The sequence below is a fragment of the Monodelphis domestica genome, chromosome 7 (assembly GCF_027887165.1).
Source record: "Monodelphis domestica isolate mMonDom1 chromosome 7, mMonDom1.pri, whole genome shotgun sequence".
NCBI lineage: Eukaryota > Metazoa > Chordata > Mammalia > Didelphimorphia > Didelphidae > Monodelphis > Monodelphis domestica.
In genome coordinates, this window is record NC_077233.1 from 55,019,105 (window position 1) to 55,091,193 (window position 72,089).

The 72,089-nt window shown below is 40.6% G+C and overlaps 1 protein-coding gene and 1 long non-coding RNA gene across 3 annotated transcripts in view; one reads left to right on the forward strand and one right to left on the reverse strand.

The window, feature by feature from the left end:
- Window positions 1-17,425: 17,425 nt before the first annotated feature.
- LOC107649665 (uncharacterized) lies at window positions 17,426-25,071 on the reverse strand. The gene is made up of 4 exons (XR_001623683.2): window positions 24,651-25,071; window positions 20,113-20,210; window positions 18,391-18,605; window positions 17,426-17,791 (listed from the first exon to the last, which is right to left on the reverse strand). It is a non-coding gene; the product is annotated as an uncharacterized LOC107649665 (long non-coding RNA).
- A 14,324-nt stretch (window positions 25,072-39,395) lies between these two features.
- Window positions 39,396-72,089, forward strand: part of SYN2 (synapsin II) — a 258,206-nt gene continuing 225,512 nt past the window's right edge. Inside the window, exon 1 of one of the 2 annotated variants that reach the window (XM_056804670.1) lies at window positions 39,396-40,191. In XM_056804670.1, the coding sequence (XP_056660648.1) occupies window positions 39,779-40,191 (413 nt within the window). In that variant the 5' untranslated portion in view covers window positions 39,396-39,778. The remainder of the gene's footprint in view (window positions 40,192-72,089) is intronic. The other variant, XM_056804671.1, reaches the window with a different exon arrangement.

A 72,089-nucleotide genomic window follows, 5' to 3' on the forward strand; every position in this document is an offset into this window, starting at 1 on the left:
GCTGATCACACACACAAAACACATGGAAAGGCTTATATGAAGTGATGCATAATGAAGGGAGCAGAACCTGGAGAATGTTGTATACAATAAAAACAGTTAAGTATGATGATCAACTATGAATGACTAACTATTATTAACAAGCCCAAGATCCAAGACAGTTCCAAAGGAATCATGATGAAAAATGCTGTTCAGCATCACAGAAGGAACAGAACCATTCTCCACTTTTATTTCCTCCATGAATTTTTCTCTAGTGTAGGCAATATGTGTCTTGTTTCACAACATTAAAAACATGGAAATATATATTATACAGCCTATATCATATTATCTGCCTTCTTGGGGGAGGGAGGAGAGTAGAAGAGAGAGAACATGAATTGTAAGATGTCAGAAAACAAATATTAAAAATTGTATCAACATGTAATCTGGAAAAAAAATAAAAAAATTCTATCCACCCCCAGAGAAAGAACTGACGGAGTCTAAATGCAGATTGTAGCTTATTTAAATTTTTTTCTTTATTATTCCTTTTTTTGGTCCATGTTTTCTTTTGCAACATGGCTAATGTGGAAATGTTTTGCATGACTGCTCATGTATAATCTATAACAAATTGCTTGCCTTCTCAAGGAGCAGAGAATGAGAGGGAGGGAGAGAGAATTTGGAACTCAAAATAAACTCAGACTAATCCATAAAAAGGAATTAATGATGAAAATTTTAAGAAAACTCTTACCTCAGTTTCCTCTTCCAGTGTCTCTCAACAGATACTATAATAAATTATACTGCTTGATTATCTAAATATTTCCAGGAAACTAAATATTGTATCAACCAAAAAGAGATTAGATCAAGGATTAAGTGGAAATAGCCATTAATGTAGATTAAGGCAAATTTTCCTAACTGGGGGCTCATCTATCTTTTCATCTAATATGAAATCCCTACAGCAGCAGATGAGGGAACCATGTGTACTCGAGAGTCATTAGATTTCCTTCAGGGTTAAAAGGAGCTTGTTTATATAAGAAGATGATATGAAAGAAGGGACTGATGGGACAAACGAGATAGAGACAAAGTGCTCTAAGAATATTTATGGAGTAAAAGAACACTTTCAGCTTGTAATTGGGTAGAATCAGGGAAAACTAAAAAGAAGAGGTAACCAGAGAGCTTAACAGTAGGCCCCTTCTTCATGAAAATAATTATAATGCCCTACATTTTTATATTGTTTTATATAGTGATTTATATCTATTATATGACTACAAGATGGACAGGTATTCCCTTTTCAGCCAATCAATCAGCAGTGACTTATTAAGGACTTACTATGTGCCAGGTACTATTCTGGGAATACAGATATAAGTAACAGTTTCTGTCTTCAAGGAGTTTACATTCAACTGGATGAGTAAGGAAGTTGTGACTCGGCGTTCAGTCCCATTCCTTCAGGATAATATTTTGTGACTGGAATTAATTTGATGAAGTCACTTGAACTAAAGCATGGCTAGTCTATGCTAAATTAATGGATAACCCCTCAGGATAACACTCATTTGCATTTTAATAATTAATTTCAATGCTTTAAGTCATAATAGTAACTAGTGATTACTATTAAACTTTTTAAGCTAAGGGAGATATTTTTGGGTTGTGGAGGAGTCCCTTGAATAATAATGTATTGTACAGCCTTTTAGGCTATCAAACTAGCTGTTATCTCAGAACTGACAGCAACATTGAGCTCAGGATAGGCTGGAGGAAGGTTCAAAATTTTGGGAAAAGCCTGCAAATGATTTCCAACCACACTGTTGGAAATCAATATCACCAGAAAAACCAACCTTGATCTATTTTGACAATATAAACTCTCCCCTACCCTCTGCCCTTGAACAAAAGAACTATCAATGGACTACAGGAGAAATGACTCAATGCTTCAATCCATCTGTATTTTTGTAGATGTGAGTATGCCCTATATTGACAGAGACTGTTTCTCTTCCAGTGGCTTAAATGATGTCCTAAAAGATGGCGCGTCTTTGTTATATTATCTTCTGGGTCTAGTCCTCTAACCTTAGGAGTATCTCCCAAGGCTCTAACCTACACCTCTTTTCTCTCCAGATCTTCTGTCTTAGTGATCTCATCAGCTTTTGGGGGTTCAGTTTTCTTCTCTGTGAAGATTACTACCAAATAACTGTCATCTGCAAGAAGACAAAATATCTAACCCTAGTTTCTCTTCTGACTTTGAATCGATATCACCAATTAGCTATCGGACATTTCCATCTGGATGTTTTATAGTTAATATATCTCAAACAGAACTTATTACTATCACCATTAAATTAAGCTCTTAGTCAAACTTCCCTATTTCTGTTAAGAGCACCACCATCCTTCTAGTCCTCCAGGTGTGTAACAATCACCTTTCTTCAGGTCCTCATTACCTCTCATCGAAAATATTGTAACAGTGTCTTACTAGGGCTTTCTGCTTCCAGTGTCTCATGTCTCCAATCCATCCTCCATATGGTGGCCAACATAATCTTTCTAAAACCCAAGTTCTGATTCTGTCATTCCACGACTCAAAAAGTTTAAGTGGGTTCTCATTCCTTTATATAATTAAAAAAAAAATACCAACTCTGTTTGGCACTTAAAACTCTTCACAATCTGGTTCCAGCCTACCATTCTAGGCCAATTATACACTACTCCCCCTCATGCTTACACTAGCCTACTTATTATTCTTTTATAAGGGAGCTGGGAGTGGGGCAAGAACAGGCGATGAGGGACCAGTCCATAATAGGATGTATAATATGCCTTGTCGGATATCAATGCACATGGAAGCGTGGTTAATTTGGTTTTGGAAATGTGTGATGGAAAAGCCCTTTCTCTCCCTGCTTCAGAGCATCAGAAATATTATGTTTCTGTTTGGCTTACTGCAGGGTGATAAAAAACCTTCTAATTGGTTGCTGTGCCAGAAAAGGGCAGGCATACAAAAGGCTTCAAAAGATAGAAACTCTCCCTTCCCTGGTGGCAATGGAGGCAACATGTTATAAGCCTCCAGATGGAGAAAGAGGAAGCAATGGAAACTTCAGCTGCTTTATCTCCCCACCCAGCCAGCATGTGGCCGTGAAAGCATGGTGCCACCTTGGTTTTTGTTTCTGTCAAGATAGCTAGATGGTGCAATGTAGAGCTCAATCAACTTGGAGTTAGAAGGACTTGAGATCACAGTCAGCTTCAGATACTTGGTAGCTATGTGTCTCTGGCCAAACCACTTCACCTCTATTTGCCTCAATTGCCTTAACTGTAAAATGGGATTAATAAAAACTACCTACATCTCAGAGTTGTTGTGAGGATCATATGAAGGAATTTTTTAACCTCTTATCTTTTGTCTTAGAATCAATTCCAAGGCAGAAGAACTGTAAGGGCAAAGCAATTGGGGTTAAGTGACTTGTCCAGGGTCACACAGCTGAGATAATATTTGTAAAGCACTTATCAGTGCCTGGTATATAGTAGATACTATATAAATGCATATTTCTTTCCTCCTTCCCTTCCCTATCATATGAATACTTCCCTGACCTTTTGGGAATGATTATTAGAGGTGGACCTGATCTGGTTATAACCTTATGCACTTCAAAAAGTCAGAAGTACCACCAGTCAATAGGAGAGTCTGCCCATGTCTTCAATACCTGAGCTTGGTGAGGAGCCAGCTCTGAGGAATAATCTTCTTGACTCAGTCCAACAGTGGATTGCCCTGACAACTGAGATACCATGTGCAGCAACCAGGAGAGTGATTCATCCATCACCTCTGCTCCACCTGAAGTAAACTCAACATTGTGGGCTGGGAGGGGGTGTTTTCCTATTTTAGTATTTTTATATCTTCCCATTAGGTATGCCTTTATTTATTTATTTTTTAACATATAGTTTACTTTCACAATTGCACACAACAACACTTTTCAACATACATTTCCCAAAATTATAAGTTTTAAATTGTCTTCCTCCCTCCCTTTCTTCCTTCTTCCTTGAGATGGTAAACAATTTGATCTGGGTTATACATGTATTATCATGCAAAACTCATTTCCATGTCAGTCATTGTTCCAAGAGAATATTCATATAAAACCAAAAGAGTATGCTTTTGTAAAAAATCCAACTGATGGTTAAAGGAGAAATCAACTGGTCAAACTGATACTGAGTCATCAATTGAGTAGGTGATATTAGGGAGATATTATTAACTGATCAAATGATATTGGGGATCACATGCTAGATTGATCATGAGTGATAATATTAGAAACTCAGCTTTCCCCTGTTTCTCAGGATTTCCCCTGAGGTCCCTTGAGAAGTAGTTAGTTGAGCTCTGGATACTAGGGTGGCCATTGGAGTAGGATTGGGAGAATGAGTCTAGAGGGAATGTATTACAGCTTCTACATGGGATGCTAATTCCCACCTCCATTCCTCTACAAAGTCAGTCTCCCATACCAGGAATGTATTCCCTCTTCACCTTTAGCTCACAGAATCTTTCATTTCCTTCAAAACTCAGCTCATATTTATTCCCCAAAGAGTAAATATACCAGTACCCAATGGGTATGCTTTCTCGATCCCCTAGTAGTCAACATTCCTTCAAGTATATATTCATCTTTTTCCATATGGTATTCCCTAGGAGAACTGAAGTTCTCTTGAAATGGAGACTAGGTTTCATTTTGTCTTTCTAACTCCAATGCCTTGACCACAGCTAGTGTTTAACCAGTGTTTCTAGGCTTGGATAGCCTTTGAGAGTTTTTACAATGGAAAACTTCATCACCATGTGGCCAACTTGGTGACAAGGCTCTCAGAACTGGGGCAGGCTTCTCTTCAGATACAGGATATCCAGTCCTTTGCCAGCCCAAGCTTGCCTTGCACTAGAATAGCCTTTGAGAACCAAGGATCACCTTCATACCACAATAACATTAGATTATGACATTTGTGGACCTTTTTACCCCTATCTATCAGCATCAGATTAGAGGAAACTATAGTAAGAGTGCAGGCAGGAGGAGCAGTGAATCTCTCCTGTCTGAAGTAATTTTCTATTATTATTAGATTGTCAGATCTTGTAGGACAGAGATTACTGCTTTTTCTCCCTTTGTATCTCCAGTGCTTAGCACAGTGCCTGATCCATAAATGAATGCTTAATAAATGCTTTTGGGTTGATTGATAGATATGGTGGATACTTGGGCATTACAGAAGCATAGAGCTGTGCATAGTCTAGAGAGAAACCTGTAAGGAATCTAGAGAACAGGAAGAGGAATCAGGAAGTACAAGAGAGAAACAGATTAATCTGCTAGTATTTTTTGTTTTGTTTTGTTTTTTAAGATTGTGGTAGTGGTAGTGAATATATTGTTGTTATTGTTGAGTTGTTTCAGTTTTGTCTGACTCTTCCTGACCCCGTTTGGAGTTTGGAGTTTGGAGATTGGAGTGGTTTGCCTTATCCTTCTCAGTCTCATTTGAAAGATGAGGAAACTGAGGCAAACAGGGTTAAGTGACTTGCTCAGGGACACACAATGAGTAAGTGTCTGAGGCCAGATTTGAACTTGCAAAGAAGAGCCTTCCAGACTCTAGGTCTAGTGCTCTATCCCCTGCACCACCTTGTTACAAGAATAATGAAGAGCTTATAAATATAGCTGGAAAGTACTTAAGATTCCATTTTTACAGATGAGGAAATTGAGGCCCAGGAAGGACAAATAAGTAGTAAATTGCAGAGATAGGATTCAAATTCAATGTCTTTTAACTCTAAGTTCAAGGTTCTCTCTACTTCTCCCATGTTGATTATGATTAATGGCCTAAGGAGAGGATATAGCCAGGTTCTGCTCTGATTCAAACAACCTGCTAGACTGGTCAATGGACAAAGGCCAACACACGTTTCAGGAATCAGCAAAAGTTACTGTCATGAAATTAGCACTATGGGAAGCAATGTGGGTGAAGAATGAAAAGTGTGGCAATAAATTATTAGGGACTCGGGACTGACAAAGATGAATGCCTTTCAGCTGATAAAGTTTGCTAAGATTGAGCAGCCAGAGTCCAAGTTTCTCTTTCTAGAGAATACTATGAAAAATGCGATATTTTCCTTCTGATCATTTAAAAGATAGTCATGGCTATGATAGTGACATCTCATTATTGTTTAAACATCTTGGCTGGAGAACTGATTGTGGAAAAAAAAAAACATGGACAGAAAATGTTCCTGCCTTCATCATTGGACCCAATTAGTTTCTGTGACTCATAAGTTTTCAGCCAAAAAAAAAATCTGAATATAAAAGCTTTGCTTGATTTTCAAAGAACTTTTAAAATGTCTTTCATCCTGCCTCATGTAGGTTGTTAAAATATGGGCCATAAATTTTTCTGGGTGGCAGAATCTAGTTAAAGCAAATATTAAATCATCTCTAATCTTCATTGAAATGATACTCTACTTATATCAGAGTCATCTTAGGACTTCTAATCCACCAGTTTGCAGAGTGAAGAGTTGAGCCACATTTTACCAGGGATCAACATCTTAAGCTAATAGCATCAGCCAATAGGGTAGGAAAGTTCTTTTGGGTAATGGGCAATGAGGGAGGCAGGGAGCTTTTCTGTTGCTTGGAATTTCATATCAGGAAGTTACAAAGATGGAAGTCACTTAATAATCATTCAATCCAGCTACTTTGTTTTGACAAATTGTTTGGTTGTTTTCAGAAGTGTCCACTCTTTGCATTCCCATTTGGTGTTTTCTTGGAAAAGACACAGAAGTAGTTTGCCATGTCCTTTTCTGCTTCATTTTACATACAAGGAAACTGAGGTGAATGAGGTGAAGTAACTTGATCAGGGTCACATAGTGTCTAAGGCCAGATTTGATATAGAAGTGTCTAAGACCAGATTTGATCTCAGGAAGATGAATCTTCCCAAATCCAAGCCTTTCACTCTGTCCATTGTACCATCTTGCTGCCCCTACTATTATAGCTATTAAGTAATAGAATTGGGAATAGGCCCTAGGTTACTACAATTTAGTTTTCTTTTCTACTTTTCTTCACCCCCTAGTTCTTTGTTTATTCCATTAATGGCATCCCTTGTGAAATAAGCAGAGAAGGTCTTATTACAACTATTTTATAGTTTAGAAGACTGTCTCAAAAAAAGATTAAATGATTTATCTGATGTTGTATAGGTAGTGAATGATGGAGGAAATGAGCAAAGCCCAGATCTTCATACCCTACACATTTCTGTGTAGATTAAAGGATACATAACACCACCTACTACCTTTTGTGCTCTTCCTCAGGGCAATTTGAGTGAAACATAATGGGGAAGAGAGTTTAGAAGCTCCCAATTCAGGTAAATTGTACTCTATGTAATCTGATTCTATAGCCTTTCATTATGAATCACTCCATATTGTTATAATCTTCCTTGGGGCAGGGGAGCAGGAATAAACAGTCTCCCAAACCACCAATCCGTATACACAAGTTCCCAGGCTGTTTCCTGATGCTCTCAAATATCACTCTTACCACCTTCCCCCATCCCCATGGAACTGCAGATATTTGTTTCCCTTTACCAATATGGTGGGATGGGGAGCCATGCAGAAAAAGTCACACCTGTTTTTCCCTTTTCTTTTCTCATCCCACAGCATCTCAAGTCCCTATCTTGGACAGATACCTTCTTAAGACTGGTTGGAATCAGCCAAACTGACTTCTCCCCTGGATTTATGCAGAGAATATTGGCATATTGAATTGGCAGATGAGGCCAAAATGAAAATAACTTTTATCACTCCAGATGGTTTAAAAAAATCAGTTTGTAGGCCTTTCCTTTTAGATTAAGAAATGTCCTGGCTTCCTTCCAAAGATTGTTGAACAACCTATTAAATGGGTTAGGCTCAATTGCAACTGAAGGGATGAATAACCCAGATAGATTTAGGCATGTTGTAGATATCTCATCTTCCTGTACTTGGTATTGGGCATCCTGTAAATAGCAGGACTAAACATAAAGATTGAGGTATGTCTAGGTAGGGTTTACTTGAAGTTGTACGTTAAAGAGAATGGCTTTTTATAATCTCCTTATAAACATTTTACCATTCAAAAATCTATTCATTTCCTCTTGTGAGAGCCACCAAGTAAATGGTGATGTCCTAGTTCCATCTTTGTAGTCTAATAACTCAGTTTCCAATAAATGTAGACATTCAAATTAGACTGCTTTCTCACTTCTTTTTATACACATATTTTTAAAAAAATTAACTTAAAAATTTTCAATTACATTCAGAAACAATTTTTGACAATTGTTTTCTAACATTCTGTGGTTCAGATTCTCTCTGTCCCTCCCTCTGTCCCTTTCCCCTCTCTCTAAGATGGTAAATAGTCTGATTCAAGTTATACTGGTGCTTTCATGCAATATAAGTTTCCATATTCTCCATGCCATGATAGAAAACACATATCACACATATGTTCACATATTTTAATACTAAAATATTACTCCTTAAAACATCTTAGTATATTTGGGGCAGCTGAATATCTCAGTGGATTGAGAGCCAGGTCCTGGGTTCAAATCTGGCCTCAGACATTTCCTAGTTGTGTGACCCTGGGCAAGTCACTTAACCCCCATTTCCCAGCCCTTACCACTCTTCTACCTTGGAACCCATACATAGTATTATTTCTAAGACAGAAGGTAAGGGTTTTAAAAGAAAACATCTTCGTAGAAGCATTAATCATTATAAAGTCATATAATAACAGATAACAATATAATCTATAGAAACAAAATAACATTTCTATAGTCCTTTAAGTTTTACAAAATGTTTTATATACATACATTATCTCAATGGATGCTTATAACCTTCCCTGTAAAGTAGGTGCTATCATTACCCACCATTTTACAGATGAGAAAACTGAAGCATGGAGCAATTAAGTTCCTTAAGTTCCTCAAAACTATTGTGCCTGAGACAAGATTCAATCTCAGGTCTTCTTAAACTCCAAATCCAGAACTCTGCCCAATATGATGTCTAACTGCCCCAAGGTATGCAAATATTGTATTAAAATAAAACAAAATGTAAATAAATACCTAGGCACAATTTGGTAATTCCCCCCTTCAGTGAAATGGTTCCTAGCCAGATTTTCCTTCTGAAGGAAGACAGAAGGATCTAGAAGCACTGATGGATGCATGAGTGTAGCCCCTACAAAGACACAAAAGGAAATTGGACGATCCCAAGTATTCTCTCATCTAACTTATTCATGATTGGTGTATTGAAAAGAAATCTTGTGGAGTGTGTTTGTGTGGGTCTGTAGGTATATTTGAAAAATTCTCCTGCTCATTTCTTTTTCTTTTTCTTTTTTTTTAAACCCTTGCCTTCTTTCTTAGAATCACTACTGTATTGGTTCCAAGGCAGAAGAGTGGTAAGGGCTAGGCAATGGGGGTTAAGTGACTTGCCCAGGGTCACACAGATGGGAAGTGTATGAGGCCAGATTTGAACCTAGGACCTCCCATCTCTAGGCTTGGTTCTCAATCACTGAGCCACCCAGCTGCCCCTCTGCTCATTTCTTAAGCTCAACTTAGATTTATATCTAGTTCTTTGTGAAAATTAAAGACAATATAAATGTCATCATCATTGTTGTTGTTCTTCCAGAACAGTGGATAAAAAGCTGGGTCTGGAGTCAGGAAGATCCAAGTTCAAGTGTGACCTCATATATTCTGTGATCTGTGTCATTCTGTGACCCTCAGGAAGTCATTGAACCTCTCCCTCAGTTTCCTCTACTATAAAATGGGACCAAGGATAGCATCTATTACGCAACTTTTCCAAGAGGATCAAAAGGGATAATATTCATAAAGTGCTTAGTTAGCATTGTGTATGGCATAGAGTAGGTGCTTAGTAAATGCTTGTATACCTCACTTTCAGGTTTGCAAAGCATTTTGCGCACATGTAGGTTACTTTAGGAAAGGATCTATGACTATTACATAAACCCAAAAGGGAATCTAAGAATCGAATTAGAGACTATCAAGTTGTTTAGAAGGAAATGGACAGGAAGCAGATGCCAAGTAAGTAGGAAAGGATCAGAAGAAATAAACAAAAGGAGAGATTAGACAGACCATCGATAATACACTGACCTACAAGGATTCCGATCAATGGAGAGGGATGAGCAGGAGGCAGATTCTATATAGGCAGACCAAGGAGAGGAACATATCTACAGTAGAGGCATGATGGAGAGGTAGGACTATTGATTGAAGACTAGAGGCTAATTGTTGCTAGAGACCTTGGTACAATGTTCTATGTGAGCAGATGGAGTTGGCATGTATGGGCTGGGGGGCAGAGAGAAGCAGGGTAGCTGTTGTGGCTCGTTATGGTGGAGAAGTAAGAATCACCTAACAGCTTCTAGCAAACAACTCTGTCTTACCACCCCTGGACCTTTCTTGAAGTTATATGTTCTTGGGGCTTGTCTCGGTCTTTCTGGACTTCAAGTTAGTTTAACATCCAAAGTCCTTTTAGGTGCTTTCTTCAAATGCCAGAGGGTTTTTCTCCATTACAAGCTGCTAAAGTTAATTAGAGGAACAGTCATAGAAGGTCTTCCTGACCAGCCGGAAGGTCCTTGTCATAATAAGTTAACATTTCTAAAATTCTTTAGGTGTAGGAAATATTTTCTTTATAGGTAGGTACCAAAAAAGGTTTTCTCTTATTTTGACAGATTAGGAAATTGAGGTGCAAAAGAAGGTAAGAAATATGACTGTGATTACATGACAAGGCAGTAAAATAGTGAGCCTTGAAGTCAGAAAAATGTAGGTTCTAGTCCTGCCTCTGATACGCATTGATCCTGGACAAATCACTTAACATCCAGTGTTCCAGGCAACTCCTTTAAATTATAGGCTTCAGAGAAGGTGCTGATCTGAATTGAGGAAAGGAGTTGCCTCTCTGGGAAGTCTCTAAACCAATGTAATCACAGATCCATTCAGTTCCTGTACTACTAAGTATCAGACAAACTTTAAGCCCAGATTTCCTGTGTCTACTAGATTGGAACCCTGTTTGGTGATGAGGATCCCTTTTTTTCTACTCCTCTCTGATAATGTATTCCTTTCTTGGTTTAGAAGGTCTTCTTTTCCTTTTTCAGGAAGAGTTTGTTCACTCTCAAGCCATCTAGGCCAACGTTTATCTTCAGTTCTGACTTTCTCCCTTGATCATGGGGGAATGATCCTTCTGTTATTAGAAAAATCTATATTAAAAAATAAAGCGTTCCCACTCATTCTGCTTTGCCAAGAGGCAAGAAAAGATGTAAGGAGCCATTTTGGAAAACAATTTGTATTAATGTGATAAAGTCATTAAACTGTTCATATCATTTGATCCACTCCAAAGAGATCAAAGACGGAACAAAATGCTTCATTTCTACTAATAGATTCATAGCAGTGCTTTTTAGGTTAGAAAAACACTGGAAACCAAATAGGAACTTATTAGCTGGGGAATGGCTGAAAATTCTGTGGAATCCAAAAGCAAAGGAAACTAGGTAATCCAGGGCAGAGTTCTGGACCAGGAGCCAGGACGTCCTTAGTTCAAATTCTGTCATTGTAAATGAGCAATGTGTTTAGCAAATGACTCCAAAAAAACAGGACGCAGCTTTGAATTGAATCCAAATTCTTACAATTTCGTCCATTACTTTCTTACTAGCTATGTGACCCTGTGCAAGTCATTTAATTTCCCTTTGCCTCAGTTTCCTCTTCTGTGAAATGGAAAAATAACTATAGAACCTAGCCCTCCTCCCTCATTGTTGTATCAGATGAGTTAGTGATTGTAAAGAGCTTAGCATAGAGTGCCTGGCAAATAGAACTATGTAACTATGTTACTATTATTAGTGTGCTATAAGAAATAGTGACTATGATAAGGAACTTAAACATGGGAAAATATCTGTAAACTGATGCTGAGTGAAGTGAACAACCAGGAGAACATAAATCATGACTATACTAAAGTAAATGAGCCCAACACTAAGAGGAAGTTGGACTCATTAATTGTAATAATTGATCTCTGTTCCAGAGAGGAGACGATGGTAAACACTCGCTTAATTCTGGTAAAGAGGTGGAGGGCCAAGGATGCAGAGTCCTAGGTACACTACCAAATAGAGTGTGGTGCCTGATGGTTTCGAATGACTGTTTTTCTTTGTTACAAAGGAAGCTTTCAATAGTGTGTGTGTGTGTGTGTGTGTGTGGTGGAGAGATGTCTGGAAATGTGGCATAGAGGAGTGTGTGTCTAGCTAATGGCTCTAAAAACAGGACACAGTTTTTAATTGAATCCAAATGATTAAAATTTCTGATTATTTTGTAAGTCTAGACCATCAACCAAACAAATATTTCAAGCTCCGATTTGTAATGTTTGCCAATATCCAAGGTATAAATGCTCATAACTGAAAATTTAACAATCAGTTTTTCCAGCACACACTTGGATGGGCAGCAGGGCAGGGCAGAGTAGGATCATAGCTATGATTTGGAAAGGAATTCAGAGGTTATCTAGTAAAACCCCATTATTTTGCAGATGGGGACTCTGAGGCTGAAAAGGAAAATGACTTACCTAAGGTCACACTTGTGGTAGGTAACTGAGCCAAGAATGAAGTCTAGGTCCTCTGATTCTAAGTCTATCACTCCTTCCAATATACTGTGCTTTCATCAGAGGAAGCTGCCTGGAGAATCATATCTTAGAAATGTGTGGGTTTTAAAATTAATAATCAGTAAATAAATATTCTATTTTATAAAGTTTTATTAATAATAACTAAAATAAAAGAACTGCCTGACTTCAGCCTGGTCACAGGTCCAAGAGAGAGAGACTAGGGAGGAATTATAGTCACTTAAATATAATCACACAAAATGCAGGGATGCAGGAAAAGGGAATTTTGGGAAATACTAAGGGACTTCTGGGGGATGAAGTCCAAAGGCTCAGAATCTCCATTTCTACATATGAAAAGGAATTCAGTGGCGTTGGAGTTTGCCCTCCCAATTTTTGACATTGGACTTTGAGGACTGAAAGAAAGAGTGAGGCCACTGATGTTGTACAATTCTGCCTCATTGAAATCCAACTCAAGCACAAGTTAAGATATTACCCACCAATGTCTTTGGTCTTCTTTGGAAATGAAGGCTGAAGAGGGCAGCGAGTTGGCTCAGTGGGTAGAGAGCCAGATCTGGAGACAGGGGGTCCTGGGTTCAAATGTGACCGCAAACATTTCCTAGCTGTGTGACCCTGGACAAGTCACTTAACCCCCATTGCTTAGCCCTTACCACTCTTCTGCCTTGGATCCAATGATGAGTATTGGTCCTAAGACAGAAGGTAAGAGTTAAAAAAAAAGGAAAAAAGAAACAGAAGGATGAACAACAATCCTTCTATGACACTACTAAGGAGGTCTGGCTCCAGAGTCAGAAAGACCTGAATTTGAGTCCTACCTCTCTCTAATGAACATTAAGAATGTGACCATAAGCAAGTCATTATTCCATTCAGTTTTCCAAGATTTTTTCCCTTAAAGAGGATCTGCATATGCTGAGGGTGTAGCCATACTGACAGTTTTCCCCCCAAATTGATGAAATCACAGGTTTGGGCCAAACTGTAAAACATTTTGTTATTTTTAAATTCTTTTAATTCATTAAAATTTTGAATATCAACTCCAAACTTTTATTTTAATAAATTTATTATCATATACTTAGATTTGAAATGTTTATTTTAATAAGCTTATTAAAATAAATTTACGTCATTAAGATTCCTTTAAAAATTTATTGAAATTTACTTTAAGTAAACTTATTCGATATTTTAGTAAAATATTTAAATATGGAATATTTACAACAAATATAAAATTAATATCAAATTTTAAATTAAAATGAACTTTCAAAATATTTTTATTTAGAAATAAAATAAAAATAAACAGAAGAGGCTAGCAGGGTTTTAAGTGAAAAATAGAAAGTGGTTCCTCATTAGGGACACAGATTGGAAAGTAGAAGGATTAATTATCCCTCCATGGAAAGAAACTACTAGATAAAACTAAGGAAATGCCAGAGAATCAGAAGAATTCTGATATAAACTTAGAGATTAATGTCTTCAGTGTGGGACTATCACCAGGTCTTTAGCACAAAAGACCCAAATGAAAATCTATAGAGAGTCTCTAGGCTCTAGAGACATCTAACTGGGCTGATGGGTGCTGGCAAGAACAAAAGGATTTAGGTAATAGCAGAGGCCTGAGATACAGAAGTGGGACTGGGAGATACTGAGATAGTTGCTTGCTTAAGTCAAAACCTCTTTTTTTTCCCCCATGAGGAGAAATGCTTTCATCCTTCTGAATTTAAGTGTCTAAATAAATTAGCGTATAATTCAATATTATTTTCATGTGGTTTGGTTGGGAAAGGGAGGAGCATTCTCTTTCCAGCCAAGTCTGGACATCATCATTGACTTTTCCCTCTTCCTGACCTCTCCCCACCCTCCCATAGTCCACCACTAGCCTGGTTTTGCCTGTTCCATTGCCATCACATATCCTACATCTACTTCTTTCTCCCCATCACATGGCTACTACCTCGTTAGGTCTCTCATTACCTTTTGCTTAGACTATAATGACAGTCTTCTATCTTTTCTCCTTGGTTCTAGCCTCTCCCCTTCTCCAAGCCATTTTTCACATGGCAACCAACATAATCTTCCCAAAGCCAGCTTGCTTTTCTGCTCAAAAAGCTGTAGTTTTTGCCTAAAGCAGAGATGTCAACCCATTGCCTGCCTAGAGTGGGGTGAGAGGGGGTACTTTCATTCCCCAACACTGCTGGGTATGCTTGGAATCAGATGAAAATATATTTGGGAAATATTTAACAAAATAAATAAAAGTATAATAAAATGTAGATAATGTTATTATATGGTTTTCTGAATCAGTATGTTCAAAAACTACTCTACAGTATAAAATAAAACTCTTTAGCTTGGCATTCAAGGTCCTCTACAATCTGGTTCCCATCTTCCCTTCGACCTTATTTCATGCTCTTCCCTTTCCCAGACTCTGTATTTTAGACAAACTAAAACTAACTGTTCCTGAACTTGACATTCCATTTTCAGCCTCTAATTTTTCACTAAAGTCACACCTTATAACTGGAATGCTCAACCTCCTTGTCTCTTAAACTCTCAGAATCTCTGTCTTCCCTTGAGGTTCAGCTCATAAGTGACCTTCTCTCTCTCTCTCTCCTCTCTCTCTCTCTCTCTCTCTCTCTCTCTCTCTCTCTCTCGCTCTCCTCTCTCTCTCTCTCTCTCGCTCTCTCTCTCTCTCTCTCTCTCTCTCTCTCTCTCTCGCTCTCTCGCTCTCCGCTCTCTCTCTCTCTCGCTCTCTCGCTCTCTCGCTCTCTCTCTCTCCTCTCTCTCTCTCTCTCTCTCTCTCTCTCTCTCTCTCTCTCTCTCTCTCTCTCTCTCTCTCTCTCCCTTCCCTTCCATCTTAGAAGCAATACTAAGTGTTGGTTCCAAGGCAGAAGGGCTAAGCAATTGGGAAGTGCCTGAGGCCAGAGAACCCAGGACCTCCAGTCTCTAGGTCTGGCTATCTATCCAATGAGCCACTTAGCTCTCCCTTGACATTCTCTATTAATGCTTCCTCCATTTCCTTAGTTTTAAATGCTTTCTTCCCATTTAATAGAGGCAGGATGGTCCCTGCACTATCTTTAGACTCAGGACACTGAATTCAAATGTCTTTTCAGTCACTTACTCTCTATATAGCTTTGGGAATGCCCCCTAATCTTCCCAGACCTCTGTTTTCTCACCTGTAAAATGATTTCTTGATATCTGTTATTTTAACTTCACTTTTATTTACAAATATTTGCCTCTCCTGTCTCTCCCAAAAGCCCTTCTCTGTAACAAGAATTTTTTTTATTTTATAGTATTTTATTTGATCATTTCCATGCATTATTCATTAAGACAAAGATCATTTTTTTCCTCCCCCCCCCACCCCCCCCCCCCGTAGCCGACGCACGATTCCACTGGGTATCACATGTGTTCTTGATTCGAACCCATTGCTTTGTTGATAATATTTGCATTAGAGTGTTCGTTTAGAGTCTCTCCTCTGTCATGTCCCCTCAACCACTGTATTCAGGCTGTTGCTTTTCCTCGGTGTTTCCACTCCCATAGTTTATCCTTTGCTTATGGATAGTGTTTTTTCTCCTGGATCCCTGCAAGTTGTTCAGGGACATTACACCACCACTAGTGGAGAAGTCCATTACGTTCGATTATACCACAGTGTATTAGTCTCTGTGTACAATGTTCTCCTGATTCTGCTCCTCTAACTCTGCATCACTTCCTGGAGGTTGTTCCAGTCTCCATGGAACTTCTCCACTTTATTATTCCTTTTAGCACAATAGTATTCCATCACCAACGTATACCACAATTTGCTCAGCCATTCCCCAATTGAAGGGCATCCCCTCATTTTCCAGTTTTTGGCCACCACAAAGTGCAGCTATGAATATTTTTGTACAAGTCTTTTTGTTCATTATCTCTGTAACAAAGAATTTTTTAAAAAGAGAAGAAAGAAAAAATCACTTCAGCAAAACCAACAAATATGTCTGTTGAGCCTGGCAAGTATATGTAATATTCCAAACCCATAGCCCCCCTCCCCTACAAAAAAGTTGGAAGATTCATTTCCTTAAGAGTCAAGAATTGTCATTATAATTATATAATTCAGTTAATTGTTTTTCAGTCCTGTCTGATACTTTACGGCTTCCATTTTGGGTTTTCTTGGCAGATACTAGAATGGTTGCCATTTCCTTCTCCAGCTTATTTATCAGATGAGGAAATTGAGGTAAATACGGTTAAGTGACTTGTCCAAGGTCACACAGCTAGCATCTGAGGTAAAATTTGAATTCAAGTCTTCCTGACTCCAGACACATTTTTAAAAAAACAACAACTTGCCTTTCATCTAAGAATCAATACTGTGTATTGGTTCCAAGGCAGAAGAGTGGTAAGGGCTAGGCAGTGGGGGTTAAGTGACTTGTCCAGGTCATACAGCTAGGAAGTATCTGAGGTAATATTTGCACCTAGGGCCTCTCTCAATCCCCTCAGTCACCCAGCTGCCCCCCCAGGACTAAGTATTCTGTCATCCACTGAGACACCTAGCTGGTTTCTTTCTTTTTTCCCCTCCTTTTTATTTCTTGTACATGAGTCATCTTATATGTTGCTCTCCTGCTTCTTCTTGCTTTATTCAGTGAAACTGTAGATGACTTCTAAGATTCCTTTTAGATTTATTGTACCCGGGTGACACTGAGCTGTATATATGTGATATTCCTCTTTCTCAGTGCCATACAAGCTTATTGAGGGAAAGGGCCATTTTATTTTGTTGTAGCTCTAGGACCTAGCATGATGCTTTTTATATGATAGGTGACTAATGAAGATTTGCTCAATTGAATTAAGCATCTTTAAAAAATTGGATTTTTATTTCTATCTCTTATTTTTACACTACCCACACTGCACCCTGTATTCCTGCCTCTCTCTTTCGGAGAACCATCCTATATAACAATGAATTTTTAAAAAGGAGAAGAAAGAAAAAAATCCAGCAGACAGTCACCTTTAATGTGTTATGTATGTAATTTTCCCTGCTCATGGCTCTCCACCTCTTCTAAGGAACAGAGGGAGGCGTCTGTTTATTTTCCTTCCTTGGGACCAAGCTTGGCCATTATAATTGATAACCTGCAGGTTTAATTGTTTGGCTGTTCTTCCTTCATTTTCCATTGTTGTGGTCATTGTGTGTATTGTTTTCTTGAATTGTTGAATCAGGTCTCCAAAGCTTTTCAGCCTTCCAGAATTCCCTGTGAAAGTGTATGTGTGCCTAAGAGGGAACCCATAATACCTCAGGAAGTGATTGAGGCAGACACTTAAGAGCCAAGTTCTGGAGGACTGGGGCCAAGAGGACAGACCCTGAGAAGGGAAGTGGGGGGACAAGCCAGTTAGTCTTTGCCAATTGATAATTTTCCTGAGGCTAGCCCTGTATTCTCTGTCTCTCTCTCTCTCTCCCCCCTTCTCTGTCTCTGTCTCTGTGTGTCTCTCTGTCTCTGTCTGTCTGTCTGTCTGTCTGTCTCTCCATGTCTCTGTCTCTGTCTCTCTCCTTTAGTCATGCTGGAGACTAGAACCAGTTAAGCAAACGCACTTTCAGGTTTCCCCAATGGATGTCTACAGTCTGAATTGCCCAAGGAAGCCACTTTACCCCCAAGAAACACCCTGAAATCTCTTCTCCTGCCCCATGATTGGCTATTGATAACCCTGACAGGTGGGCACAAATAGGGGGGCGGCTTTCTTTTCTTTCCTTGTTCCTCCCCACTAGGTCCCCAGCTCTGCAGAGCATCCCCAGGTAGGTTCCTAGTTCTGTTTCCCAGCCTGACTACTGTTGCTGCTCCATTGTAAGGGTTTGCTGGCTATTTATGCTAGAGCTGTTGCTTCAAGTGGGAGGAGCTCCTGCCAGATGGAGCTTTTAGTTGCCAGGTCTGGGGTTCCGCTCAGTCCCTGCGGGCTGCACACACCAGAATTTTCCTCTCTGTGCTGATTGTTGTCCTGCTCATCTGGTTGAAGTCCCCAGGTTGGGTCTGTGGCTCCCCGGGAAGATGGTCATTGGCAGATCTGTCTCTGTGGCAGTCTCAGCTAGATGGCGTGGAGGTGGAACCCTTTTGCAGACAGGGAAGCCTTTGGGCTCTGTTCTGGCTGTCTGGATCCACTGGATAGAGGCCGCGAGCTTTCTCTGGAACAAAAATGCCCCCATGATCAGTTGCTGATTTCTCACCAATTGCAAGAGATGGAACACGTTTCCTCCTGGAGGACAGTGGAGATGGTTCCCATCTCTGAGCAAGGACACTCATATGATTGCTTGTCACAGCTTTCCCTCTGACTCACTGTGTGGCCTTGAACAAGACACTTCATTTATCTTGAACTCAGTTTCCTCATTTGTCAAACTAAGTGTTTGGATCTGAGTTCGAAAGCCCCTGGGACTTTAGGGAGTTTACACTTAGAAATCTTAATGTGCTCCATATGTAATTTTCTACTTTTATGACAAGACTTGGGATTCATTGGTATTCTCCTGCCATGGAAATTCCCTTTTTCAATGCAGGTCAGCATCTGCTCTGCAATTTATGATATTAGATAGGTGACAAATGCCAAGCCAGGCCTACATTTTTCTTTGGAGAAGTAGTATGTTATAATCCATAGCAAGATGGCAACAAAGTCAGAAAGACCCGAGTTCCAGTCCTATCTTTGGCATATACTTTCTGTATGACCCTGGGTAAGTCACAATCCCTCAGTGCTATAATATGACATATATGTGAATGATTAGATTGCTATATTCCTCCTAGCATCAAATAAAGACAAACTATTTTTGAACTGCCCCCTCCTAGAATAAGAGACCTTTAGAATTAGAAGGACAGCTAGGTGGCACAGTGGAAAGAATGCTAGGTCTGGAGTCAGGAAGACTCTTCTTGAGTTCAGATCTGGCTTCGGATACTTACTAGATATGTGACTCTGGAGAAGTCACTTAACCCTGTTTGCCTCAGTTTCCTCATCTGTATAACAAGCTGGAGAAGGAAATGGCAAACTACTCCAGTGTCTGCCATGAAAATCCCAAATGGGGTCATGAAACGTTAGAAACAACTGAAGTGACTAAACCAACAAACAGAAGAGCTCCTCACCTTGACATGCTGGCAAAAAATCCTACCTTGAATGATAGGAAAAAATGGGGCTGTTCAGCCCCTTAAAAGACCTTTAGCCCATGGACTGGAGACATAAGGCCAGACTCAGTTTAGAGCTGTCTGAGGTGGCCTGAGGACATTCAGTGTGGAATCACTGAAGAGAACTGGGCTAGACAGTCAGGCCAGAGGAGATCTGAGACATGAAGATGCTGGCAGAGGGTCAAGGGCCTCACTGTCGTGTAGCAGCTTAGAAAGGAGCAGATGCTGTTTGTGAAATGAGTTAAGGCATTATCCCCGACATTGGAAGATGGGAGGGGGGCTGGGGGGCGGAGGGAGGGCTGGGGCGAGGATCTAGCAGGGAAAGACGACTGGGTGACTCAGAGCTGTTCAGAGAGAGGCGACAGCACAGCCAGCTCAGTGGGTGCATCCATCCTGCGTGCTTGGGAAACAGCATGATGGCTGGGCTAGGGTGGGAGGGATGGTAAGGAGAGGGGGAGCTGGGAAACAGCAAGATGGCTGGGGTGGGGTAGGAGGGATGGCAAGGAGAGGAGGAGCTGCTTGTCTCACCCTCGAGAGAGGATGCTAGCTCAGCCGACAGTCAGGTGTTTGACCTTGGGCTGTGATTCTCTGGGCTCCTCCAGGCTTCAGGTCTCTGGAGTGAGCTGCTGTAGAGGAGGAAACCAAAGCAATCTGCTTAAGAGCCGGACCAGGCACCCAGGAGATGCTAGGGAAACCTCCCCAGAGGGAACCGATGGAGGAAATTGCCAGAGGAGGTGTTGCCCCCTGGGGGAGAGCGGGGAAGGAGGGGAAAGACAGAAAAGCTTCCAGGAGATGAGGAGCCTTCTTTTCTTTCCTAGTGGGGCTCGGTGTTCGAGAGAGAAGTAGACCACGTGCCTAAAGGACACACCACCGGTCTGAGTCTCCACTGCTCTGAAATGCCCACCCCCCGGGAGGTAGCTCCCCAGGTCAATGAGATCTGACTTGGTGGATCTGGGGAGAGACGACAGTCAGTGGCTCCCTGATATCTTGAGTCAAGTTTAAATTCCTTTAAAGGATTGGGGATAGGGCAGCATCCTCCCCGTCCAGCCTTCTCTTTCCCTTCTATGTTCAGCTCTTCTGGACTATTCACTTGCCTAGCCCTGATCATGACCTGCCTTCTCTCATTTCCATACTTTTGTTCAGGGCATTCCTTATGCCTGGGATTCTCTTCCCCCTTTTTGCCTGCTAATTTCTAACTATCCTTTAAAGACCAGTTGGAATATTAGCTGTTTCAGGAGACCTTCCCTTATTCTTTCTCTCACTTTGGACTTATTGTGTGCCCTTCTCTAATGCCCTTCTGTAAGGGTATATTTTGGTGCAGCTAGGTGGTGGATAGAATATGCTTGGAATCAGGAAGACTCAGAGTCTTCTTGACGTTGGATCTGGCCTCAGACACTTTCTAGCTGTGTGACCCTGGGCAAGCCACTTTACTGTATTTGCCTCAGTTTCTTCATCTATAAAATGAGCTGGAGAAGGAAATGGCAAACCGAGCTAGGATTTCTGCCAAGAAAATCCCAAATGGGGGCATGAAGAATCAGATATTTTGTTGTAGCTATGTAAGGTTTACAAAGCACCATGGGAAGTGCTAGCCACGTGATCAACAAGCATTTTACAGAAGAGGAAACTGAGTTCTGGAGAGGGTAGATGACAACCCCACAACTAGGAAGCATTAGGAGCACAGATAATAAGTATCTGAGCCAGGATTTGAATCCAGTTCTTCCCATCTCCAAGTCCAGCACTACCTATTGCCCCAGAGGATGAATTAAGTGGTAAGATATAGTATGAACCATCACCCCAGTTTATCACTACATTAAAAACATCCTTTCTTTCCTTTATAAGTCACATCCCAAGTTCCTAACTACTCACCGTAAAAAGGGTGGGAGGGTTAAATGGATGGAGTGGTGTGTTTGCCACCAGGAAGCCCTCTGAGATGGGGGGTGGTGGGAGTGCAGGAGGGATCCTAGGCAACTTCTTTGGCCCTTTCTCTCTGGCATCCTACTTTCAATTTCCATTCTATTCAGCTATTATCTATTAAGCACCTACTATGGTCAAAGACAAAAACCAAACAGTCCTTTGCCCTTAAAGGTCTTAGATGTTAATAAGAGGATACAGCACATAAACACCCAAGTGTACCACAAACAAGGCCATTTGGGGAAGTGCTAACAACTGGGGTGGGGGAAATCAAGGGAGGCTTTGGGGAAGAGATGACACAAGCTGAACTCTAATTCTTATGACTCCTTCCTCAATGGCAGAGTTTCAGGGAAAGGTGCTAATAGTATAAACAACCCCTTTTTTGGTGCCAGTGATGAGGAGGATATGGCAGTGGGAATGGCTTAGAAACTGACTAAGTGGGGCAGCTAGGTAGCAAAGTGGATAGAGCACCAGGATCTGGGTTCAAATTTGACCTCTGATACTTCCTAGTTGTGTGACCCTGGACAAGTCAATTAACTCTGATTTCCTAGTCTTTGCTGCTCTTCTGTCTTAGAATGAAAGGTTTAAAGTAAAGGCTTTTAAACAAACAAATTGATCAAGTAAGAGTTTAGGATTGACTTATTGACCACTACGAATTTGACTGAGACGCCTTCCTTAGACGTGAGAATTAATCTTTCTCATTTTACAAATAGTCAAGGTCTGGTCATATGTGGAATCAGAGGTCTAAAGCCAAGACTTGGACACTGGTCTTGAAGTAAAAGCCTCCCATTGCAATTTGTAAACCTGGTAGTGCTTGTAAATATAAACGATTATGGTCAAATTGGCATGTGCTACAGCTCCCACTAACGTCCTATGCTGGCACCTCCTTGGGGGTATTGAGGGGACTCTGCACTCTTGGAGGCAATATCAGTGAAGTGTAAACTCTGGAAAGGCTTACACATTGGGAAAGTTCAAATACAGGCTTGTAAATGATCCATATGGCTGTTGCCTGAAGACCAGCTTTAATTAAGCCTTGATAAACTCATCACCAGAAGATGATGAATTGTTTTTGGCTGTAGTATCTCCTGAAACCATTGACTGTGGAATTGGTGGAAGAAGCCTGCCATGGTGATGGAAACACATGCCCATGAAGTATTGAGCAAATAAGGCATTGTTGAAATATTGGCTGTAATTATGAAGCAAACTTGGAGTCGACTGACCACTTCAGGAGGGCAAGTGGTAAAGTAGGATATCACTTATTCCCATGCCTATCACCATATCCTCTGGGGAGGAACATGACGACTGGAGTTACTTAGATTAGACACCTGTAAGGTCTCTAGATGGGACCTCAGAGGCCCTCTAGTCCTGCCATGTAATTTTCTAAATGAAGAAGTTGGGGCCAGAGAAGTTAAATGACTTTGGCCAAGGTCACACAGGGAGTAGGCATTAGTAGCAGAATTAGAACCCATGCCCATTGATGCCTGTTAACTTGACATTGCCTTGTAACTTAACTATTTCACATCTTTAGAGGAAAGGGTTCTAGATTTGGAATCAGAGAGCAGTGGTTTAGATTCTTCTTAGAAGTAATTTTGAGAAGTTTCCTCAAATCTAAGATCTTATAGTTCGAAGTCACCATGTCCCTCTGAGTCTCAGCTTCCTCACCTGGAAAATGAAAAGGTTAGGTACCATGATTTCTTTTTTTTTTTTTTTTTTAAATATATTTTATTTGATCATTTCCAAGCATTATTCGTTAAAGACAAAGATCATTTTCTTTTCCTCCCCCCCACCCCCCATAGCCGACGCGTAAGTCCACTGGGCATTAGATGTTTTCTTGATTTGAACCCATTGCTTTGTTGATAGTATTTGCATTAGAGTGTTCATTTAGAGTCTATCCTCTGTCATGTCCCCTCAACCTCTGTATTCAGGCAGTTGCTTTTTCTCGGTGTTTCCACTCCCATAGTTTATCCTTTGCTTATGAATGGTGTTTTTTTTCTCCTGGATCCCTGAAAGTTGTTCAGGGACATTACACCGCCCCTAATGGAGAAGTCCATTACGTTCGATTATACCACAGTGTATTAGTCTCTGTGTACAATGTTCTCCTGGTTCTGCTCCTCTCGCTCTGCATCACTTCCTGGAGGTTGTTCCAGTCTCCATGGAACTTCTCCACTTTATTATTCCTTTGAGCACAATAGTATTCCATCACCAACATATACCACAGTTTGTTCAGCCATTCCCCAATTGATGGGCATCCCCTCGTTTTCCAGTTTTGGGCCACCACAAAGAGTGCAGCTATGAATATTTTTGTACAAGTCTTTGTGTCCATTATCTCTTTGGGGGTACCATGATTTCTAAGGTCTTTTACAGCTCAAAATCCAAGATGAAAGTGAATAGCTAGTAATTACGTTATGCTTCAACATATTGCATAGCACTTTACATGAATTATTTCATTTTATTCTCATAACAACCCTGGGAGATAGGCTCTATTATTATCTCATTTTATAGATGAGGATGGTGAGACCCAGAGAAGTAAAATAATAATAATGATAATAATAATTTACATGTATTTATTTACTTACTAAGTGCTTTACAAATATTATCTCATTTAATCTTCACAAAACCCTGGAAGGTAGGTGCTATTATTATTGACATTTTACAGATGAAGAAACTGAGGCAAGCAGGGATTAAATGAATTGCATGGGGTCATATAGCTAGTATCTGAGGTCAGATATGAGCTCAGGTCTTCCTGACTCCAGGCTCAGAATTCTATCCACTGCACTGCCTAAGATCCTATGATCCTTTCATTTCTCCTCGCTGGCTTCAATTTTCTTATCTGCAAAATGAGGGGGTTGGAATAATTTCTCTCTAATGTTCTTTTCAGGTCTAAATCCTATGATCTATGATGGTAGAGTAAGCTCCTGGATGGTGTGAGACATCTTTGCTTCTCTTACAACATTAGACACAGGTCTGAGCATGTTTGAACAAATGAATGAAATAAATTATTTATCCACTCCAAGAACAAAGCAGAAGTGCATTGTCATGTTGTAAACATCGCTGCAAGAGACAAATAAACAGCCCTCCTGGAAGGATAGTTGAAAAACCATGGTCCTGGGAGACATTTTCCTTTATATCATGGAGAGAGGGTGCATTGTCAGCACCTGTCCAGGGTGGGGGCTTGAAGCTCAATTGAGGCTCAATTGCCATCCCAGAACAGAGTCCCTGCAGCTGTGCCTTTCATTGAAGACACTAGGAAACCAGCTTGGTTACTTCCTTCTGTGTTTCCCAGGTGGGGGAAGCCCACTACACCCTGCTCCTGCGTGTAATGGAGATGCTTCTTTCCTCCCATTCCCATCACCATGGCAATGGCTCATACAGCTGCAGCCTGTAAGAGGCAGGGGCTGCTCTACTGGGAGGAATGGTCTTGGCCAGGACCTCTTTCACAGCAGGATTATTTCTGCCTAGAGACTGAGCCCCATATTCGAAATTTGGCTTTTGGGGTCCCTGCTACAGGAGGGATCCATGAGCAGAGGGGAAGGGCAGGGGAGAGACAGAGAGAGAGAGAGAGAGAGAGAGAGAGAGAGAGAGGGAGAGGGAGAGGGAGAGGGAGAGGGAGAGGGAGAGGGAGAGGGAGAGGGAGAGGGAGAGGGAGAGGGAGAGGGAGAGGGAGAGGGAGAGGGAGAGGGAGAGGGAGAGGGAGAGGGAGAGGGAGAGGGAGAGAGATGGAGAGAGGGGGCAGATATAAAGACAGAGAGAGACAGATATTGAGAGAGATATTAAGAGGGAGCAGAGAGAGAGAATGGGAGAGAGGGAGAGAGATAGAGAGAGGGAAGAAAGAGATTGAGAGAGAGATTGAGAGAGACAGATATTGAGAGGGGGCAGAGAGAGAAGTGGGGGGGGAAGATATTGAGAGAGAGAATGGGAGAGAGGGAGAGAGCTAGAGAGGGGAGAAAGATTGAGAGATTGAGAGAGACAGATATTGAGAGGGGGGATATAGACAGATATATATAGAGAGAGGGAGTCAGATAATGAGAGAGAGAGAGGCAGATATTGAGAGAGACTGAGAGAGAGAGAGAGAGAGAGAGAGAGAGAGAGAGAGAGAGAGAGAGAGAGAGAGAGAGAGGAGAGGAGAGGTAAGTACTCTCATAATTGAAAAGGACAATGTATCATCCCAAGAACCTCAGACGAAGTTGGTATTGTGACCTCATTTTACAGAGAGGCAAGAGACAGAGAGAGGTTTGGGACCTTAGACAAGTTATTCAACCTTCCTGGGCTGTAGTTTGTCTCTTATAAAAGGAGGGAGCTGGATTAGGTGACATCTAAAATTCTACAAATCAGGGACAGATTTGGGATTATCATTTCTGCCATCTGGCATGAGCTTTGTGTTTATTACATGTTCTTCTGTTCCACTCTCCCAGCTAAACTATTTGTCATTTTTAGCCCACCTAAAGCTCCTAATGCCCATGACCTTTCCATCTTATCTCAGTGTGGCCAGCTCCTTGTTCTGACATGTAGAGCTTAGAACAGAAGATCACTTGGGGTCTAGCTGTTATAAACAGACAAAGAAGGAGGTAGCTTGGTGCAGGAAAAGAATGCTGGATTCAGTAGTAGTTCTGATCTTAAATCTCATCCTTGTTACTATCTGGGTAACCATTTGACAGTAACTTTGCCTCTCTAGACCTCAGGCCTCAGTTTTCTCATCTGTATAATAGGAGGAAATTGAACCAGATGGCCTGTATGTTCCATTTTAGCTTGAGAGCTATGAACCCATGATTTAAAAAAATATTAAGAAAGTCAACTTGAAGTGAAATATCTGGAGATGTTTAGTTCTGAGGATTCCTCAAAATATTACAAAAGAACACTTTGTGGATTTTCAGTCATATCTGACTCTTCATAACCCCATTTACAATTTTCTTGGTGGAGACAATGGAGTGGTTTACCATTTGCTTTTCTTGCTTATTTTATAGATGAGAAAACTGAGGCAAACAGGGTTAAGTGACTTGTCCAGGATCACACAGCTAGCAAGTGTCTGAGGCCAGATAGGAATTTAGATCTTCCTGACTCCAGACCTTTTGCTCTATCCGCTGTCCTATGAAGAACATAAGAAGAAGCTAAATTTGAGTGTTTGATAAAATCACAATCTTTTGGGGACTCATTTTCCTATTAGTTGATCTCCCTGACTCCATTCTCTCCCTTGTTCAATCCATCCTCTATACAGCTGCTATATTGTGCCCCTATAAATTTTTTTAAAAATTTTTTATTTATTTTAAAATATTTTTCCAGGTTACATGATTCACATTCTCTCCCTCCCCTCTTCCCTTCCCTTTCCCAGAGCTGACAAGCAATTCCACTGGCTTTTATACATATATTATTACTGGATACCTATTTCCTTATTATTCATTGCCATATTGCATTCCTAAAACCAAGGTCTGTCCATCTTTTCTATGCTTAAGAAACTTCTGGGACTCCCTATTGCCTCTAAAATCATCCCCTCCAAGGTGATTTCCATATTATTCCTCCTCATGCACTTAGGTTCCAACCAAGCTGGCCCACTTGTTCCCCCAAATGCCATATTCCACCATGCCTTAGCATAGCAAGGGCTGCCTTCCATGCCTGTTGGCATACTTTCCCATTTTGCCTCCATCCCTTGGAAAAATCCTTCTCTCCCTTCCAGCTCATCTCAAGTGCTATTTCCTATAAGAATTCTTTCCTGATTTGCCCAGTTGTTCATACCCACCTTTTTGGTAATTACTTTTCATCTTTTTAAATATATTGTGTAGCTAATTATGTCTACCTATCATCTCTCCCCTCCCCACCCCACTCCAGAAAAATGTAAGTTTTTAAAGGTGAGACCTTTTCCTTTTATTTTCGTATCCCCAGCACCTAGCACAGCGCCTGTGACGAAGTAGGGCCTCAATAAATGCTAGTTAATGGACCTAAATCTCATCCCCCAGATAAGCTCTAATGACTCTCTCTGGCACTTGTATGATGCTACTCAGTGACTGTCTCTAAACCAGAGGTTCTTAGATTTTTCTGGCTCCTGGTTGGACTCCTTTGGCAGTCAGGTGAACCTCTCTGGACCCCTTCTCAGAATGATGTTTGTTGCTTAGGTTCAGGATGGAAGGAAATGCTCCATTTCCATTAGAGGTTAGTGAAAATAAAGATGTCATTTTCCCCCCCTGCCCAAGTTCAGAGACTTATTGAAATCTCTCTATGGACCCTTTCCATGGCCCCGAAGGCTACAAACCTTTGCTCTTAGGGTAAAGAGGAGGAAGAGACCCTTGATCTTGAGAAAAGAGCAAGAATTGAAGAGTGGTAATGAGCCACCTTCCTCATTTTGTCAAAGACCAAATTAGATGGTTAGCAGCAGGTTGCTTGCTGCCTGGGTTGTTGCTCTGCACACAGGGTGCTTTGGTTGTCATCTCCCTGCTGCTGTTTTTGTTGTAAGCTACTTTGGTGTCTTCTAGATGGCTGCTGTGCCTGCCAGGTCAGAGATCTCCCTTCTGAACTGGGCTTTGAATTCCGTCTTCAGAAGAGAATTTCAATTGATTCTCACTTGTGTAATCATTCTCTTTCCCCGTGAGCTGCCTCTGCAGTGGTTGCTGAGCTGGGGAAAAGTTAGACTGGAGAGCTCAGAGGGTACAAGTTTAATCTTCTGTCTCAACAGGAATCTTTCATCTTCTAAAGGCACCAAATGTTTATTGGAATCTACTTGAGTTACGTTATGGCTGAATGGAAGGAGAAATGAATTTGGGAGGCAACTGGGTGACTCAGTGGATTGAGAGTCAAGCTTTAAGATGGGAGGTCCTGGGTTCAAATCTGGATTCAGACACTTCCTAGCTATGTGACTGTGAGCAAGTCACTTAACCCCCATTGTCTAGTCCTTACTGCTCTTCTTCCTTAGAACCAATACTCAATAATGATTCTAAGACAGAAGGTAAGGGTTAAAAAAAAAAGAAATTTAGAGTCAGGAAGATCTGAGTCTAAATCCCATCTCATACTTAATAGATATTTAACTTCCTTGAGACTCAGTTTCCACATCTGTAAAATGACATAGCAATAATTACACTCCCTATTTCCCAGGGTCATTGTCTGACTCTTCATGACCACATTTGGAGTTTTCTTGGCAAAGATATTGGAGTGGTTTGCCATTTCTTTCTCCAACTCATTATATAAATGAGGAAACGGAGCCAAATAGGGTTAAGTGACTTGTCCAGGATCACATAGCTACGAAGTGTCTGAGGCTAGATTTGAACTCAGGAAGATGAGTCTTCCTGACTTGAGGCCCAATACTCTTATCTACTATACCATTGACCTGCTTCTAGACACTACAAATGTGTGAGGCATTAAAATGTAGCAGGAGGGACAGAAGTGACCTACAAAAGAGGGTTTTTGGTCACAGTCTTACTAAACCTTTGGTAAATGGGGAGGTGGGTATATTTCTTTCATTAAAGGTCTTCTGATCTCAATCAGTTTGGACTGGGTGGAGTATCCTCCTTCCTGCAGGGAGAAGAATGGATCAGGCTCAGTTTGCCATGGCTTGGATTTCAGCATTTGGGTCTCCTTGATCCTGACTCACTCCCACCAGCAGAGGAAAGGTAGGATGTGGGGAGGAGGAGCCTGACATCCTGCTCTCTCTAATTCTGGAACCTGTCCTCAGAGTAACAGCCAAAGAGAGGCCCAGGAAAAGATGGGCTATTAAAATCCAACCCTACCTAAAGGGAGGAGCCTTTAAACAGAGCTGACTTTGGGTGGGTTACCTTGCCACAGGAAGACTCCTGTTTAAGCAGATGTGACTTGCAACTAGACAAGGTGAAGCAGGCCTGATCTCACACAACTTATTAATAACCAGAAACCTCTCATTGTCAGAGGATGTTTACTGTTCTTCTACAGTAAAAAACAAATAACCAACCTTACATTTTTGTTGTTCTTTGAGGTTTACAAACCACTTTCCTCATAGCACCCTTGTAAAACAGGAAGTAATAAGCAGCACCGCCATTTTATAAATAAACAGACTCAGACATTTACTGATTTCTTCATGGTCACAAAGACGGTCAATGGTAGACCCAAGGCTTGGGATCCAAGGCTTAGAGTGAAGACTGGAACGGTCATCTAAGACAACCCAAGTGGAGAAATTTGAGAGTCATAGTTCACGGATTCATTTCTTCCTTGGAGCCTTTCCTAAACATATTGACCTGTAGTGGCTTATCCTGTCTCTGTACCTCAACAGCACAAGATACTTGAGCCACTCATTGATTATTTAACATTTACTACCTGGAATTATTTAGTTTTGTCTTCTTTCTAGAGTAGAGATCTCTGCAGGTTTTCAGGAGGCAATATGAAAGAGGGAAAAGAACATTAGATTCAGAGTAAAAACAACAACAACAACAACTGGATTTGAATTCTGGTCCTACTAATTACTAGCTATGTGACCTTGGGCAAGTCACTTAATGTTTCTGGGCCTCAGTTCCCCCTTTTGTAAAATGTTGACACAATATAAAGGGTCTTGGCCCTAAAGTAAGAAGATCTGGGTTCAGACCTCATCCTTGATACTATCTTGTGACTTTGTACACATCATTTAACCTTCCCCATCAATAAAGTGAGAGGGAAGATTAGACCAATCAATGTTTGCCAAAGTGGAGACAGAGTCATGACCCTAGTTGGTCTGTGACGTGATTCCAAGAAATGTGTGATTAATGGGAAAGTGAGAATGTGCTTAGAATCCAACTCTCCAACATACTCAGTGGCAGGCTTGTCTCTAGCACAACCACATCCACCATTCACTCATATCTTTCTACATACTCCCACTGCTCAGTCAGCTGCTGCCACAAAGGCTCCTAACATCCCCTCCACTTCTGCCTCTCCTCCTGGTACTACTAACTACTACCTTGTGATCTAGGCACACCCAGGCACACAGCAGCCACTTCAGATACCACTGGGAGAATCTTGCCACTCCCAGCATACCCATATCTTGCCCTCTTGTGGCTGCACTATTCATCCAGTAGCAATGATGAATATGAGCCTATGAGGGATGTAACCATTTTTGTTTTGGTTAGGACAGATTAAGTAGCACAGTCTGTCTGAATATCTCTCTATCTCTCTATCTCTCTCTCTCTCTATCTATCTATCTCTCTATCTCTCTATCTATCTATCTATCTATCTATCTATCTATCTATCTATCTATCTATCTATCTATCTATCTATTTTATCTACTTATATCTCTATCTATCTATCTATCTATCTATCTATCTATCTATCTATCTATCTATCTATCTATCTATCTATCTGTCTGTCTGTCTGTCTGTCTGCCTGCCTGTCTATCTATGTATCATCTATTGGAACAGACAGAGAAGAGGGAATGTTCCCTGATTTTTTTTATAAGTTTGTGCTATCAAAAAAGTGGGAGACCACTGGACTAGCTGATCTTTGAGGTCCATTCCAACATTCAGTCTATGATCCTGTGACTAACTGGGCTCTGAGATCTCTTCTGATTCCAAAATTCTATGATCCTGGGCACTAATCTCACTCATCTTGTTCCTTTCCTAGGGTACCCAATATAGTGTTTGCACATATGTTGCTTAATAAAGATTTGCTAACTGTTTTGTGTCTAGGATAGACATTTGGAATTGGAGTCTACATACCCATATTGTGGCATAATGGATAGTGTTGAATGTGGAGTCCAGAAGACCCAAGTTCAAACTCTGCCTTGGACGCTTAATAGTTGTGTGATCAAATCACTTAAACTTTCTTAGACTGAATTTCATCCTCTGTAAAATAAGGATAATGATAGGACCTACCTCATATGGATGCCATGAGGAACAAGTGAGACAATAGATATAAACACTCTGCAAACTCTAAAGTGCTATAATTACAATATAATTTTTAATATAGTTATATGGAGAAGGATAGAGAAGACAAATTATTGCTGCTCAGAATACACAGGTGGATGGGAATTTCCGCTCTTAGAGATTTATTCTTTTGTGGACTTCTTATGATGTTTTCCAAAAATACTCCAAGGAGAGGTAATAGAATATGCTTTTTCATAATATGACATCAGTGACATCAGATATTTTTATCTTTAAAGAGAGGGTAGAGACTGCAAAGAGCATTTGAGGGACAAGAAGGGAGACATTAGAATGGAAGGTAAAGAAAAATTTCACTCCCTATCTAATTGTACCCAGGAAGATCTAGTTCCAGTTTCTCTCTCTCTCTCTCCCTCTCTCTCTCTGTCTCTCTGTCTCTCTCTCCTCTTTCTCTTCTCTCTGTCTCTCTGTCTTCTCTGTCTCTATCCCTCTCTTTATAGACTAGATATTTATCTATAGTATGGATATACATAGCCATATAGATAATCTCTACAGTATATATCATATAGATCTATCTATCTATAAATTTCCAAATTAAGAGTGATCAGAGTGACTAGAATTAGATAAGGTCAATTTAAGATTTTTTCATAGATGTGTCTAACCACATTGCTCTCCTGCTCAAGAAATTTCAATGACTCCCTATTGCCTCTAAAACAAAACACAAACTCCTCTGATGGGTATTTTAAGTCCTGAAAAATGTGACTCTTATCTATCTTTCCAGGCTTAATGTCTGTTCCTACATTTGGTTTTACAGCCAGACTTGGCCCACTTGTTGCTCATAACACCACATTACATCTCTCATATATGTGCCTTTGCACAATCTGTTTATGCTCTTCCTCTCACTTCTGCCCTCCAACTACCTCTATTTGAGGTTTAGCTCAGGACTTTACTGATCCCATCTGTTAAAATTTTACTGTGAAATTACTTTGCATTTATTTTGTATATAAGTTGTATTTTAGTTGTTCTGCATATACCAGTGTATCCCTTCCCTAAAAATGTAAACTCCTTGAGGGTAGATTGTATTATTTTTTTATCCCAGGATTTATTACAGTGCCTGACAACCAGTAAAGGTTTCATAAATGCTTGTTAATATATGGACTATATACTTTTTGAATGGTGAATGAATGAATGCATAGGAATGCATAGGAGCAGAGATTTAGAAATGGAAGTGACCATATACCAGTGGTCAAACTCAAAGAGAAACAGATCTCTGTGAACTGCATGTTGACTTAGAAAACCACAAATTAACATTATCTATGTTTCACTTTATTTTTATTTATTTTGTCAAAGATTTTCCAATTACATTTTTTAAGCCCTTACCTTCTGGCTTAGAATCAATTCTGTATATTGCTTCCAAGTTAGAAGAGCAGTAAGAACTAGGCAATTGAGGTTAAGTGACTTGCCCAGTGTCACATAGTTAGGAAGTGTCAGGATCTGATCTGAACCCAGAACCTCCCATCTCCAGGCTTGGATCTCTAACCATTGAGTAACTTAGATGCTCTACCGATTTATTTTAATCTGGTGGTCACTTAAGTAGATTCTACTCTAACCATCTTATTTTTCAGATGGAGAAATTGAGGTATGGTGAAATGATTTCCAGTGTCAAACAGCTAATAAGTAAAGGAGCTAAAATTCCAACTCCTGTTTAAATTGGAGGAGGAGCAAAGATGGCCCTGCTTTTATGAACGTTTGGATGCCAAGGAAGGTAAGGTAGCCAGCTTTGTTTGACTGCAGTAGGAATTCTTAGCCAAAGCCAAGATATTGATTTCTCTTATTTCTCTCTCTGTCCATGTTGGGAGGGGGAAGCAGGTTGGCAACAAATATGGTAGTTCTGTTTCTGTCTTGAGCTGCCTTAGCTATTAATTGTTCTTCGTCAGAGAGGAGTCAATGGGTTCCTCTTAGGGTTAGGGTTAAATTGTTGGCTCATAGCCTTCAAGCTTGGACTTTCCCCTTGGGAAAATGGTTGACTACTGTTACTCCTGGAATAAGCCATAGTAACACTTTTTTTTGGATACTGGTGTTGATGGGTCTTTCCTGGGTTGTTATTTATATTCTATTATATTAATTTATAACATTAATTTAAATAAATAATTTATTATATTTTTAAATTGTTAAGTTTCTAGTGATATAGCTCATTTGGAAATAAAGAAATCTACAATGAGTCAGGTGACAAGCAAAGATTCTACCCCTACAAATTCATTATGACAGAGCCCTTCACCTTGTTGGGCTTTAGGTATGCTTTTATTTGCATTTTCCAGTTTATTAAACACCAAGTTAGTGAGTTCTCTTGTTCCTGCTTCTTCTTTGTCTAGTTTATTCCTTTATTCTATTTTGTTAACCAATTTTTGTTGTTGTTCAGTTGTATATGACTTCATGAACCCATTTGGGATTTTTTTTTTTGGCAAAGATACTGCTATTTCCTTCTCCAGCTCATTTTACAGATGAGGAAACTGAGGCAAACAGGGTTAAGTGACTTGCCCAGAGTCACACAGCTAGTAAGTATCTGAGGTCAGATTTGAACTCAGGATGATGAGGCTTCCTGACTTCAGGCTCAGTATTCTTACCTATGTGCCACCTGGCTGCCCTCAGGTGTGTCTGTTCCTCATTATATAGGGAGGAGGTGATCTCTGCCATCTACCTCATAGGATTGTGGTGAGAATGAAAAATATACTGTTTGTGGAAGTTCTTTGAAATGTACTAAGATCCATTTTCCATACTGTAGTGCCCCATGAAGAAGGGTCCCCTCCCCTTCTGTGCCTTTGAATTCCTACCCATCCCTTAAAGCTCAACTTAAATGCCTTCTCTTCCAAGATTCTCTCATTTGAAAGAAAAGTACTGCTGGAATATCCTGAATTACTTCATTAGATAAGTCGAAGACAGTTACCTGATTCTCAGAAAGGTTAAGCTACCTGCCCAGAGACACAGAGAAAGTATTAATTTGAATTGAGGCAGGATTTGAACTTGTATTTTCCAGACTCCAAATCCATAATTCACCCACTGCAATTTATTGACTTTACTAGCTCAGACAGTCCTGTGAATACATATTTGCTAATAGTTTTGTAGATTTAGAACTGGAAGGAATCTTGGGGATCAGTTTATCTAAGTCCTTCATTTTTGAGAGTAAGGAACTAAGGCTGAGATCACTGATTTATGAGCACACAAGGAGTAGACAACAAGGCTAAAGTTCAAGCCCAGAGCTTCTCACTCCATCGCCAGTGTTCTAACCATCATGCTGTGCTTCTTCCTCAGTGAGCAAGGCTCAGATTTTTTAGAACTCACACAGCTACTAAATGGTAGAATTATTGTTTCCATGAGAAAATGCTGATATTATGAATATTTTTCCCTCCGATGTATTAATGTGAAATTATGAATATATCAAAGATTCATTTTCTGTGTGGCAAATTTGGGGCATGAGAATGGGTTTAATTTTTCTCTACTTTATACCAATACTTCTCCTACCTACCATTATTCCTGAAGCATTCCCTGATCATAGATAAGAATTTATAAGCTCCATCAAAATGTTTTTAGCTTCAAAGTATTCCTTGACTACACTAATTTGGGCAATATTACCTCAGACAAATGCAAGATATTATTGTTCTTAGTAAAGAACTCTCAGTTCAATTCAGTCAAAAAGCTTTTATTAAAGGTTTGCCCTGAAAGTCATTGTTCTAGGCACTGGAGATGCCTAGAAGGCAAAAATGAAAAATAATTCCTACCATCAAGAAGCTTATGTTCCAGGGGTTTTCAGAGGGAAAGATGAAAGCATGCATAGGAGGGATACCCTGTGCTAATGCATAAAAGCAAGAGATGTCCGGAGTTTAGAGAACAGTTTGAGTTCAGTTTGACTAGAATATTTTTGTTGTTCAGTTGTATCAGTTATGTCTTCATGATCCCATTTGAAGTTTTCTTGGCAAAAATACTACATTGGTTTGCTATTTCCTTTTCCAGCTCATTTTACAAATAAAGAACCTGAGGCAACAGGGTTAAGTGACTTGCCCATGGTCACACAGCTAGTAAATATCTGAATCCAGACATGAACTGAGAAAGATGAGCCTTCTTGATTTCAGGCCCTGGCACTCTCCCCTGTGTCACCTACACTACACCTAGCTACTCTAGACTAGAACATAGAGCTCTTTATCTTTCCCCTCCCCTCCTCTCTCTCTTCTCTTCTCTTCTCTTCTCTTCTCTTCTCTTCTCTTCTCTTCTCTTCTCTTCTCTTCTCTTCTCTTCTCTTCTCTTCTCTTCTCTTCTCTTCTCTTCTCTTCTCTTCTCTTCTCTTCTCTTCTCTTCTCTTCTCTTCTTTTCTCTTCATTTTTTGTCTAAATTTGAGATTCTAATAAACAAGAATATTTTTGTATGTAACTAAGAACAGAAAAAGAGGATTGTATAAGAAGCCCTCAATCTCCATTATTGCAACTTGTTTTTTAAGTTATATAATACATTCAGCACGTTAGTTCCAAAGTTCTCTCATATGTGTTTCTCTTTGAAGCTCCTTCAGTGCTCTGTATATTTAAAAAGTGCTTCATTGATGATCTTCTCTCCTTCCCTTCTTCTCTCCCCCCTCCTTATCCCTATCAAAAAATAAACAAACAAAAATAAATGCCTTTCCTTTGTAACAAATAAGTATATTTAATCACTCCATGAAGGAGAATTAAGTGCCTACTATGTGCCAGGCACTATGTTTGGAGATGGGGATAGAAAGAAAAGAAAAAGATATTCCTCAATCTCAAGGGGCTTACAGTCAAATGGGAGAGACAGAATGTAAATAACTGTGTATGAATAAGATATATACAGGATATAGTAGAGATAATAGAGAAAGAGAAGGTAATAGAGAATTAAGGAGGATCAGAAAAGGCTTCAGAAGATGGAACTTTAATGGTGATGTGAAAGAAGCCAGGAATGCCAAGTGATGGAGAGGAGAGAAGATATTTTATGCCTGAGGGGCCAAGCAGTGAAAATGCCTGAGTGAGAAGGAGTGTTTCATTGGAGGAATAGCAAGAAGATCAGTGTGACTGGATGTAGAATATGTGATGGGGTATTATGTGTAAGAAGACTGGAAAGGGGGGAGGGAGAAGTCTTTGAATGCTAAGCAAAGGATTTTATATTTGATCTTGGAGGTGATAGGGATCTACACATCGATAATGTTTCTCTTATTCTGAACTTCTGGTTCATTAACTCTCAGTCTAATGATGAAAAGGGGCACTGGGCATTCATCATCAGCCTTCTGGAGTCACCAGTTGTCATTGCATTGATTATGGTTCTTAAGTTTCATACAAGTTTGTTTCCTTTTACAATGTTGTAGTCATTGCACTAATTGTTCTTTAGGTTCTGCATAATTCACTCATCAGTTCATTCAAGTCTTCCTAGATTTCTTTTTATCTGTCTTTTTTTATTCTTAGGGCACAATAACAATCTATTACATTCTCATACCATTATTTATCCAACTGGCTTTTTGCAACTGATGGGTACTCTTTGGTTTCCAGTTCTTGGATACAATAAAAATTATGAATATATATATGTATCATTTTCTTCTTTCTCTTATCTCTTTGGGGGGTGGGGTGTAGGCCTAGTTGGCCTGAGTCAAAGGGGAATATGGAGTTCTTAAAGTGGAGTGATATGAAATTGGATTGGCAAAGTAGATTGGAATCTGGTTGTAAAGGCTTTAAATGCCAGGTAAGGAATTTGCATTTTATCTTACAGTCCTTGAATGTTTTTAAGCAAGGGAGAGCCAGGGTCATGCCTGTGCCTTGGGACCATTATTTCTTCTATTGTATAGAGGATAGATTGAAATAGAGGTAGATTGGAGGAGGGAGACAAGTTAGGAATGAATTTATTACAATAGTCCAGGTGAAAAGTAATAAGGACCTAAATTAAGGTAGTGAGACTAAGTGAAGAGAAGGGGTTGAATGTGAGAGACACTGTGGATGTAGGATTAATGGCAGGGGGTAGTGAGATGGCTCAGTGGATAGTGAGGGAGGTCCTGAGTTCAAACCAGGCCTCAGATATTTCCTTGATGTGTGACCTTGGATAAGTCACTTAACCCTTATTACCTAACCTTTACTGTTCTTCTGCCTTGGAACCAATACACAGTATTAATTCTAAGATGGAAGGTAAGAGTTTAAAAAAAGATGACAGCTGATCAGATATGGGGGAGTTGGGAAAAGAAGAGTCAGTGATTATTGGGATCTCATTAATCTGGTGCCTAGGAGAATGGTAGTGTACTCAACAGTAATAGATAAATTGAAAATAGGATTGGGTTTCAGAGATGGGGTGGGGGTTGGGAGGAGTAGCTGATAGTGGTGGTGGAGGTAATCATAGGATCATAGACCCAGAGCTGGAAGGAAAGTTAAAGCCATCTAGTCCAATGTTATTTTACAAATGAAGAACTTGAGACCTAGAAATGTCAAGTAAGTTTCCTTCCCTCCCCAAAATGAAAGAAAGCTGATAGACAGACAGATAGAGCAGTTACTATATGTTGGTTTAATACAGAGCCCAGGGGAGACATAAAAGTAACCAAAATAGTCCTTGCCCTAAAGGAGCTCACATCCTAATGAGAGGACAATATAAATAATAAAGGGTGATGGACAGAGGAGAGAGAAGCTTTCACTGTGGTATGGTGAGGTTATAGTAGGAGGGAGACAACCAGCCAGGAAACTGGAATTCCTACCTAACTCTTTTAACTCTAAATCTAGCTGCCTCTTTGGTTGTATGTTAAGCCTAAGATACTGTTGGGCCACTTGGGGAGATGTTCAATGGGCAACTGGTAACTCCATAGAGATGGGAATGGAACCCAAAGAAGTTGAGATCATTGGGGCAGTGTGGAAAGACAGAGAGGGGAAAGAAAGGGGGAGAGAGAAGAGAAGGGGAGAGAGAGACAGAGAGAGGGAGGGAGAGAGAGAGAGAGAGAGGGAGAGAGAGACAGAGAAAGACACAGAGACAGAGACAGAGAGAGACAGAGAGACAGAGAGAGGGAGGGAGAGAGAGGAGAGGGAGAGAGGGAGAAAGAGAGAGAGAAGGGAGAGAAGGGAGAGAAGGAGGGAGAGAGAGACAGAGAGACAGAGAGAGACAGAGAGAGGGAGAGAGGGAGAGGGAGAGGGAGAGAGAGAGAGAGAGAGAGAGAGAGAGAGAGAGAGAGAGAGAGAGAGAGAGAGAGAGAGAGAGAGATGAGAAGAGGCCCCAGAACAGAGCCTGTCAGAGACTATATTTGACTCATGGTTTCTTGCCTATAGGTCTGGCCTCCCTGAGTCAAAGCACCATGGCTTTCTGCTTGATGTTTATCATTATTTAGCATACAGGAGCCTAGGCAGGCTGCCTGCTGGCCTCAGTTGTCTTCCCCAGGCTTCCCCAAACTATCTCCTCTCTGGGGACTTGATGCAGGATGGTCCAGGCAGCTGTGGCTGCTTGCCAGAAATATGGACAAGTGACTCATTAGCAATCTAGGGCCAATGAACCCAAACAAAAACAAAATGTGAAAAAACGCACTAAGGATTTTCAAGAGATCATCCCTATCTTCACCTCCTCCACAAGGTTCAGTCCTGGATGTTAATGAAAATGCCTGAGAGAGAAAAGGAGATAGGGTGGCTTTTAGATGTCTCTATAGACACAGCCTATTCTGTAGGCTCGAAATCTCTTTCCGTGTGTGTGTACGTGTATGTGTAGGGATCAGTCCTGACCAGAAGCTGAATGACCAGGCCATGCCAGGTTAGGACCAAATCCTAAACGTGCTTAGGCTCCTGTGAGCATTGGGAGCAGTTTTATTTTCTACCCGGGCTGGGGGTCTAGGGCTCATGCAGGGGGTGGGGAGTGGACTGTAGGGTGCGAGGGGCCTTCGGGGAGCTCTGTCCCTTAGCTCCAGGCAGGACTGTCTCCCCTAGACCCTAGCTGGTGCGGGGCTGGCTGGTCTGGAGCACAACGCGGCGAGGCGGGGGTGGGAGGCGAGACACGCTGGACAGCTAAACTGCAGAGGGGCGCTCAGGGATGCGCTCTGCGGCTGGTGCGGGGCTGGGCGGTGCTTGAGGAGGGGCGGGAAGAGGAGGAGCCCGCAACCCGCCGAAGTCCCCGCCCTCCACTCTGGATACACATTGATAGCTCCTGTTGGTGGCAGCAATCCTGTCAGCTGGCTAGCTAAGGAAGCCGCGGGCGGGCGGGCGGGCGTCTTAGCAGCAGCAGCTTCAGTCACATCTTCAGCTGCAGCAGCAGCCAGCGCACCTCTCCCAGGCTGAGCCCAACGCTGCCCGGTAGCGTTGCCCTCTGGGTGCTGAACGCGGGCCGCTGCCCCCTTTCTCTCCTGGGCTAGAGGCTAGTCTGCACGCCCTGCCTTCCTGCCTGCCGCCGGCGCTCCCGCAGCTGCCCCGGGCTCCATCTCTATCTCCCAGTCCGCGTCCGTCTGTCTCTGCTGGGCTCGGTGAGCCCGCTCCTCCGACCAGATGATGAACTTCTTGCGGCGCCGCCTCTCTGACAGCAGCTTCATTGCCAACCTGCCCAATGGCTACATGACCGACTTGCAGCGGCCGGAGCCTCAGCAACCCCCACCGCCGCCCCCAGGGTCGGCCGCGGGCCCCGCCGGGCCACCGGCAGCTGGCTCCCCGGCCCCCGAACGAAGGCCGCCGCCGCCCCAGGCGCAGGGACAGTCCCATCAGCCTGCACCCCAGCCGGCTCCACCGCAGGCGCAACCGGCAGCCCCGGTGCAGTCCATGAGCAGCAGCTTCTTCAGCTCCTTGTCCAACGCCGTGAAGCAGACCGCCGCCTCGGCTGGGCTAGTGGACGCCCCCTCCAGCACCCCTGCCGCCTCCAGGAAGTCCAAGTTGCTCCTGGTCATCGATGAATCCCACACCGACTGGTAGGTGGGCCCATACTCCTACTACTGGGCCACTGGGCTGGCCTTCCCCTGTCCCAGCCCCGCCCGGCTGCCTAGATGCTATCCCTGGTGCTGACCTCGAGGCTCCTTGTCCTCACTTTTAACTCTGAGGCCACTCGGACTAATAATTCATCTTCCCCTCATCTGCCTTCATTTTCACAACCCCCAACCCCCACCTCGCCAGCTGGGCATGTTTCGTGAATGGGAGATTGGGTGGACTTGGTTTGTTGTGGATTGAGAAGGAGTGGGAGTGGAGGGGGGAAGGTATATGCTTAATCCTGGAAAGGTTACCAGCTAGCTGAGAGGGTATTTGACAAGGGTCTAAAACTAGAAAATGTGATGAACTGGAGATTTGTTCGCCAAATTCCAGATCATGAGGGAAAACCCTAGAAGCTTAAATTAAGAAAATATAGAAAAATAATAGGAAGTTCTACTTTACACAGCAGGTAATGAACTTGGGGGAATGTTTTAGCTGGATTTGTGACTGTAAAGACAGGTTCAAGAAAGATTAAGATAAAATTGATCAATAAGAGATCTCGGACTCCTTATCTTCAGAAAAGGCTGGCATGTTTGGAGCACGTCCTCAATATACTAAGGCTGACCACAGAGAGAATGATCAAGCCTTTCCACAACTTGTCCCTTGGTGTCTCTGCCACTGACAGAAAGAGATTCCAGAATTGTCATTCTTGTGTAGGATTTCCAGTTTTCATATCATCCTTTGACACCTTCTTTATGTGTTTTTTTGGGTTATTTATTTATCTTTGCTCATCTCTTTCTATATTGTTCTTTTTAAGACTGAGATTCTGTAGGTATGATTGATGTTGGTGTTGGTGAAATGAGATATGGAGAATTGCCTATTACTCCATGTGGCCCTTGTGGGGAGCTGTCTGTATGACTGTGAGCTTATCTGTCAGCCTTTTAATATTTATTTTTTCCACCCCCACCATGTTGGCACAAGGGCCCTGAGGGGGCCATTCTCAGGAAATGGCCATCTGGTGCAAGGTGAAGTGAAAGGTATAGAGGCAAATTAAGAATAGGGTAGGGAAAGCATTAAAAGGCAACTATGGTGTAATTCATTGGCAGTTCCATTCATTTCAACAAGTCTATTGAGCACCTACTGTTTCCAACACTTTGATGTAGCGCTAAGAAAAAACATGGCCCCTGTCTTCAAGGACCTTAAATCTTGTCAGGGACATGTTATATGCATGAAGCACCTAAATAAATATATAAGGCAATCTATAAGCATCCAAAAGAGTGGTTAGACAAGAAGTACTATGGGAATTCCAGGTAGGGAAATGTGACTTGACTTGGTCAGTAAAGGCTTCATGGAGAAGGCGAATGCTGATCTTTATCTAAAATAAAAAAAAAGAATAGGGATAAGGACAGCAAGAATGTCAATGGCTCTCACACTTGGATTTTTCATTGTATGGAACCAGACCCTCCTCCTTCCTGGCTCACTTCCTCACAAGTCAACAAATATATATACGTATATGTATATGACTCTGAATAGCCTTTAGATAAAAATACTTTTTTCTACCTCTACTGATTGGTATCTATGTTGTGGTCTTCCTGCAGGACTGGACTTTAATTTGTGGTACTTTAGTCTTCAGGATTTTATAGTCATCTCAGGATTGTTGATCTTATAGAAAGACTGCTGGGCATTGGACTAGACAATTTGGCTCAATGCCTCTTATGTTACCTCACCATAGCCCCAGACGCTTATGCAAACTGAAGCTGCAGAGGACAGCGTGTGTTGAATACCAACTGTTTGATTTTTTCTGAAGTTACAACATTGATGTATTAATACACCATTTAGCAGAGTGCCTAGCACATTGTAGGCACATACTTAATAAATGTAATTGACTCACTGACTAAGATTTATCAAGCCTGGAGACTAACATCTTTGGCAGAATTTCCCAGAATTCCAGGTTTGACATTCATTAGAAATGTGTTCGGGCTCATTGAACACCCTGGTCATTATTGATAAGTGGCTCTAGTGAAATATTCTGTGTGAAATTAGATGCAGATGTGATGCGTTTCAGGTGCCTACTCAGGGCAAGTGTAGGGACTTAATTAAAAGGTGCTCAAGGTGCTAAATGATGATTGTGTGTGTGTGTGTGTGTGTGTGTGTGTGTGTGTGTGTGTGTTGGAATCTGCTGCTACTTAAATTTAAGTTTCTGTCAAGGTGTTGGGCTAACAGGTGTCATTTATGCCTCATATGAATCTTGCAGATAAGAAGCAGGCATGGGCACCCACCCCAGCACAACTGTGATGTTCTGTTCTCAACTGTATGGCAGACAGAAGGAAGCAGAAGGGGTTTAACATGCTGGTTTTTGAAAGCTGTGATTTTAAGAAGGTCTTAAGTCAGGCAGGCTTTCAAAACAGCTAAGATGACAGCATAGCCTTTTGAATTTAGATCTATTATATTTTGTTGTTAGTTGTGGAGGAAGAAGGATCTGGGCATCTTACCACTGACCAATATGTATGTGTAGATGGTGGAGGCAGAGATTTGTGCTGGTAAATCTTTAACAATTGGGTCTCTGAAAAAAATATGCAGAATATAATCTAATTTTAATTTGCATTAATAACATTTTCTCTTTCGCTTTGTCAAGTCTAAAGTCAATACACAAAACAATAAATCAAGCCCTGATTTGTAGGATTTGTTGATCTCTTAGGTGTACATATTCACACAAAAAATTTAACAACCATCTAGAGCCAGCCAGTTCAAAATGGTTCCAGAATACTCCTGAGTAGAGGGAGGTAGAAATGGAGAAGGTCTTGGGTTATTTTCTTTAAGAGATCATTGCATTTTATATTTTATTGCTTTTTCACAACATGACTAATGTGGACATATGTTTTGCATATCTTCATTAAAAATAAATAAAAAGATCATTATATTTAACAACTATATTGAGACATAGCATTGCATAGTAGAAAGAAAATTGGGTGTATCTAAGTGGCTCAGTGGATAGACAGGCTTGGACATGGGAGGTACTGGATTCAAATATGACCTTAAACACTTCCTAGTTTTATGATCCTGGACAAGTCACTTAACACCAATTGTCTAGCCTTTATTGCTCTTCTGCCATGGAACTGATAGTATCAGTTCTAAGACAGAATGTAAAGGGATGGGGAAAGAATATTGGCTGTGGAATCTGAAGAACTGTGTTCAAATCCCATGTTCTGACAGTAGCTGTGTGACTGTGTGTGTGTGTGTGTGTGTGAGAGGGATCAGTCTCTTCCTGACCCTTCCAAATATCAGAATTGAAAGCCAATACAGCAGAGCTTAATGTTGACTAGCCAGATGCTGGTTACCAAAGGATCAACATTATAGAAATGCATTGGGGTAACTAAGTGTTGAAGCAGGTAATGCTTAGTCTGGGGTCAGAAAACCCCAAGTTCAAATTCAGTCTCAGATACTTAATAGCTGTTTAATCTTGGACAAATCACTTAAATGCCAATTTCTTTGCTTTCCTCATTTCTAAGGTAGAGATAATAACATCTATATTACCTACCTCAAAAGGCTATCTTAAGGGGCAGCTATGTGGCTCAATGGATAGAAAGCCAGACTTGGAGATAGAAAGTCCTAGGTTCAAATCTAGCCTCAGACACTTCATAGCTGTGTGACCCTGGGCAAATCACTCAACCCCAATTGTCTAGCCCTTATTACTACTGCTCTTCTGCTGATTCTAAGATGGAAGGTGAGGATTTTAAAACAAAAGATTACCTTGAGGCTCAAATGAAACAATACTGATAAAGCATCTTATGAACCTTAAAGCACTTTATAAATGTTATCAACAAGATGGAGGACAGCTGGATAGGGAACCATTCCTGGAGACAGGAGGTCCTGGGTTCAAATCTGCCCTCAGATACTTCCTAGCTATTTGACCCTGGGCAAGTCACTTAAGCTCCATTGCCTAACCCTTACTGATCTTTTACCTTGGAATCAGTACACAGTATTGATTCTAAGAAAGAAGATAAGAGTTTTTGTAAAAAATAAAGTAGATGGTAAGCTCCTTGAGGGTTTATACATAGTAGCTTATGATGATGATGATGATAACTAACATTTATAGAATATAGTGTTCAGTTTTTCTGGCTGCTTGTGCCTGGCTCCAGAAATAGGTTTGGATTGGACTTGAGGACTATATTGAATTGCCTGGATTATGCCTGGCACATGATAGATGCCCTTTCAATGTGTAAGAAATTTAATTAAAATAGATGGCAGAAGCTCTGTGAGCATAGGTACCAATTATCAGTTGGATTGTAACAACTCTTTACTCCACCTTCCCAATTGAACTATTGACTGTTGTGAGGTTTTGGTGCTCCCTATTATTTGATTTCATGAGTACTATATTATTTTGATTGACATGATCAAAATTGGGCTACAACCTCTACTCATTAATTTTATAGCATCCTTCTTCTCATTAACTACTAGAACTAGAAGGAACTCTTAGATCATGGATTTTTTTCTCCAGTCCAATATTGGGCCCCCACCCTCATTTGATAAGGAAAGTAAAGATTTTTTTTGAGGGGAAGGTAGATACTAGGAGACAAATTACTTTTGATACTTTAGAATATATCACATTGCTTATTTGCAAGGTTGTTCTTTAACAGCTGCTGTAGCCCAAGATAATACTCATTGTCCTAAAAGATGGAATCAACTCAGAAACTCATACCTCAGGACCCCTTACCCCTGAGGTCCTTCTCTCCTAGTGAGAGAATGGAAAGGTGATCATCTGAAAATCCCTTTTAGATTTAAGGAGTTGGCCCAGGGCAGCCACCTCAACATTCATTACTGTCTCTGGTGGGTCTTCCTTTACTTCCTTCTTGCCCTTGGGACCTTCTATTCTTCCACCTGGCTTCAGGACTTCAACATTCCCATCACTGGTTCCCTAATATCCTCCCCTCATTTTCAGCTTCTTTTAAAAAGCATTTTGTTCCCTCATTAGATTGTGAGTTCTTTGAGGGCAGGGACTGTCTTTTCTAATCTTTGCATCCCCAGTGCCTTGCACATAACAGGTGCTTAATAAATGTCTGTTGTCTATTAGCTATTAAAAAAAACCCTTGCCTTACTAAGTATTGACTCCAAGGAAGAAGAGAGGTAAGGGCTGGGCAACTGAGGTTAAGCAACTTGCCCAGTCTCACACAGCTAGAAAGTATATGACAATGAGGATGGTGAAAGGGCTAGTAACCATACCATCCAAACATTGGTTATGGAAACTGGTGACATTATTTAGTCTGGAAAAGAGGGCAACATAAAAGCTACCTTCCAATATTTGGAGGGATTACCTTGGGAAGAGAATGGATTTTTTCTGTTTCACTTTCTAAGGAAAACTAGGAGCGATGGATGGAAGAACCAAGTTTGATAATTGATCATCCAACCTCTGAAGACCTCCAGTAGGGAGAACTCAGGGACTCTCAAAGGTGTCAATTCTGCCTTTAAATAGCTTGAAGCATTAGGAAACATATCTTTATATCTAGGTCATTTGCCTCTCTTACCCTTATTCCATGTGCCAGTCTTTAGAAAATTTGGACAGTTACCATGTTCATTCTGAAGTCATTTCTTCTCCAAAGTAAACATCCCTAGTTCCTGAGCAGGGCAGAGGCCATCAGAACTCTCATCTCATTTCTGGACTTTATGCAGCCTAGGTTTTTGGTAGACAGTGTCAACAACTGTTTGTTGAAAAGGGAGATGAACCTTTGATAGAACTGGAACTAAGGATAGGCAAGATTGACTGTTGCTCATAGTATAATACTTGGGGGTGGCAAGAACTGAGGGAATGTTTTAAAATATTTTTTCTAAATGGACATGCAATGTTTTTAATGCTAGAAATTTTTACTCTCCATGGCATGTTGATTTTGATTTTGGGATAAGCCAAGTCATGGGTATTATAGAAAAAGGCACAAAGTTTCTATGCTACGTAGGAAGTACCATTTTGAAGTCTTGCTGAATTGCTTTGTCCTGGTTGGGTCTTTTGGCAAGTTCCACTCTATAATGTTCCAGATCTTTGAGTAGCCCCTAGTTGACTATTGGAAAGATAAATGTTGCCAGGGGGAGGGGCTGGAGGATATAAACCTGAATGTAGCTAGGCAGTGAATTTCTATAAACAATTTGTGTGAACCTGGCTGCCTGGGTTAGAATAGTCCCCCAAAGGAAGTCAGCCAGCACAGTATCTAATGATGTTCATTAAAAAAAGTTGTTGGAGGTGAGTGAATATGGTCCAGTAGGCCTCCATCTGCCATTTTGTTTTGGAATGACCTGTGGTGAGGTAATGGTAACACTTTGAAGAAACCCAATTAAAATGCTGGAGTGGAGATGTGGTGTGATGTTAACACCCTTCTTTTTTAAGCACATAGCTGACAACCACATACTTGTTCTTTTGATTGTGGCAGACTTAGGAGTAAAAGACTTGTTTGGGAGGAGATGGGCAGTGTCCTTTATTTAAGGCTAGAAGACTTGGGTTCCAGTTCTGGCTCTGCCACTCATTTGTTATAGAAGTCTTTGAGCCTTAGTTCCTCATATTGTATATTCTTCATATGGAAGAATGAGAAAAATAATAATACTATTGATCTTACAGCATGGTGGCAAAAATCCAAGGAAGATAATATATTTAAAGTAAAGTGCCATAGTTGTTGGAACTATTATTTGTTTATGATATTAACTGACATTTAAATACATAGCACTTTTAGGGTTTGCCAAAGTGATACACATTATCTTGTTTTAGCTTCCCAGCAACTCTGTGAAGTAAGAAATACAAACATTCTCATCCCCATTTTATACTTTAAGAAACTTAGGCTCAGAGAGACATTAAGGTACTTGTTCATGGTCCCACAGCTAGTGTCAGAGGCTGAGTTCAGACCTGGCCCTTACTGATTCTGAGTCTCAAAAAGATGCTGTTTAATATATAGGCACCAGAGAGGCAGTTGGGCTTTTAAGGGAAAGGTAACTGAACTTGGAGTCAGGATACTTGGGTTCACAATCCTAACCTATACTTATCAGCTGTGTGTCCCTGGGTAAGTTTCTTCATCCAGCAGAATCTCAGGTCAGCTCCTTGAGGATAGAGACTATTTTTTTGTCTTTGTGTATTGTATATAACATGTTCTCAATATATGTTTATGGGTTTGAATTTTATGTGAGGGTCAATGTTTGTATTACCTATGAGATCAGTAGGCAATGCAGAGTTAACGGCGAGAATCACTCCTCTACATATGTGGTCACATGTGTTTCTAAAATATGCCTCAGGTTTTTTGGGGAAATGTTTCAACATGATATTTTTTGTTTTGCTATTTTATTAAATGTCTTTTCTTTAAACTAGTTGTGTCCTCTGACTGAGAGAAAAATTAAACCCATTGATGGGGGCTTATAAACTGCAGTTTTGTGGGAGTCCTCTGGCTCTAAATCTAGCATTCTTTCCAGGAAACCACACTACCTCTTGCAAAATAAATACCTGCATGCCATGAAGAATCTAAATTTTTTGGCTTTAAAAAGCTATGCATCTGCACGAGTAATATTTAACAGTGTCTTTTATTATGCCCTTCATGAGTTATGTGCTAAGCAGCTGCCTACTCTGCTTATTCCTATTGCTGGCCCTGGTAACTCAGTAATTATAATGTTATCCCATAAAATTGCCTAAGTCAGCCAAGATCCTAAAACTAGAATCATACCAGATTAAGCACCCGCTTTGATTTAATTCCATGATCTGTTATGGAATCTGTTATCCTTTATCAAACTTTTCAGTTTAATTCAGAATGCATTTATTTTTTTTAGACCCTTACCTTCCATTTTGGAGTCAATACTGTGTATTGGTTCCAAGGAAGAAGAGTGGTAAGGGCTAGGCAATGGAGGTTAAGTGACTTGCCCAGGGTCACACAGCTAGGAAGTGTCTGAGGCCAGATTTGAACCTAAGACCTACTGTTTCTAGGCTTGGCTCTCAACCACCAGCTACCCAGCTGCCCTCCAGAATGATTTATTAAATGGGCCAGGAATTGTGCTAGAGTCTAGGAATGCAAAGACAAATCCCTACTCTCAAAGAGTTTCCATCTCAGTGGGAGAGAGGATGCAAAGACTAGAGAGGCCAATACAAAGTAACTTGGGGGATGATGGGCTTTGGAGAACACACACACTATGGAATCAGGAAAGATCTCTTGGAGGGGCTGGCACATGATCTGAGCCCCGAGAGGAAGGAACCAAGGATGCTAAACAGTAGAAGTGTATAGAAGTCCATTCCTTGTCTATGGGGGGATAGCTTGTAGAAAGGTTCAGAAGTGGGAGTTATGGGTATTTGTCAGTGTTTCTAGTGCTTTCCTGATTAGGGACCTCATCTTTGCTGGTGTGGTCCCATTTTATAATATAAGCTACTGACGTCTTTTGAATATGGGTTCTTTTGGGAGTAGGGGGAAGCCAGTGATTAGGTTTAGGATTTCTAGAATAGTATCAGAACACTCATTCACAGGTTGTATTCCCTCATAAATAGGTTCCTTCCTGAGAGCATTTTAGAGATGCTTTAAGAAATCTGTCCCCAAGTAGATGAATTTTTTTTTGTATTACCAAGAGGATTATTCCCTTTAGGAGGGTGATTCTCAGCAAGGATCCCCAAACAGTGAAATTCTGCCCCTTCCCCTCCACCCCCCAACACTTCAGTTTTTCCAAAAAATGAGCTTCCTCATGGATTTTCAGGAACAGATCTCTAGCGTGAAGGCAAAGCATTGTCGTCACCAGTGCCCTTCCCAACAGAAGCAGGGCCTCCTATTTCTATGTGTTTAGAGACAGATACTCCTGGTGCGCATATGTGCGTGCTTGTCTGGGAGGTTTGTCTGCAAGACAACTTGATGCTGCATGATGCGTATGAGGCATTGTTCATCCTGTGTTTTAGCCGCCCACACAGATCCAGCTGGGAACCCAAAAGCTGTATGCAGCTCTAGAATGAAGGCTCGAATGGCAGGCCCAGCCTAGGGATTATTACTCACCAAAGGAGGCTTCATTGTGGACAGAGAAATTCACCATGGGGTCTTTTTCCCTCCTTGTGGCAACTTCTCTCCCTCCCTCTAATGAAGGGTTCCCTTGGGTTATTAGATTCTAGTCTGGGTCTCTTTGCCCTGTCTCTCCAAAGAATCCCATGAGGGCATGAGGGTTTGCGTGGATGGGGATCAGGAAAGAGACTGACATGCACTCACAGAGCACCTTAGTTGTGAACAAATCTTAATAACGAGACCGCATGGAAGAAAATTAAAAAAATATTGCTATGGGGATTTATCTGCCTGACTGTACTTTACAGGCTCTTAATTCCAAGTACAAGTAACCAAGTGCAGAATGGTAAAGGGTTCCTTTGGTAATAAGGTACTTTCCATTTCTCCTAGGGCTCTTATATACCACCTTTTACCCCTTCTTATTCTTCCAGGCAACAATGCCTTTCTGGAAACGGGGGAGAATGACCTAGCAAAATCAGTCTTACTCTGTGGGTAACCTAGTATCTTACCCTTCCAAGGAATATTTGCATTTTAGATGAATAACTTAGGAGGGAAGGTCAATGACTTTTGAAATGGTTCAGCACCATTTTAAGCATTCACATAATAAGGAAGGAGAAGATTATTTTGGGATGCAGGAATTTCTTTTTCAGAGCCATAGCTAGGATGGGGCATTCAGGGCTTTGTCTTAGAAAGGGGAATTTAAAGGATGTCAACTGAGAGCTTCCTCTTCTGTCCAGCTCCAGCTCATTTCCCTGCCAGCAACATAGAGGTAACAGGTCTCATCCATCACCACAGGCATCCTCAACTATAGGCAGAACACCATGCTAGTCACTGGAAGAGCTATGGAGATTAATGAGTCATGTCTTCTGCCCTCATGGAGTTTATGGTTTGGTTTCCTTCCTTCCCTTTTTTGCCTTGTGCCCAATTCTCTTAGATGTGCTTCTTATCTCATATTGGCTTTCTTCCCTTCTTGTCTTGTCTGCCACATTCTGTCTCATGTTTTATTTTTGCTGCCTTTTGTTCTTTCTTAATGTTATATACTCTTTCCCATATCCAGGTGGGTTAAGCCAGTGGCCACAAACTGCTTGTACTTGTCAACATGGTCCAGCCATGACTTTGAGTGAGGAATAATTGAACTTGTTAATGAGTACCCCCTTTCAGTGTTCTTTGCTCCCCCCACTCCCAGCAGTTAAATAGGCATTAGCTGCAGGAACAGGTTGGTTTGGGGCAGATATGAGTATGTATGCCACACCATTCACTGCTTAGAAAAACAGCTTCATAAAATGTTAGAATAGTTAGGTTTATGTAGAATGTTACAATATACAAAATATTTTTCTTATAAAAGAGACATACAGGGAGAGAAAAGAGGTCAGGAGAGACCTTGGTTTGAATTCCTTCTGTGCTTCTTTGTTCATTAAAGTGCCATGAATCTCATTTTTCTCACCTGCAAAATGGGAATCATAATGCCAAACTTGGGGTCATTCTGAGATTGAATGACCACTTATCAAATATATTATACTGTCATAGACCCAGAGTTAAAAGGAACCTCAGAGGTTATTCTGTCCAATTCCCTCATTTTACAGATAAGGAAACTGAGGCCAAGGGTGGTGCCCAAGGTCACACAAATAGTGAGATGGGATTTCAATCCTGGTCCTAGGACTCTACAACCAAGATGTGTCCCATTTTACTATGTTAAAAGACTTATAATGGAGGTTAATGAAAGAATTGAGCTTTAGGCTGGAGTTGGATTAGATGACTTTTAACTGCCCTTCTAATTCTCCCATTCTATGATTCTATAGTCCCCGCAAATATGAAATTGGATAATAGTTTAAGATCTTCCCCTCTGGACGGGGTGAGGGGAATGTTGCGTAGAAGACTCTGAAAGGCTATAAAAACTCTCTAAGGAATCTAACACTAATGGAATTTCCCTGACAAGAGCTGGGTTTTCTATTGTGGGTTGGGAGCTGTCCAATGCCCCTAAAAGCACAGGAGCGATTCTATCTTCACCTTGTCAGTGCTCTTCGGGCTTCTCTGGACTTCCAAGGAATAGAGATCAAGAATTAGCTTGGTCACAGAGGATTCCCAGTTCTCTTGCAATTAGCAGACAGCTTCCCAGGTAGGGAGGGGACATTCATTTATAAACAAGTTTGCTTGGAAACTGACAAAGCCAGCGTTTTCAAGGGTAGGAATTGGAAGAAAAGATGAATGTATCCCTGCTCCTGCCAAATGCATGAAGCCTTCGGAATTGCTGAGATGGCATTTCATGGTACCATTAGTACAGGCCTTTTCAATCGGCAGGAGCTTGCCAGTCTCATAAACATCTGCTGGTGGAGAAAAGTGGGAGCAAAAAATTTCTCAGCATTTCCCTGGTTTCATTTTCTTTTTTGGCATCCTAGGATCTTGGATTCAGAATTGGAAGAGACTTTAAAGATCATTTAGTCCATTTCCCTTATTTTCCACATGATGAAACTGAGGTTCACAGAGGAGAAATGGCTTTCTCAAGGTCATTTGAGTAGTTAGTAGCAGGACTGAGATTAGAACCCAAGACCTCTGCCTCCAAATCCACCTTTTTCCTCCACTTACCTCACCCCCTAATAAAATGTGTATGGAAATGCAAAATGGTGTTTTTCATTTGTAACATTTACCCATATCTAATTTTCCTGTTTGAAAATTGGAAATCTTTTAGAAGATATCAACATGGGACATATCCTCATGACCAAATCCATGAACATCCTTCTACCCAAACCTTCCATTCCCCGCATACTTGCCATTCTCAACTCCAAGTTGTGTTTCCATGTGTATTTCCTAGTTTCTTCAGCTGCCTTCTCTATTCAGATTACCCTCAGATGCTATTATATCTGGTACATAACTAGTTATTCACATATTGTTTCCTACATTAGAATGTAGGCTCTCTGGTGGCAGGGACCACATTTATTATTATTACTCAAAATTGTTTTATATTTTATTTTTCCAATTACATGTAAAGACAATTTTAATATATTTAAAACATTTTTGAGTCCTAAATTCTCTTCATCTTTTTCTGACATCCCCTCTCCTTGAGAAGGCAAGCAATTTGATATCAATTATACATGTAGTCATGCAAAAAATATTTCTATATTGACCATGTTGTAAAACAAAATATAGACAACCCCTAAAAAACAAGAAAAATAAAGAAAAACCATTTAAAAGCATGCTTTAGTAGCATCTAGGTCATCAGAGTAGCATCAGAGCCAGACCTAGAGATGGGTGGTCTGGGGATCAAATTTGACCTCAGATACTTCCTGGTTCTGTGACCATGGGCAAGTCACTTAACCTTAATTGCCTAGCCTTTACTACTTTTCTGCCTTGGAGACAATACTTTGTTTTGATTCTAAGATGGAAGGCAAGGATTTATAAAAAGCTTGTTTAAATCTGCATTCAAAGTCCATCAGTTCTTTCCCTAGTGATGGATAGCATTTTTCATCATAAGTCTTTTGGAATTGTCTCATGCAATGTTCTCCTGGTTCTTCTCACTTTGCTTTGTATCAGTTTATATAAGTCTTTCCAGGTTTTTCTTAGAGAATGCTGCTTCTCATTTTTTATTTTTTGCTTGTCATTTCTAATAGCACAATAATAATATTACATCACTTTTTCAATCATTTCCCAATGGATAGACATCCCCTCAATTTCCAATTCTTTGCCCCCACAAAAAGAACTGCTACAAATATTTTTGAACATAAAAGTCCTTTTCTTTTAAAAAAATCTCTTTGATGTACAGACCTAGTAGTGATATTTCTAGTTGAAAGGGTATATATATTTTTTAAAAAGTTGTTTTACTTTCCCAATCACATGTAATAATTTCCCACATATTCTGAAGTTGTAAGATCTAAATTGTCTCTCTCATTCCCTTCCTTCCCCTCTCTTGGAGATGGTAAGCAATTTTATCTGGTTATACATGTATTATCATGCAAAACATACTTCTATACTGTTCATTGCTGTAAATATATATAAAACTCAAACTCTCAAATAAAAACACAAATAAACTAAAGTGAAGAATTATATTCTTTGATCTGCATTCCAATTCCAACAGTTCTTTTTCTGGAGGTGGATAGTATTCTTTGTCATATGTCCTTCAGATTTGTCCTGGATCATTGCATTGCTAAAGAGTAGCGAAGTCTTTCATAGTTGACCATCATACAATATTGCTGTTACTGTGTATGTGTTCTTCTGGGTTCTGCTTATTTCATTCTGCAACAGTTTTTGTAGGTCTTTCCAGCTTTTTCTGAAATCATTCTGTTCATCATTTCTTACAGCACAATAGTATTCCATCACCATCATATATCACAATTTATTTGGCCATTCCCCAATTGATGGACATCTCTTCAATTTCCAATTCTTTTCCACCATGTAGAGAGCTGCTATAAATATTTTTGTACAAGTAGATTTTTTTTATCTCTATGGGATACAGACATAGTAGTGGTATTATTGGATCAATGGGTATGCATGCATGGTTTTATAGCCCTTTGGTTATAGTTCCAAGTTGCTTTCCAAATGGCTGGATCAATTCACAATTCTACCAAGGATGCAATATTGCAGGAACCATGTTTTTGCTTTTCTCTGAATGCTCAGTGCTTATCACTGTCTGGAATAAGGAAAGTGCCTAAGAAATGCTTGTTGACTGACTGAATTATTTCATTTAATCTTCACACAATAACTAGAAGTCTGAGAAATCATTTGACCTGGTAGCCCAATGAATTAAATACTGAAGGGGGTTAAAATCCAGCTCAGGCATATTAGTTGTTTGACCTTGGGCAAATTGAACTCTCTGATCAACCTAATCTCCTCATCCATAAAACAGGGATAATAATATCACCTATATCCCAAGATAGTGGAAGGACCAAATGCATGTAAAGGGCTTTATAAACCTTAAAGGGATGTATACGTATTAGCTTTTATGGCAAAGCAGTGTCCTGGTCAAGATTACCCAGGGAATAAATGGCAGAGTCAACTTTAGAACCCAAATCTTCTAAATCTCCTGGACAAGTGCTCCTTCCATGACTCCTGCTGCCTTTTTGCTTTCTTAGATTGATTTTGTTTTGACCTCAAAGTTCTGTGGATTGATTGGAAATCACTTAAACTGGAAAGAGCCTGCTTGGTTGCTGACAGCTGCTGCGTAGGATGGTTGAAAAATAAAGATTTTCTTTTTTCCCCTGTGAATATCTGCTAATGTTCTGAGATTTGGGTGACTATTTCTACTCCCTTTAGATTTCTGATCTCTCAGATACACAACATATCAGGGAGATATGGAATTGTCATGAAATTGGTTTTGTAACCCAGGGTTCTTTCCACTGCTTGTTTGTATCCATTACTCTAACCTATGCACCCATTTTTCATTCACAATGAGGAGGGGGGAGTGTTGACTTTTAGTCCTCATGAGTAGCCAGCCTTCTCTCAGTCTCCTTCATCTCCTGCCATCACTTAGTCAGTCACAGTCTGGTCCCATTGGCCCATCTACAGTTCAATGGAGTGTTCTGGCCAAAAAACAATGAGGTCTAGGTAGGTGAAGGAGAAGCACAAAATCAGCTTGGTGTAGTGACTTGCAGTCCAGAAGACCTTGTTTCAGACATTTATTAGCTGTGCTACGAAAACTCTCTTGGCCTCATTTCCCCCATTTGTAAAATGAGAGAGATGGACTCAATGACCACTAAGATTTTTTTAGCTCTAAATATGCGATCTTTGCCACATCCAATTCTATTTTTCAGTGAAAGAACATTCTGGTCATTAGGGAATATGACTGCTGACTCTACCATTCAAAGGATGTACAGGTTCCAGGCATAAGAAGGGAACCCTTATGGTTTTTTTATAGACACCTCAAGAATAGAGAGCTTAGAGGAATATTGTCCTGCTGGGGAGATTTCCGAGGAGTACTTCCAATCATGGTGGTACACCCACCTAGAGTCTAGGATTAGAGAACCATTGGATTCAGAATAGGAAGGGATTTTCAAAGTTATCTTGTTCAGTCTTCCTTCCTCCACTCCCAGATAAGGAAACCGTGACTCATGGACATAACTTGCCCAAGCTCATGTAAGTAGTTAATAAGTAGTAGAGGTTACCCTATGCCAAGATAAATTCAAAATAGGTATATGACTTAAACATGAGTGATATTATAAGTAAATTAGGTGATCATGGCATAGTATACCTGTCAGATAAATGGAGAAGGGAAGAATTTAAGACCAAACAAGAGATAGAGAACAATCATAAATAAATAAATTAAAAGGAGAAAAAGTGTTAGAGATAAGTTTCAAACCTAGAGCTTCTGAGTCAAATCCAGTGTTCTTCCTTCTATACTACTGACAAAACACACACAGGAAGCAACTAGAACTCTGAAGCAATGAGTGTCGACATCAGGCTTGATGCTTAGAAAAATGTAGGAGTCATTTTTAGAGAATTTATTGAAAAACACACACAAAAAACAAACAATTCAGGGTTACTTCCCCTTGTCACAGAAGGAGAAACCAGAGTTTCAGAGAGGGTTGGCAAAGATACCTAAGTGGCAGAGGATCCACTTTAAGAACTGGTTATGTTCTGATGAAAATTGAATAACTTCCATTTTTCTGGTATTGCTTAGAAAACTAGGGTGTCTCCCCCATTGTCTACTCAACTCAAAGAGACAGAAAGATAAATCTTTCTTAAGTAGTTGTTACTTTTAAATTAAAATGAATTGTAGCAGTTTATGAACTGAGAATATGCCAGTGAGACTAGAGAAAATTTCTGTGATTAGATAGAGGCTAGATTCTCCCTGTGATTAAGGGGCATCTTAAGTATTTCTCCTGTGGCCTTTTATTCTCCCTCAATTTACTTGAAATTCTTCCATTAGTGGTTTATTCATTTGGATCTTAAAAACTTTTCTTTTTAAACCCTCATCATCCATTTTAGAAGCAATACTGTGTATTGGTTCCAAGGCAGAATAGCAGTAAGGACTAGGCAATGGAAGTTAAGTAACTTACCTAGGGTCACATAGCCAGAAAGTGTTTGAGGTCACATTTGAACCCAGGACCTAGGGTCTCTAGGCTTGGCTCTCAATCCACTGAGTCACCTAGCTTCCCCTAGATCTTAAAAACTTTTAAGGAAAATTCAGATACTCCTGGGAAAAGCAATACCTTAAGCTCTTATCCAATTCGCTTTGACAAGAATTCATTTAAGAGCAGTGGGGATAGAAAAAACAAAAGAAAATCTATGACTTCTAGAAACTTCTATTCTATTGAAGGACCTTATAGTCTATTGTTATTAGCCAGAGTTTTAAAATATGCTAATTTAGAAATTATAGTAATTTATTGCATTAAGAATGTAGTTAGCAAGGTATTGTGGGAATAGAAGTAATTATTGGAAAGGGTACTCTAAAAGAAGGTCGAAAGGCATTGAAGATTATTTCCCTTTCAACTTGTGATGGGCCAACTCTCTTCTGAGTGTCTGCTGATAACCATCACTTTGCTGATGAGGACACAATAACACCTTTATTCTTTATTTGGGGGGGCATGTAAATGTTTTGTGGAAGGAAGGGAATTTGGATGTCACTTTTGTGGAACACATTTGTTATATTTGATGATTTGTCATTTGCTCTAGAAATATTGCTCTTTGCCCACTCCCCTCTGGCATTCTGGGGAGTTCAAGACTAATGAGCACTCACAGGCTCACAGCTGCCCACAGGCAAGTTATCTAGGCAAAATCAGGTTAAAATGGACAATATATATGAACTTGAAATAGGAAAAGATATTACAAAAGCTTAGCCTAAGGATATGTTTAGAAAGCAGGGATCACATCTCTAAGGAATTTGGGGATTACTTAATCCAATCCTTGTCCATTTTACTGATGAATCGATTGAGCCCCAGGGAGGTCATGGCTTAGCCAAGGTCATTCTGATAGCAGAACTGTGAGTCAAAGCCAGATCCTTTAATTTTTAACACATTGGTTTTCCCCACTTGCCCATGCTATATTGAGTATGTTCTATTGTCTTTTTAGTTCCATTTGGGTTTATAATTACTATTAGGTACTAATAAGTGTTGGGGTAGCTAAGTGACACAGTGGATAAAGCTAGGAAAAACTGAGTTCAAATCTGGCCTCAGACACTTGCTTGTTATGTGACCCTGGGCAAATGACTTAATCCTGTTTGCCTCAGTTTCCTCATCTGTAAAATGGGGATACAAGAAGGAAATGCAAGCCACTTCAAGATCTTTGCTAAGAAAGCCACATAGACAAATTCATGGGGTAACAGAGTTGGACATGACTGAAGGACTGGACAACAAAAATAAATGTTAGGTATCACTGTATGATCCACCCTCTATATCTAGTACAGTGCCTTGCACATACTAGGTGCTTTATAAAGATATGTTGAATTAGGATGACCCACCATGACAGTTTCTAGGTCTTCAGGATACTTTTTATTCACTTTTGTGTAAAAAGGAAACAGCCACAGATAGTCAGCATTAAATGGAAGGACAATAAGACCTATTAGAAACCTCTCTTGGGCCATGAAAATGGGGTTTTAAAACAGTCAGAATTCTCTGTATTTTTTTTCAGAGCAATTCAATTTTCATAATTAAACTGTATTTTTTCAAATTTCAGCAGGATTAACCCTCAGCACAAGCATGAAGGAGTCCAAATTTGTGGTTTCTTTCTCCCTGTCACCCTTTCTGTTCTCCCTCTTCATTCATTAATGATGGACCTATTTAGGGTCCATTGTTCTTAGCCAGGTAATGAGGGGAATACACATACCTACTGAGGGTCTGCTGTGTCTTCAGCAAGATATCTAAAGAGGGGGATCCAAAAAGAAAAAATCCTTCTGCCCTCAAGGAACTTGCTATCCAGTTGGGGTTCCCTTTCTCATGGGCACCCAATGCTATCAAGTTGACCTCTTCTGCCACTTAGAGAGTAAGATCACCCAAAAAAACTCATTCATGTTAGTGTGAGACTTAATATTTTCCTTTTTCCAGGAGTTCTTGAATTTTAAGAGGTTCCGAAGAAGAGGGCAATCAATGTTTCGTCCAAATAAATGACCTAGTAATGGTAGAATTTCAGCCATGAAAGGTGTATTAAGAGAAGGAGGGAGTGGTCTTTCTGCTGCCCCTGAAATCCTATCCAGGATGTAACCAAGTGTTTATAATCTCAGGAACAAAGATTTAGAGCTGGGGAACTCTTAGAGGTCATTGAATTCAATCTCTTCATTTTACAAAGAGTTAATTTAGAGTGTTGGACTTGGAGTCAGAAAGATCTGAATCTGGCACTTATTAGTCATGTAACTCTAAGCCAATAACTTAATCTCTGAGCCTCAGTTTCTCTATCTGTAAAATGGGAATAATAATACCCATATGACTTACCTTGTAGAATTGTTGGGAGGCATAAGGGAGGGAATAGGTATAAGATATAACAAGGCCATTTGCAAATTTCCAAGTGCTATGTAGATGTCAGTTAAGATCCTTAGGGGACCAGCTGACTCAGAACATCCATTTCAGAGCAAGAAATTGAGTGACAGCATCATAGTATCTCCTGATGCCTAACCTCCCTGTCCAGTGGTTCAGCAGTGAGTCATTAAAACTGTCACTAGGTAGACACGATAATGGCAGGGGCTGCAGATTGATTCATTTGTAGGCTCCAGGCTAGCCAGAGCTTCTGCATCTCTCTCTTCAATTTGGCAAATGGAAGGTCCTTCTCCTAGCAGAAAGGCAAGACACTTAGAAATCTGCAGAGTTAAAGACAAGGGAAAGAATCCTATACTCAGGAGTTGGGGGACCTGGGTTTTAGTATCAGCTCTGCTGCTTATTTGCTGTGTGATTCTGGGCAAGTTCCTTCTCTTCACCTTAAAGATGAAGGGGCTAGACTAGACAACCTTGAGAATTCCTTCTAAATGTAAAATTCTTTGGTCCAACAAAGAAAACAAGCCATCCCCCCAAATCTTAAGCTAGCAAAGCTCAAAACTGAATTAACATTTTTGGAACCCCTTGTCCCTGTATTTTCAAAATTCATAATACTATATAAATATTAATTCTTCTTTATCTTCATCTCCTCCTTTCCTACCACAACTACTTACTTGATAGAACAATTAAGGACAAAACTGAGGTTGGTCTCATCCTTACTGACAAAACCCCCCCAAAAAACAACAACCTTACCTTCTGTCTTAGTATCAATTCTAAGTCAGAAGAGGGTTAGGCAATCTAGGTTAAATGATTCACCCAAGATCACACATCTGGGAAGTGTCTGAAGCCACATCACTCATTGACTTTTTGTGTATATTCTTTACCATCTCTCATGCCCCTGCATTTCCATCCCCAAAGTGCTTTCGTGCCTTCTCTGCCTACCCAGAATCCTGCACTGGCCCTTGGACAGCCTACTCTACTTGGGCGTCATTCCCAGTACAATTACTCTCCCAAGTTCCACCCCCAAATAAAAATATTCATTCTCATCAGGATATTTAGAGGAAAACATTTGACATTAATTCATTCAGAGATATTAAGCCCACTTCAACTGTTAATCCTCCTAGGGACATTTCCATTTCTAACTGGTATTAGCATTTATCTTGCGCTTTAAGGTTTGCAAAACTCTCCACATATGTTATGTTATTTGATCTTCATAATAAGGCACTTAGGTAAGGGCTATTATTACCCCCATTTTACAGATGAGGAGACTTTAAAAAAGGAGATTTTTTTTTCCTTCTGGAGGAATAAATGTCTAATGGTGTAGGTTCAGCAGAATAAAAGCAAAACGAAGAAGTGTAGTGTTGGGAGAATTTTTGGATGAGGAGGAAGGGCACAGAAATGATATCACACAGATGACTGACAGTGTAAAAGTCCTGGAGACTGTGGAATTTATTGAAATTTAATAAATGTTTGGTATAGCAAGGTGGCACAATGGATACAGTGCCAGACTTGAAATCGGGAAGATTCTTCCTGAGTTCAAATCCCATTGCAGACACTTGTCAGCTGTGTGACCTGAGGCAAGTCACTTAACCCTGGTTGCCTCAATTTCCTGATCTGTAAAATGATCTGGAGAAGGAAATGTCAAACCACTCTAGAATCTTTGTCAAGGAAACTCCAAATGAGGTCATGAAGAGTTTAACACAACTGACAAAAAATGAACAGCAGCAGTGCCTCACCCTTCCACCACCACCAAATAAACCCTATAATCTCTCTCAGATCCCTATATACAGCAGCATGAAGTGTGGATTTTGTTGGTGTTCACTTGTTTTAGTAATGTCTGACTCTTCACAACTCCATTTTGGAGTTTTCTTGGATGTGATTCTTACCAACAAGGAAGAACTGATATTTGAAGTAGAAGTGATGGGAATCTTGGTGGAGCAGGGGAATAGCCATTCTGTCTTGGGATTCCTGATAGAGAAGTAGGTGGAAATTGATCATAGTTTGAGGTGTAGTCTAGATTTTGGTAGAATAGATTTCAAAACATTTGGAAAAATGATAGCTATCCTTCTATAAAACCTTCAAGTATCAATCCAGGGGGGACAAGAAACTCAAAGGAATGAAATTCTCAAGACACAAAGATAAACACTGTTGACAAAGGAGGAAAAGTAGAAGTTATGGATGAACATAAAACTTATTTACCAACTCAGATTTTGAAAAGAGATGTGGCAGCAAAGGTAAGGAATAGAAGGTGAATACAAAACATGCCAAGGCCCTTTAAGGGAGATGTCCCTTTAACTTTCACTGGGAACTGTTAAAAACAAAACCCTTACTTTCTGTCTTAGTGACAAATTCTAAGAAAGAATGTCAAGGTCTAGAAAAATAGGTTTAAGTGACTTGCCCAGGGTCACACAGCTAGGAAGTATTTGAAGTCAGATTTAGGTCCTTCTGACTCCAGGTGTGGTGCTCTATCCATTTTTGCCATCTAGTTGTTCCTCCAAGCACCTTTAAGAATAATGTTGGGAATACTCAGGATGGTATGGAAAACTAGGGAAAAAAGATTCCTTTTTAAAGGTACATTGAGGGAAAATCAGAGGAACAAAGAAGACATTAGACATCGCAATGGGTGGAGGGGATAATAACATAATAGGGAAAGATAGCAGAACTATCCAGCTCCTATTTTGCTGCCCTGAAAAACATCAATGGGGGTGATGGTACTTCTGAAGTATGCTGCTCTTCTATGTGGTCAGACCACATCAGGAATATTCTGTTCAACTCTAGGTGCCACATTTTAAGAATGCCATTGATAAGGAAGAGGATGTGTCCGTTCACTATACATTCTCAGTAAGAGGATGGTGGCCACAAAGGATCTCAAGACCACGCTCCTTGAGGATTAGTTGAAAGAGTTAAATATGTTTAGCTTGGAGAGAAGGCTTGATAGGGATATTGGAGAGATGTTTGTATCAGAGGTAGGAAAGCTTAGGTTCAAGCCCTACTTTCTTACATATAATGGCTTTGTTTCACTGGGTATTACTTAGCTTCTTATTACTCCCATGCTCAGACTCTCTAAAGACTGTTAAGTGACAGCAGGATAGGACACTATGTTAGTTGGGAAACATTCCTTACCAGGATCTCCCTAGACAGATGAAATCAGTTTCCCCAGAAATGTCTTAGGGGAAACATGGTAACTAGGTTCAAGTATTTGAAGAGCTGCCATATGGAAGAAGAATTGAGCCTTCTTCTGTTTGCCGTCACGGGGCAGAAATGGCAACAATGAGTGGACATTGTAAAGAGAAATTTGAATTAGTTTAAGGAGAATTTCCCCAAGAATTAGAACTGTCTAAAAGCAGAATAGACTGCCTAAGAGATAGTAGGTCTTGAGTTATTATAAGTCTTCTGGGGAAAAGCTGAATGACTCTTTGTTGCATATGTTGTAGAGAGGATTCTCATTCAATGGGGTTAGAATATGTGATCTCTGAGGTCCCTGCCTGAGTTTCTGTTATTCTCTGATTGAGAGTGACTTACCTTTCAGTAGAGTTTGCAAACACTGTCCTAATACAGTTACTCTGGGGTTCTGAGAAAAGTCTTGGACTGAGAGATGGAGAACTTAGATTCTGGTTCCAAACCTTCCTCTAATTAGGCAAGCCACATCATCTCTCTGTGCAAAAAATAGACTGGACTATATGGTCTTTAAGGTCTCTGTTAAGGGGATGGGATGTAAAATGTATACAGATAAATCAAGTTCACTTAAGAAGTGATTGCAAGAGATAGAGAGCATTGACAACTGGGATAGGGTCAAGATAGATCTCTTATAGGTGGTAGTTTTGAAGAGGGGGTGGAGAGAGAGAGAGTTAAGGAGGCAGGAGAAGGAGAGAGAGGGAGGAAGAAAGCGGGAGAAAGGGAGGCAGAAAAGAGAGAGAGACAAAGGAAGGGAGAGGAAGAGAGGGAGAAAAGAGAAAAGAGGGAGAAGAGAGGAGAGAGGTAAGGAGGGGAAATGAATAGGGAGAAAGGTAGGGAGACAGCCACCCACAGAGAAACAGAGAGTCAGAGAAACAGAGACCGAAGCCCTGGCCATGGTGTGTCTGAGTGTCCTGGAGATGTGGAATTTTCATTGATTTTTTCCTTGCTGCTTAGAGCATCCGGTATTGGCACGCAGCAAAGGGGAAATGATTTGCTGATGGGCAGTGAATTGGAACACTGTAATAAACACCCTAAGGTGTCCTCATCTCATAATAATACCATCTGAGATGGGAACTGGAAGATTGTAATTTTTCCTTCTGTGTGAAAAATTGGCTTTGGTGATATTGACTGTGTTCCCATCTCTCCCCCTCCTGCTCTGTAATGGATATTCTTATTTCTTCTAAAGGAACATATGTTTATTTGTAATATATTTCTTTTGTGTTGATTGGAATATTGTTCCTTTTTTTACTTATGGCAGACAGGTCTCCTTGCCCAGAAAACCTTGGAGCACAATAAAATGAGGAACTAGAGCTGGGAACTATGACTTATTGAGAACAAAGTTCCCAAGTAAAAGACTTTCTTGTTCTCTCTGGAATTTCATTTTTATCATTTCTGACTTGAATAGGTTGTAAAGAACCATCTCTGACCCTCTTCTGGCTTAAAGAAGGCTCTAAGATGAGAGAAGCTAAGTACTGACCAGTGGTGGGCAGTGGAAGAGATTTCTTCTAATCAAGGCCAATCACCCATCTGTTTTCTCAGTGCCATTCTCTCCTGCCTCCTCTAAAAACTTGCTTTATTGATCATTCTTTTTTCCTATTGTTTTTGTCAGTTGCCTACAAATATGTTTAGGCCTTTCCCAGTTTTAAGAAACTGTTTCTTACCCCTGACATCCCTTGAAACTACTTTTCTTATATCTCCTCCCCTTTACTCCCAGAAAGACTTGTCTCCACTCACTTCCCATTGGTTTCTTAATTCCTTGTGATCTGGCTGGCATCCTCATGGTGCTTGACCTCCTTTGTTACTTTTGATACTGTTGACCATCCCTTTCTTTTTGATATTCTTTCCTTCCTTAGTTTTCTTGACATTTTCCTCCCTACTTTTCTTCCTACATGCATAGCTGCCCTGTCTTAGTCTCCTTTGTTGAATCATTACAATTTCTTCTCTCCTTAGCATGAATAATCCTTAGAGTTCAGTTCTAGGCCTTCTTTATTTCCTTCCCTGGTGATCTTTTCTGCTCCTTTAGATTTCAATATAATTTCTATTCATGGAATTCCCACATCTTTTTATCTAGTCTTAATCTCTGTACTAAATTCTCATTGCACTTTGCTCACTACACCCTGGATAGTTCCTCTTGTATGTACCATCAACATCCCAAATTTGGCTTATCCAAACCAGAATTTACCTTTTTTCCCAAATGTACCTTCTCTTAACCTTCCTATTTCAGTTTAGGACAACATTAACTTTAAAGATTCCCATGTTCATGATCTCAGAGTCATCCATGGCTTTTCTTTTTCCCCTCACCCTCTCCATATACAATTAGTAGCCCGTTTAGCTAATTTTTAAAAATAAATTTTTACTGATATCTTTTTTTACACCATCACAATTTCCCAAACGATTCTTTTTCCTCCCCTCTCCCAGAGAGCAATTCTCTAGAGCAATATTTTTATTTATTTATATTTATTTAGAATATTTTCCCACAGTTACATGATTCATATTCTTTCCCTCTCCTCATTGCCCCCCTCCCCCCAGCTGATGAGCAATTCCACTGGGTTATACATGTATCATTTTAACAGCATTTTTAAATGAAAAAAAAATTAAAAGGAGAAAAAAGTACCCAAACTGAGCTATACAGACATGTGTATACTGGAAAAGTCTGCATTTGTGGACTTCCCACCTCTGCAAAGGAATAGGATGAGGGTGTCTTCTTATATCTTTTCTTTAGAGTCATGCTTGTTCTTTGTGATTTTGCAATGCTTATTTTTAACTGTTTTATAATTATTCTTTCTACCCTGAGCTTGTCATTCTATTTTCCATTTTTGCACTTTCCTCATTTACATTGTTACTTTCTTTGGATATATTGTTTTCTGCTTACTTACTTCCCCAGTTCATGTAAATTTTTCCATGTCTTTTTCTATTCATCATATCCATCATTTCTTATAGAACAGTAACATTCGTTACATCCAGGTGCCCCAATTTGTTTAGCCATTTCCCAAATGATGGTCATCTACTTTGTTCCAATTCTTTACTTTCTAAAAAAGGTCTGATTTCATGCCTTTTGATCCACCAATACTACTACTGTGTTTGAATGACAAAGTGATAAAAACGTTTGTGCAAATATATTATAGTTGTGCTCTTTGTAGTGGCAAAAATTTGAAAAATGAGGGGTTGTACCTCAATTGGGGAATGGTTGAACAAATTGTGGTACATGATGGTGATAGAATATTATTGTGCTAGAAGGAGTGATAAACTGTTTGATTTCTATATAAACTGGAAAGACTTCCATGAATTGATGTGGAGCGAAATAAGCAAAATCAGGAGGACATTGTACACAGAAACTGAAACATTGTGGGACAATCAAATGTGATTGACTTTGCTACCAGTAGCAATGGAATGATCCAGGGCAATCCTGAGGAACTTACAAGAAAGAACACTATCCACATCAAGAGAAAGAACTGTGGGAGTAGAAATCCAGAAGAAAACATATGATTTATTACTTGTTAATATGGGTATATGATTTGGGGTTTTGGTTTTAAAAATTATTACAAAAATGAATAATATGGAAATAAGTATCAAGTGATAATACATGTATAACCCAGTGGAATTGCTTGTCAGTTCTGGGAGGGAGGAGGTAAAATGGGACAGAGAAAACTCTAATCATGTACCCATGGTGGGGGGGGACTCTTAAAAATAAAGAGAAAAATAGAAAATAGAAAAAACAAAAAGAGTCTGCTATAAATATTTTGGAGTATAAGGAGACCTTCTACTTATCAATGACCTCTTTGGGATATAAACCTGGTAGTAAGACTAGTGGTGGAATCTCACAGTCAAAGTCTATGACTATTTTTGTCACTTTATTGCATAATTGCAAAATGCTTTTCCATAATGGTCAGACCTGGATGTTAGGAAAACTGTTTTGTGGAGAATGTCCTGTGGAGGATGGATTGGAGTGAATGGAGACTCCAAGCAGGGGGATAAATTAGAAAGCCATTGCCATCATTCAACAAGGGGTGATGAAGGCCTGAATTAGTTGGGTAAATGGAGAGAAAGGGTTATCTGAGAGATGGTGTGAAGGTAGAAATGACAAGATTTGAACTATACATTCCATGCCCTCCTTATATATTTGCAAAGGTCATTTCCTGTTCTAGAAGGCTTTCCATTCTCATTGCAGAAGCTCAGATCCTACTCCTCTAAACCTTTCCTGGATCTCCTGACTGGTTAGTCATTTCATCTCAAATTATGCTGTATTAATTATTTCTCTTCATGTCATACCTGCCATTAGAATGTAAGCCACTTAGGGACAAAGGCTACATTGTTTTTGTCTTTGTGTCTTCAACACCCAGTACCATAACCTCTAGCGCTTCAAAATTGCTTGTTGAATTGATTTGGAAAGATTGAAACCTCTTCAGAGAGAGAATACAGAAGAAAACAGAAAATGGAAGTGTTCCTTCCTATGAATCCTCAATTCCAGGGATACCAAATTCCTAGGATCAGTGGAAAAGTCCAAGAAGATCACAGAAACAAACCAATGAGACTGCATCCCAAAGGATGACCTGATGAAGGAATCTTGGAGAGTGATGACTATTTCTGCCGCCCTTTTCCCTTCAGCATTGAAGTAACTTTTGATTCAAGCAGGGCAGGTAACAAGCTTAGGTAATTGCAAGGATGAGTGGTGGAGAAAGGAGAGGGAGAGAGAGAGGTCCACATTATGTAAATGCTGTTGGGTGTCTGGGTAAAATGAAACATATTTAGCAGATATCATAATGTCCTTTAAAAGTGGAGAGTTCTTTGTTCAGATTCACTTGGTCTCTGGGAAAAGGCAGACTACTACAGGAAGAGGTAACAAACCCGAGTTCCATAAAACCCTGTGGTTTCTCACAGTAACTTGTTTCCTGAGTCATTCCAAGTGGAGATAGAGGCATTCATAACTAGAATTTATGGAGTATTACAAGTCTTAAAAAAGTTTTAAGCTTTTAAGATTTTTAGGACATTCTCAAATAGTGCTTTAAAGTTTACAAAGCACTTTACATACATAATTTCATCTGATCTTCAAAATGATCCTGGGAGGTAGATGCTATTATTTATCCCCATTTTACAGATGAAGAAACTAAGGGAGACAAAAGCCAAAAGCCAGGTAACTTGCCCAGGTTGACATAACATATAAATGTCTGAGCTGTGGTTTGAACTCAAGTCTTTCTGACTCCAGGTCCAGCATTCTATCCATTGCACTATTTAATTATTTCTGGTGTTAAAGAAATCACTGTAGTAACATGATTTTTTTCTTGTTGTGGGCAAAAATTCATAGAATCCAAGTCAATTTGGGGAGTTGGGAGAGGAGAAAAGGATTAGCTTTTGTGCTTTTCTTGGCATTGCTGCCATTAGAAGAGTTTGTGAACTTTGAGATTCTTTCCAGTTAGTCTATGGTTCTTTCTAATGGATTTTATAGATGAAGAAACCAAAGTTCAGAAAGATGAGGTATTGAATCAAAAATAAAACCTAGATTTCTTCTGGATTTCCAAGTCTTAAAAGCTTTCTTCCATTGCATATGCTAAGATAATGCTATATTTCTTGATAAATGCAACCAAATACAACTTTGTTGTCTCATTTGGCAGACCACTTTTCTTTTTTGTCTTTGTAGTATCTTGCCAGTATGGTGCCTGGCTTAATAAATGTTTGTGAGATTGCTCAGAAGTTCAGAAGTTCTCCAATCTCAACTCAGTCCCTTACAGTGTGACCTTGGTTAAGTCAATTAGCCTCTCTGGACCTCAGTTTCCTCATCTGGAAAATGGAAGGATTGGACTAGATGATTTCCAAAGTTTCAGTTGATTTTAGTATGCTAAGACTGGGGTGGGTCAGCCTAGAAATGTCCAAAGAAAAATGACAAAAACCAATTAGGAGAATCTGGGTGTAGCAAGAGCCATCAGCTGGGCAAGTGGGAGAAACCATGGAATTCTCTGGCAGGGATTAAAATAGGCAATTCATAGGCCAAAGATTAAATAGCACGTGTGGTTCTTTTAGGAAAGAAAGAGAAAAATGAAAGGTAAAGTAAAAGACCAGGGCTTAGGGAAGCCAAATGAGAGACATCTTGGAAAAACATCTGGGGGGAATCATGCTATACAAACCAAATTCTCTTAGTCCTATAGAAAGAGACCTTTCTATAAAGACTTTGAGGCCAGAGAAACTCTGCCATATACTACCTGTGTGACCCTGGACAAGTCACTTAGCCCCCTTGGACCTCAGTGTTTTCAACTATATAACAAGGGGGTTGGGCTAGATGGCCTCCTACTTAGAGTATTTTTTGGATTGTCCATATGTGGAAGTCTCTCCATTAGATAATTGAATTGTTATTCAGTTGTTTTAGTCATGTCTGACTTTGTGGCCCCTTTTGGAGTTTTCTACACAAAGATATTGAAGTAGTTTGCCATTTCCTTCTCCAGTTCATTGACAAATGAAGACACTGAGGTGAACAGAGAGAGGTCATTTGCCCAGGGTCCCACCATGAGTGTGGGAGGCCCGAGGCAAACTCAGGAAGATGAGTCTGCTCAACTCTAAGCCTGGCACTCTGCTATTGCACCACCTAGCCACTTGTGGTGAATGTTTTCTAGATGGTTTTACCAGGCCTGGGAAAGGTGAGGTTACAGACAGAACTCTGAGGGAGAGCTTTTCTGATACTCAGAGCAGGAAGTGGGGGGTGGCTTGTGGTAGAGAGAATGGTGTCATTGGGCCAGCTGTCAGTCCTGGCAGGTCCTTCCCCCAGAGCAGATGGAGCCTGACTCTACTGCCTTCTACAGCGACTCAGGCCTGAGCCCTGTCTGCTAGCAGCCAAGGACAATCAGGTAGGGTCTGCGACCCGGGAAAGCTTCAGAGTAATATAATAGCTGCTGACAAACAGGACTTTGAAAGCTGCTTTGACATACATTATCTTATTTGATAGAAGTTCTTCCCCTAACCTCACCTTCATCACCATATCTGGTACCTAGGACTTAGACAAAGTGAATTCCTTCCTTCCTTCCTTCCTTCCTTCCTTCCTTCCTTCCTTCCTTCCTTCCTTCCTTCCTTCCTTCCTTCCTTCCTTCCTTCCTTCCTTCCTTCCTTCCTTCCTTCCTTCCTTCCTTCCTTCCTTCCTTCCTTCCTTCCTCCCTCCCTCCCTCCCTCCCTCCCTCCCTCCCTCCCTCCCTCCCTTCCTCCCTCCCTCCTTTCCTCCCTCCCTCCCTTCCTCCCTCCCTTCCTCCCTTCCTTCCTTCCTCCCTTCCTCCCTTCCTCCCTCTCTCTCTCTCTCTCTTTCTCTTTCTTTCTCTCTTTTAAAACTCCTTACCTTCTGTCTTAGAATTGATAGTAAGTATCATTTCCAAGGCAGAAGAGTACTAAGGACTAGGCAATCAGGTGACTTGCCCATGGTCACACACCTTGGCTTAGGCCATAAATCACACACACACACACACACACACACACACACACACACACACACACACACACACACACCTTTTTTTGGAGGAAGGAGATTGGCAGGTGGTTACATAACGATGGGTTTGATAAATGGCTGTAGCACTGACCCCAGAGAAATGGACCCTCAGAGAAATGGAGGGGTAGCTCAGAGTCTGAATAGTCATATGCCAGGAGCATGGAGAGAATTCCTTTTCTGGTTGGGAACTTGCCCTCAAAGCCTCCTCCAATTCCATGATTCTATGACTTGCCCAAGCTCACATGGCTAGTGAGTGGCAAAACTGGGGTTTGAAACCCCATTTTGGGGCTCCAACTCCAGGATTCTTTACAGGGGACCAAGCTATTAATAGCCAAATGGAGAGTAAAGTATTTATTAGGTGCTTACTATTTGCCAGGTGTAGTGCTAAGTGCTGGCAGTACCTATTTAAGCAAGACAGTCCCTCGCTTCAAGTACCTTACGCTCTAATGGCTGAAGGGAATGAATAAAGAGGAAAAGGAAGACTGGGGTGCATGTGCACTGTTATGGGGGTAGACGATGCAGAAGTTGTGTGAAGGCCTGGTTTTAGGAAAGATATGGTAGAGGCTAACTTATCAGAGAGCTTTTCAGATCTGGAGTCTAAGGTTCTGGAGGGGGAAGAGATGGCAATGACGCTTCTGTCCTTTCAAATGCCTGGAATGCATTTCTTCCTTATCTCTGCCTTGTAGACTTCTTTTTCTTTAAGATGTAGTTCAGGTACCAGCTTCTGCATGAAGCCTCTCCTCATTCTTCCAAATATTGTTCCCTCCCTCTCAGACTACTTGGTACTCTGTATATGGTACTCTGTATATGATATAGATGTGTGTATATACAAAATAATTCAATATATAAAGTAGTTATATGTGTGCATTTATTAGTTTTCTATTGCATGTATTTTGCATATACTTGTTATTATTGCCCTCCTTACGATGTGAACTCATGATGATTAGCAGATGTTTTATTCTTTGAACTTGGATCCTCAGCATCTAGCATAGACAGCGCTTGTTGCATAGTAGGTGCTTAATAAATGCTGGCTATTGACTGGCTGATGGATGATATCAGGAGAGCCATCATGGGGGGAGAGGACTGTGAAGGACAAAGCTGAAGAACTCTCCAAGGTCCTAACTTAAGGGCTGGGAGTAAGTAGGTCTAGCATAGCTAATCTTTTGGAAAGGCTTTCTGAAGGAAAAACAGCCTAAACAACTCATCATGTTCCTTGCCGCTGGCTGGATACATTCAGCAATCCCATTGCCTGCCTGCTTTGATGTCAGCAGTCATGTAGAAACGTGTCAACTGATCCCACTAAATCTAGCAGGACTCCTGGTAGGGGCATGCTGAGGTGGGCATGCAACTGGCTAGGAAGTGAACAGTAGAGAGAGACCTATGACCTATGAGTTGTTTAGTTGTTCAGTCACATCTGTCTGACTCTTTGTGACCCCATGGAGGGTTTTCTTGGCAAAGATACTGAAGAGGTTTGCCATTTCCTTCTCCAGGAGATTAAGGCAAACAGGGGTGAAGTGAGTTGCCCAGGGTTGCACAGCAAAGTATCAGAGGTCAGATTTGAAACCAGGACCTCCTGTCTCTGGGACTGGCTTTCAATCCACTGAGCCACCTAGTTGCCCCCATCAAATGAGTTAATTTTTGTAAAAGTCTGGCTCTTATTTTCTTGTAGAACGTTTAAGGGCTTCTTTGACTTGCTTAGCCCAATGGTTTGTTCAGAACAGACTCTTAATAAAGTCTTGTTTGGAGCCAATTGCATTGTTCCTTCCTAAAGGCTTGTTGAGTTGTTAGATGACTGTACTGACTTAATTCAGGAGCTATGTTTCCTGTAGGCTACTCATGGTCTAGAACCTTTGTGAATTTTGTTCCCATGCATGCAGGCACGCAGACCAGAGTCATGGAAACTTGCTGGAATCTTAATGAAAGGGCGTGAGCCCTCCTAGGAGGCTAGATCATAGTGAGAGAGGCCAGTTATTGCTTTGGCCCTGCCTGGAGCTCTGAGGCTGCAGCCCTAATTAGGGATGGCAGTTGGGTCCTTGGCTGAGCATCTCTTCCCTCTTGTTAATGCCTTTGTTCCTCCTTTTGAAAGTTCTGGTTCATTAGATGGGGAGGAAGCAGCCAGGCTTCTCTGGGCTTGATCTGGGTCTCCATGCTTCCTACCAGATCATTCAAAGGAGTTGGATTAAAAGTTTTAAATCTAGGACCCAAGTCCTCAGAGGACCTCCTGAGGCTGGCAGTGTGTGGGTGGAAAAAGGAGCAGGGAGGTTATTATTATTATTATTATTATTATTACTCTCATTGCTTCCCCTTTCCTGCTGGGTTCTTCATTAAAAGACTGACTCTTTCAGGGCCTCTAACACTTTCTCCCCATCTGTCACTTAATAATTAGGGTAAAAGGAGGCATAAAGAAGGTGGGCCCCCTCTTTTCTCACTCTCCTGATCCTTACCTTCAGGTGGCAGAGCTGTTCTTGTTTGGGGTATCTTCCAGACTGCCTTCTTGGAGGCTGTCCGGTTGAATAACATAGGGATTGGCATTCTCCCTATCCCTATAGTTTCCAGACTGAGCCCATTTGGATTGCTATAAGGGCATGACCCCTGGGGATGAAGAAAGCTAACCAGACTAGAAGGAGCTGGTATCCAATTGGTGTAGTATAACAGATTGAGGACTGGACCTGGAGTCAAGAAGAGCTGAGTCAAAACCTTAACTAGTTATCTTTGATGAGTCACTGAATCTGTTTGTCTCAGTTTCCTCATCTGTAAAATGGGGATAATAATAGCACCTATCTAACAGGGCTCTTCTGAGGATCAAATGAGACAACATATTTGTAGATCTTAAAGTACTATGATAAATGCTAACTATTATCGGTGTTGATAGAACTGAAAAGGACAAT